Here is a 70,971-nt window from a genome sequence, read left to right on the forward strand (position 1 = left end):
CTCGTTGCATATTGAGCTCCACTTAACTTGTAGTATTGTTTGTTGCACTTTGCCATGCCATGCCTCATTAAACCGGACATGCATCATACTTGTTTGTGCATCATGACTTGTTTATGCTTGTGTGTTTACTATGTTGTTTGTTTCTTTCCGGGTTGCTTCTCTCGTTAGCTTCGGTTTCGTTCCGGAGTTGTGAGGATTTGTTCGTCTACGACCGTTTGTCTTCTTCTTGGATTCATTCTTCTTCCTTGCGGGATCTCAGGCAAGATGATCATACCCTCGAAATCACTACTATCTTTGCTATGCTAGTTTGCTCGCTCTTTTGCCATGCCAATGCTACGATGCCTACCATTTGCTTGTCAGCCTCCCAAATTGCCATGTCAACATCTAACCCACCATGTCCTAGCAAACCGTTGATTGGCTATGTTACCGCTTTGCTCAGCCCCTCTTATAGCGTTGTTAGTTGCAGGTGAAGATTGAAGTTTGTTCCTTGTTGGAACATGGAGATGTTGTTCCTTGTTGGAACATGTTTACTTGTTGGGATATCACAATATATCTTATTTAATTAATGCATCTATATACTTGGTAAAGGGTGGAAGGCTCGGCCTTATGCCTGGTGTTTTGTTCCACTCTTGCCGCCCTAGTTTCCGTCATATCGGTGTTATGTTCCCGGATTTTGCGTTCCTTACACGGTTGGGCTATAATGGGAACCCCTTGACAGTTCGCCTTAAGTAAAGCTTCTCCAGCAATGCCCAACATTGGTTTTACCATTTGCCACCTAGCCTTTTCTTTCCCTTGGGTTCTGCAGACTCAAGGGTCATCATTTTTTTTAACCCCCCCGGGCCAGTGCTCCTCTGAGTGTTGGTCCGAACTAGAGCCCTGTGCAGCGCCCCCTCGGGGAAACTCGAGGTTTGGTTTTAGTTGTACGGATTGCTCATCTGAGTGTGCCCTGAGAAAGAGATATGTGCAGCTCCTATCGGGATTTGTCGGCACATTCGGGCGGTGTTGCTGGTTTAGTTTTACCCTGTCGAAATGTCTTGTTGTACCGGGATACCGAGTCTGCTCGGAACGTCTCGGGTGGAGGTCTATTCCTTCGTTGACCGTGAGAGCTTGTGATGGGCTAAGTTGGGACACCCCTGCAGGGTATTATCTTTCGAAAGCCGTGCCCGCGGTTATGGGCAGATGGGAATTTGTTAACGTCCGGTTGTAGAAAACCCGAAGTTGACCTTAATTAAAATACATCAACCGCGTGTGTAACCGTGATGGTCTCTTTCCGGCGGAGTCCGGAAAGTGAACACGGTTGTTGGAGTTATGCTTGACGTAGGTAGTCCAGGATCACTTCTTGATCATACCTTTATCGACCGTGCTTTGCCTTCTCTTCTCGCTCTCATTTGCGTATGTTAGCCACCATATATGCTAGTCGCTTGCTGCAGCTCCACCTCATACCTTTACCTTACCCATAAGCTTAAATAGTCTTGATCTCGCGGGTGCGAGATTGCTGAGTCCCCGTGGCTCACAAATACTTCCAAAACCAGCTTGCAGGTGCTGATGAGTCTGTGCAAATGACGCAACCAAGCTCAGGAGGAGCTCGATGAAGATCTTGTCCTTTGTGTTGTTTCCGTTCTAGTTGATCAGTAGTGGAGCCCAGCTGGGGTCGATCGGGGACCTTTGTCGCATTTGGGGTTCTTCTTTTATTTTGGTTCCGTAGTCGGGCCCTGATTGTATTTGGTTGATGTAATGCTTTATTCATGTAATTGTGTGAAGTGGCGATTGTAAGCCAACTATGTATCCTTTTCCTTATTATATTACATGGGTTGTGTGAAGATTACCTCACTTGCGACATATGCCTTCAATGCGATTATGCCTCTAAGTCGTGCCTCGACACGTGGGAGATATAGTCGCATCGAGGGCGTTACAAGTTGGTAATCAGAGCCTTCCCCGACCTTAGGAGCCCCATTGCTTGATCGTTTTTAGCGGCCGAGTTGTGTCTAGAAAAATATTTTGAGTCATTTAGGATTATATATATCGGAGAGTTAGGAATTCTTTTTACTCCCCAGTCTCTTCGTCGCTCTGGTAAGGCATCCTGACGTAGAGTTTTGACTATTCTCTTCTCAAATTTCACTAAAATTTTTTTTTAGGATCACGCGGGTATCTTGGAATCGTTCCGATGGTTTTATGATGAGAACATTGTCTTGGTGCCTCCTGTCAGGGGTTTAGTGGAAGTGTCCCGGGGAGTTGAGCTCTGAGGTGTTGTCGTCATAATTTTATCGTTGCAGTTCTGGAATACCTGAGTTTAGTACGCCGACATCGAAAATCTCTTTTATGCAGTTCGTTGGTGAGATAACCCCGATAACCCAGTACTAAGGTGAGTACGGGAGTATTGCCATGACTTGTATAATGGATGCTTTTCGAAGGTTGAGGTAGACGATTTCCGAAGGTTTCTTGGTTATGTGTTGAAGGATGGATACAGCTGGATGTAGGATTTGCTAGTTTGGGTGAGATATTATGCTTCCCCTGTATCCCCAACACCTGATTGCATAACCTGAAAATTTCGGGAGTTTCATAGGTGGGAATTCAAGTAGCTCTTAGGATATCTTTCCGACGGATGTATGATATGAAATTGGGGTTCGACGTCTAGTGGTCCGCCTATTCACGGTCGATTTTACAGTGGTCTCGTTGTGTCTTAAAGAGTCCTTGGCTATGCCGACTCGGGGACGCTTCGTATGTCATGTGCACTGCCTTGTACATGATGGTGCTGTACGATCGAGCCCGTGTAGGCCCCACCACGAAAACTTCGGACGAAATCTCTATCATATGTTTGTTTTGGCTTATTCTGCAAGCAAATCCTTTGTTTTGTTTTATTTGTGGTATTCGAGTTGCTTCGAAGTCAAATGTTGATTCCATACCTTTTCCAAATGGTGTTCTCATATTCCTATGTGAATACTAATCCTTCTTGATCATCGAGTCTGTCTTGTCAATCCTTTTTTTTTAACCGGTGTGTCTCTCCTCAAGTGGATCCGTTCACGTCAACATTTGCAAGATCATTTATCACTTCTTCTCAACGGTGTTTGTTTCATCCGTCTCCAAGTTGCCTTTGTTTTTCCCACCCTCCCTCCCTTTTGTTTTTCTTCAAGGACTAAGATTTCTTCTTCAAGTATCCATTTTATTGATGGGAAGTTTCTCCATTCTTTTCCGTCAATGTTCTTATCCGGTGATTCTCATGAAGATTCTAATGGAGCTTCAAGTTCGTCATTCCTCGTTCTTTTCTTCTCCGGTGGATTTAATTCAAGCTTTGGTATTAAGCATACTCCTTTTCTTTTTTTTCCAATGCTTTTCTTATGCCGGTGCACCTCTTAATCATCCATCTCTCGCTATTAAATTGTTCCGGAGTGCTCAAGATATCTCGAAGATTCGTGTTTCCACTATGCATTCGTTCAAGATCTTTCGAGGATGTTCTCTCATTCAAGTCTTTTATTTCAACCGGTGCATTATCTCTCTTCAAATTGTTCAACGGTGTTCTTTTGAGTGGGCCCTAACCCACAGGTCTTTTCCCAGGATCTTACCTGACTCTTCTATTTTCCCAGAGCTATCCTAAATTCTTCTCCAAGTTTGACGTAAGAATGAGTTATCATTAGTCAAATGCTTTTCTCCAAGATCTTTCAAATTCTTTTCATAGTTGGCTCAACCTCTTCGCTTTTGATTCTTCCGGTGTGCCTCAATAATTCTTGGTGGTGTTTCTCGTTGTCATTCTCATCATTTGAAGACCGAAGAAGAGTTTCTCTTTAATCTTGCTCTATTCTCTTCAAGATTCATGGTGCTAGCTTGTTGCCATCCTCTCATAATTGTTTTCGATTGTGAGAATCTTTTTTCACCCATCAGGAGATATTCAAGAGTCTTCTCAGTTTGTCATCCGGAGTCCATCAATTCAGGTTTATTCATTCTCAGCCGTCAGTTATCATTCTCCTATCTTGCCGGTGCATCTATCGAATATCCTCTAATCAGTTCTTGATCTCTTTGTTCTCATGTATCTAGTTTGTCTCAAGCACCTTCGTTCATTTGCTAATTCTTACTGGTGATGCACCCCTACTTCCATCATTTTAATTCTTACGGTGGTTCGTTCAAGATTTCTCTTCATTTGTCATCGTATCAATTCATTAACTCACTCGTTGTTTCCAAATCCCATCGGTGGTTCCTTCAGATTCTTTTTCCTTTGTTATCATATCAATTCATTCGTTCTTTCCTATCCTACCGGTGGTTCATGAAGACTTCCTCAAGTTTTGCACTATATCTATCTTAATCCTTTCTACGAGAATAAGTGGCATGCCAAATCCATTGCTTGTCATCAATTTAATTTGATGAAGGACAAGCATACAATAAATCTTATTCTTATTTCCTCGAGGTGATTTAATTCTTTTCTTCCGGAGATTATTCATGATGAATAAATTCTTGACTACAAGTGATTCATCTTTCTTTCCAGAGTTGGTCATCTTATCACATTCTTGGTTTCAATTGCTCATCCTTCTATTACCGGAGTTCTTCATGGAGGCTCTAAATGGTGGGTCGTCAAGGATTCTTTTCATTCTTCAATTGTTCTTCAAGATTTCGCTCGAAGTTATGATCCGCCAAGCTATACTCAAAAATTAAACAGGGTGCCCAACACTTGTTTTGTTTTGAGAAGTTCAAGTATTCTTCATCTTGCATTCCACAGTGCAATTCTTTCTACCTTAGCTTTTGAGGTGGTGTTATATCATTCTTGGCAATTTCCATTCATGTTTCATGATTCATATGTTGTCAAGAATGAGGTATTTTAAATCCATCATTTTCTCTTCGTTCAAGAGATCTTTTCGACCAATCAACTTCTTCATTGGAATTATCTCGTGTCAGTTTTCACCTAAAGCCTTTCCTTAAGGGTTGTTGCTATTTATGGTGTTTAGGTATGACCCAAGCTTGCTCTTTATCCTCTTGGTGGAACAAGTTTTCATCTCTTCGTTGATCTCAAGCAAGCAATTGTTTCCGTTAGTGGCAGGTTGTCACCTCATAATTTGAGATGTATTCCATAAGACCATATCAACCTTATTCTTTTCGTTGGTGGTTTTCCAACAACCCCGTTCAACCCTTCTCCTAAAGATGCCTTGTCAAGCTCATTTGTGGCAGAAGTTGGCATTTTCTTCTCCATTCTGTTATTCCAATGACCTATCTTCTATTCTTTCTTTCAGAGGCATTGTGACGTTGCTCTTTTCACTCACCATCTCGATTCGTGAGGATCGTGTTCTTTTCTTGCTTATCCATTTAACCGGAGTGTCGTGTTTTCATTCGAGTTCTCTAATCTTATCAAGTTTTCCCTCCTTCCTCAACTGGAGAGCTGCCTGAAATCCTTCTTACCCATTGTGCCATTCTTTCAATAGTTCTGGAGGCAGTGTGTTGTTGATTTCATCAAGTAACATCCCATCTTCTCAAGTTCATGTTCTATTCCTTCCATGTTCAACCGGAGTACTGCCCGAATTCTTCCCCTCTCATCTTGTTTTAACCGGAGTGGTTTCGAATTCTATCTTGTCCATTAAACTCTTGATTCATGTCTTTGCAACCTTCAAGTTCTCGTAATGTTCCTTGTTCCTTTTTTTTCTAACGGATTGTTTGCAATCTCGTTCTTCTCAGTTGTGCTCTTTCTTTTAAATTGCTCAACCTCTCAAGGTTCTTTGGTTTCACTCATTGGTCGAAGAAGCAACTTAGGTTTACCTCTTCTCTTCCTCTTCTGTTTCTCTCCGGTGCCATCCTAGATCTCGGGACGAGATCCTCTTGTAGTGGTGGAGTGTTGTAACGCCCCGAGACCGACGCTCCAGAAGACTTCCAGCTATTCCGAGTTTCGTCGTGTGATTTGTTTTATTTGTTGCATTCATCCTTGCATCATGTGCATTGCATCATGTCATCATGCCATCATATCATTAATTTTTAAAACCTCAACTAAATAAATTGTATGGATTTTTCGATCCATTTAAATCGAGGGAACTCACATGGTGACTTCTCTTTATAACATATCATCCAATATTAGGGAGCTATATTAAATATTCCACTATTTTGGTATCACCAAAACACACTTACAAAATAATTTCGTTCCTTTTCTGCTTCAAGTTTGGTCTCCAACGTTGTCCAATAATTTATTTCATCATTTTCCGGAGCTCCACCAAAAATCCGAACATTTTTGGACCTTCCTTTTACCAAGTCCTAGTTCAAACCCATTTGAATTAAATTCAAATGAGTTTGAATTTAAATCTTTCAATCGTGGCCTTTCTATTTTTCCTGGAACAAGTGTATTTTTGCGAGTTCGGAAAATAATCCCCGTGTCCAACTTCTTCCTCTAACCTCCTTTTCTTTTCTTTCTCGTCTCTGTTTTTTTTTCCTTTTCTTTTAGTAGTGAGAGAGATTCCAGCCCAACCGGCCTCTCAAGGCCCAGCCGACCCCTCTAACCCTAGCCCGACCTCCTCTCTCTCGATCCATCCCTCCTCTCGTTCCCCCCTCCGCCGCCAGCCACTCGTCCCGCTCGGATCGTCCTCGATCCCCATCTCTCCCTCCTCTCGATCTCTCCCTCTCCCTCGCTCGTGCCCCCATCCTCACAGGGAGAGAGAGGAGCAGAGCCCTCGCGCGCGACCCCGCTGCTGAACCTTCTCCGCCTCGCGCCTCCACCTCCGTCGCCTGCACCCGTTCCCCTCGCCGGCTTGCCGCCTCCAGCCGCTCCTCTGCAGCTCCTCGCGCCTCCGCCTCGCCCCTCTCAGCCTCCCGCGCCTAACCTCCTCCTCGACGTTGGCCCCGCCATCGAGCACCGCCTCTCTGCGCGGCTCCTTCCCCGCGGCCTCAAGCCCCTCGCCGGAGCTGCGCCCAAGTCCGCCGCCGCATGAAGCCACTAGGCGCCTCGTCCCCTGCCTGGCCCGCTCGTTCTCTGCACGCAGGAGGTGCAACGCCAGCGCCTCGTCTGCCTCCCCTGCTTCTGCCTCGTCCCCGCCGCCGGCAAGCAGCAGCAGCAACCAGGCCGTCCCGCCTCCTCTTCCCCGATGTTGCTGCCTCGCAGGAGCATCCCGAGCCGGAGCTCATCCACGAGCAGATCGAGACGCCTTCTCCCGCTCGTCATCGACCTCGCCCTGCCTCTGTCGTTTCGCCAGATGCCGTCCCTGCTGCTGCTAGACCACCTCGGTGCCACCAGGGAGTGCCATGGCCTCCACCGAGACCCTAGGAATCATCGAGAACGCCAAGTACCACTCATGTCGGCAAGACTCGCAAGTCGGACCCTGAACGATCGACGTCTCCTGGACCATGTACAACTACCGTCGCCCCGAAGACGTTGGAGTCATCAAGTACCTCTTCGAACAAACGTGTACCATTACCGTCGCCATGTACCACTACTTCCACTACGCCCGAATACCGTGGATGCGACAAGTTCCTCTCCGGACATGTACGACTACCGTTGCCAAGATCGCGAGTACCTCTACCGTCGCCGTGAACAACTACTTCCCTCGACGACTCGAACCGCTCCGAAAACGCACGCCTCGAAGGTATAACCCCGAGACGCCGTCCGTGGACCGAATGCATGTGTTGTATGAGATGCACCCTATGTTTGCACCGTGCCCGTTTGCTTCATGCACGTTCCTCCTCGTTCGCCATGCCGATGAACCGTGGGAACCCGGTAACCGGGATCACCCCACCATCTCTAGCATGTTCCGCACATCCGCACGCCTCCTTTTGCACCGGTATCTCCATGAGTTACCGGGACCGGAATGTTGCCGTGGCACCATTTTTGTTTCGCCGCCGTGGCACCCTTTTTGTTCCGCCATGGTGACCAAATGCTTCATAACATGCTCATGTCAACATTTTCATAAAATTGCATAAAACTTGTATATGTCATCCGCATCATGATAACAACATTTAAAATGTTTAAACTTGTTGTTGCATTAAATTGCTAAATGATATGGGGATTTACCGTATTTGTTGTTTTTATATCCGGCCCCATTTAAATTGTTTAGATGGTATAGTTTATATTATGCTTCACCTCTTGCCATGTTTAACAACAGTTAATATTGTTGGGTAGCTTAAACGAGAGATAACTAAATAATTGATGTGGTGTTCCGTCAACATGCACCTCGTTGCATATTGAGCTCCACTTAACTTGTAGTATTGTTTGTTGCACTTTGCCATGCCATGCCTCATTAAACCGGACATGCATCATACTTGTTTGTGCATCATGACTTGTTTATGCTTGTGTGTTTACTATGTTGTTTGTTTCTTTCCGGGTTGCTTCTCTCGTTAGCTTCGGTTTCGTTCCGGAGTTGTGAGGATTTGTTCGTCTACGACCGTTTGTCTTCTTCTTGGATTCGTTCTTCTTCCTTGCGGGATCTCAGGCAAGATGATCATACCCTCGAAATCACTACTATCTTTGCTATGCTAGTTTGCTCGCTCTTTTGCCATGCCAATGCTACGATGCCTACCATTTGCTTGTCAGCCTCCCAAATTGCCATGTCAACATCTAACCCACCATGTCCTAGCAAACCGTTGATTGGCTATGTTACCGCTTTGCTCAGCCCCTCTTATAGCGTTGTTAGTTGCAGGTGAAGATTGAAGTTTGTTCCTTGTTGGAACATGGAGATGTTGTTCCTTGTTGGAACATGTTTACTTGTTGGGATATCACAATATATCTTATTTAATTAATGCATCTATATACTTGGTAAAGGGTGGAAGGCTCGGCCTTATGCCTGGTGTTTTGTTCCACTCTTGCCGCCCTAGTTTCCGTCATATCGGTGTTATGTTCCCGGATTTTGCGTTCCTTACACGGTTGGGCTATAATGGGAACCCCTTGACAGTTCGCCTTAAGTAAAGCTTCTCCAGCAATGCCCAACATTGGTTTTACCATTTGCCACCTAGCCTTTTCTTTCCCTTGGGTTCTGCAGACTCAAGGGTCATCATTTTTTTAACCCCCCCCCGGGCCAGTGCTCCTCTGAGCGTTGGTCCGAACTAGAGCCCTGTGCAGCGCCCCCTCGGGGAAACTCGAGGTTTGGTTTTAGTTGTACGGATTGCTCATCTGAGTGTGCCCTGAGAAAGAGATATGTGCAGCTCCTATCGGGATTGTCGGCACATTCGGGCGGTGTTGCTGGTTTAGTTTTACCCTGTCGAAATGTCTTGTTGTACCGGGATACCGAGTCTGATCGGAACGTCTCGGGTGGAGGTCTATTCCTTCGTTGACCGTGAGAGCTTGTGATGGGCTAAGTTGGGACACCCCTGCAGGGTATTATCTTTCGAAAGCCGTGCCCGCGGTTATGGGCAGATGGGAATTTGTTAACGTCCGGTTGTAGAAAACCCGAAGTTGACCTTAATTAAAATACATCAACCGCGTGTGTAACCGTGATGGTCTCTTTCCGGCGGAGTCCGGAAAGTGAACACGGTTGTTGGAGTTATGCTTGACGTAGGTAGTCCAGGATCACTTCTTGATCATACCTTTATCGACCGTGCTTTGCCTTCTCTTCTCGCTCTCATTTGCGTATGTTAGCCACCATATATGCTAGTCGCTTGCTGCAGCTCCACCTCATACCTTTACCTTACCCATAAGCTTAAATAGTCTTGATCTCGCGGGTGCGAGATTGCTGAGTCCCCGTGGCTCACAGATACTTCCAAAACCAGCTTGCAGGTGCTGATGAGTCTGTGCAAATGACGCAACCAAGCTCAGGAGAAGCTCGATGAAGATCTTGTCCTTTGTGTTGTTTCCGTTCTAGTTGATCAGTAGTGGAGCCCAGCTGGGGTCGATCGGGGACCTTTGTCGCATTTGGGGTTCTTCTTTTATTTTTGTTCCGTAGTCGGGCCCTGATTGTATTTGGTTGATGTAATGCTTTATTCATGTAATTGTGTGAAGTGGCGATTGTAAGCCAACTATGTATCCTTTTCCTTATTATATTACATGGGTTGTGTGAAGATTACCTCACTTGCGACATATGCCTTCAATGCGATTATGCCTCTAAGTCGTGCCTCGACACGTGGGAGATATAGTCGCATCGAGGGCGTTACACGCACGCAATCAACTGCCTCCTTATTATGCGAAAAAAATATTCCTCCCACTGACATCTGGGGCGCACCGGTTGGGAGGCTGACCTATGGGCCTACTAAGTTGACGCGTACGCAGGGCTTGTCAACTTATTCAACAAACGATTCTAGCAGCAGTAACCGTTGGATTTGAATCGAACGGTCATGCTGCTTCTTCAATCGCTGCTCTTCTTGCACCAGCCGCCCAAACCAGCGCCGGGGAGACCGCCTGCTCCTGCCTCCAGTGGCCGGCTGTGCTGCTGTTGAGACCTCATCGCCCCCTACTACTCCCATCGCTAGCCAGGCCCTGCGGCGATCGCAGCCTCACACAGCAGCCGAACCAGTGAACACTCGTACTCCTCTCCGTGTGGGCATCCACTCCCGCGTCTTCATCGGCTCCGTGTCGTCCCTTCCTAGGCCTCGCCGTTGTCCACCGCCTTGGTGCTCTCGGCGCGGCATGGTCAACTTTGTCAACGACATCCATCGGAAGAGTACTGTACGTGGAGAGGCTGACAGCTGGGTCCATGGCCATAGCCCAGTTTTTTTGATTTGCCAAGTAAGTCACTTTGTCAGGCCTGTTGGGCTGCAAATCTTTCAAGACGAGGAGAGCTTTCATTCGGCTGGCCGAGAAAATGGCCCATCAGTAATGAGAAATAGGTTGTACATTTTTAAAACACATCAAACCGGCAATTAGTTTCAAATATCTTTTTTTTCATTGAGATTTTAAATTACATTAATTTTTATGCGTGGAGAATTTGTTGGATTTTATATTGATATACTTTTTTTAAATCAGTTTGAATGTGAGTCAAAATTTCGGGATTAAAAATAGTTTGGACCGCACCGAAATATGCAAAATTTCGTATAATTTTTTAACCGTGACCACAATATGGACTGTAATGCTAACAAAAAGAATATGGGCTCCAAAAAACATTAATAATTAGCAAATGGGTTGTAAATTATTAAAAATAATGGCAGATGGGTTGTATGCTGTTTTCCACAGATTTGAGGCTTTCCTAAAAAAGGTTGATGCACAAGCAGTGACTGTTGGATGGCCATCCAACGGCCGTCGTGTTTCTTCAATCTCTGCTCTTCCTGCTCCAGCCGCTCAAACAAGCACCGGCAGGACTGCCTGCTCCCTCCTCTCCGCGGCCGGCTCTGCTACCGCGCAGGCCTCACCGCCCCACCGTACTCCCATCGCTGGCCTAGTCATCCCTCTACTCACCCACACTTGTTGTTATTCTCCGGCGACGGCAGACGAACCAGTAAACCCTCGTACAGTCGTACTCCCCTCCGCGTGGGAAACAACTGCCGAGTCTTCCCTGCCTCCGTGTCGTTCCCTTCCTAGGCCTACCGTCATCCACCGCCCTGGTGCTCTCGGCGTGGCCTGGTCAACGTGGTCAACGACCGACATGCATATGAAGTGGACTGTACGTGGAGAGGCCGACTGCTGGGTCCACGGCCGCACGCAAGGAAATGCCTCCTTATTATGCGTAAAATAATGATTCCTCCACCTGACATCATGGGCCCACCGATAGGGCCTCTATATTTCGTGAAAAAAACGTTACCGTCGCTGACAGCTCGGACCCATCAGCTATATCTTTGCACGCAAGGAAGTGCCTCCTTATTACGCACAAAAAATGAATACTCCCCCTGTTAGCTGGGACCCAGTATAGTGGCAGGCTGACTTGTGGGCCTACTAAGTTGACGGGGACGGAGGGCTTTGTCAACTTAGTCAATATGCATGATTCTAGTTCTAGTGACCGTACGATGTCCATCCAACGGCTGTAGTGCTTCTTCAACCTCTGGTCTTCTTGCTCCAGCCGCCCAAGCCAGCGCCGGTCGTGCCTCGTGCTCCTACCTCCCGTGGCCGGCTGCGATGCGGCGGAGGCCTCACCGCCCCCTACTACTCCCACCGCTGGACAGGCCATCCCTCTACTCACCCACACCCCCTGTTATTCTACGGCGACGGCAGCCTCACACCGCAGTGAACAAGTGAACCCTCGTACTCCTCTACGCGTGGGCATCCACTGCCGCGTCTTCCCCGCCTCTGCGTCGTCCCCTTCCTAGGCCTCGCCGTCGTCCACCACCCTGGTGCTCTCGGCGCGGCGTGGTCAACGTGGTCAAGGAACGGCTTCCATCGGACGTGGACTGTACGTGGAGAGGCTGATAGATGGGTCCACAGCCGCAGCAAGGAAGTGCCTCCTTATTACGTGCAAAATAATTATTCCTCCACCTGACAGCAGGGACCCACCGGACGGGCCACCGCATTTCGCGAAAAAATGTTTGCCCTGACAGCTGGGACCCACCAGCTACATCTTCGCACGCAAGGAAGTGCGCCCGGGCAAAAAAAACGATTCGCCCCCTGACCGTTGGGACCCACCAGCTACATCTTCGCAGGCAAGGAAGTGCCTGACAGTCGGGACCCACCTGGTCGAAGCGTATGTAGCGTTGCCATTCTGGTCGTGAACGTGTACATACATATATACTGGTGGATGTAGAGGCGCGCACGTGTCGTAGTAGAGGTGCGTACGTGTCGTAGTAGAGGCGCGCACATAGCATGTACACGTACGTACAGCGGTCAGGATACAAGAAAAAAAATACGGCCACGTATGTGTACATACGGACGGGGTCTCGAACACCTACTCGCGCATACATACGGCCAGGGCTCGTGTACATGGCTGGGTCGGAATGGAGAAACAGCGTCGTCGTCGTGTTCATGGGGAGGCAACGGAATGCGTCGTGTTCATGGGGAGGCAACGGAATGCGTCGTGTTCATCGGGAGGCAACGGAACGCGTGGGAGCCAACCGGCTGGGTCAGAACGGAATGCGTGGTCGTGTTCATCGAGAGGGCTTGGACTGAACAGGCGACGGAAACGAGGCCTAAACGGGGTCCTGTTGATCAGGATGGGTCTGGCGTACCGCAAAATGGAGGAAACGGACCTCCTATGGTCGAAATGGGGGTCCTGTTGATCAGGAGGGTGCGGCGTACCACAAAACGGACAAAACGGACCTCCTACGGTCGAAACGGGGGTCCTGTTGATCGGGAGGGGTGTGCCGTACCGCAAAACGGACAAAACGGACCTCCTATGGTCGAAACGAGGGTCCTGTTGATCGGGAGGGGTGTGCCGTACCGCAAAACAGACGAAACGGACTTCCTACGGTCGAAACGAGGGTCCTGTTCATCGGAAGGGGTGTGGCATACCGCAAAACGGAACTCCACAGGATACTGTTCATCTCCACTGTCGACCTCCTCCAGCCTCCACGGGATATCGTCGACCTCCTCCAGCCTCCACGGGCTCCTGTTCATCCAGCCTCCACCACGCGCTACTCCACCGGCTACTGTTCAACCATCCCTCCACCATCTACTATTCATCCAGCCCTCCACACCACGGGGTCCTGTTCTACCACCCCTCCACGGGCACCCCACCACCGTCTACTGTTCATCCAACCCTCCACCACACCATGGGGTCCTGTTCATCCAGAGGCAACGCCACCGCTCACTGTTCATCCAACCCCCCCTGACAACGCTCATTGCTCATCCCAGAGGCAGCATCGATCGACTTCAGTTAGCAGTAGTAGCGAAAGAATCGCTCGATCGGGTTCAGTTAACATCCATCGATCGATCGCTCAGGTTCAGTAACGCGTAGCCTACAGTGCAATCGCTCGGGTTCAGTTAGAGCCCAACGCCTCGCTCGGGTTTAGTTAGAGCCAACGCTTCGCACACACGCGCGCACGTGTATGAGAGAAACGCGCATCGCTCGGCCCCGACCTCCCACCGTAACCGGGAACTCCCCGAAATTTTCCTCCCCCTCGCTTCTACCACGATTTTTTCCGTCATGGACGGCCCAAAGAATGTTATGCAGCTGCGTCTCCGGCCCGCCCAGGACGAAAAGCCCATTTTCTGTCATGATTTTTTGTCATAGAAGTAGGAGCCCACCACATCTATGATGATACCGGGTTTTGTCACAATTATCATCATAGAAGTGTCATATGTATGACAGAAAAAAATTCGTTCGTCCCAAAATGTCACGGATGTGTCTTTTTTTTGTAGTGTGTCTCAGCACGAAGAACTTTCGCAACGGTGCATACTCAGGGAGAACACTTATACTTTGATAATTTAGTGAGGGATCATCTTATAATGCTACCGTCAATCAAAGCAAGATAAGATGCATAAAAGATAAACATCACATGCAATCAATATAAGTGATATGATATGACCATCATCATCTTGTGCTTGTGATCTCCATCTTCGAAGCACCGTCATGATCACCATCGTCACCGGCGCGACACCTTGATCTCCATCGTAGCATCGTTGTCGTCTCGCCAATCTTATGCTTCTACTACTATCGCTACCGCTTAGTGATAAAGTAAAGCATTACAGGGCGATTGCATTGCATACAATAAAGCGACAACCATATGGCTCCTGCCAGTTGCTGATAACTCGGTTATAAAACATGATCATCTCATACAATAAAATTTAGCATCATGTCTTGACCATATCACATCACAGCATGCCCTGCAAAAACAAGTTAGACGTCCTCTACTTTGTTGTTGCAAATTTTACGTGGCTGCTACGGGCTTAGCAAGAACCGTTCTTACCTACGCATCAAAACCACAACGATAGTTTGTCAAGTTGGTGCTGTTTTAACCTTCACAAGGACCGGGCGTAGCCACAGTCGGTTCAACTAAAGTTGGAGAAACTGACACCCGCCAGCCACCAGTGTGCAAAGCACATCGGTAGAACCAGTCTCGCGTAAGCGTACGTGTAATGTCGGTCCGGGCCGCTTCATCCAACAATACCGCCGAACCAAAGTATGACATGCTGGTAAGCAGTATGACTTATATCGCCCACAACTCACTTGTGTTCTACTCGTGTATATGACATCTACGCATAAAACCTGGCTCGGATGCCACTGTTGGGGAACGTAGTAATTTTAAAAAATTTCCTACGCACACGCAAGATCATGATGATGCATAGCAACGAGAGGAGAGAGTGTTGTCCACGTACCCTTGTAGACCGAAAGCGGAAGCGTTAGCACAACGCAGTTGATGTAGTCGTACGTCTTCACGATCCGACCGATCAAATACCGAACGCACAGCACATCCGAGTTCAGCACACATTCAGCCCGATGACGTCCCTCGAACTCCGATCCAGCCGAGTGTTGAGGGAGAGTTTCGTCAGCACGACGGCGTGGTGACGATGATGATGTTCTACCGACGCAGGGCTTCGCCTAAGCACCACTACAGTATTATCGAGGTGGACTATGGTGGAGGGGGCCACCGCACACGGCTAAAAAAATCAAATGATCAATTGTTGTGTCTCTAGGGTGCCCCCTGCCCAGGTATATAAAGGAGCAAGGGGGGAGGTGCGGCGGGCCTAGAGGGGGCGCGCCAGGAGGAGTCCTACTCCTACCGGGAGTAGGACCCCCTCCCTTTTCCTTGTTGGACTAGGAGTGGAGGGGAAAAAAGGAAGGAGAGAGGAAGGAAGGGGGGAGGGGCGGGCGGCCCTGCCCTGGCCGCCTCTCCTCTTCTCCACAAGGCCCACTATGGCCCATTAAGCTCCCGGGGGGTTCCGGTAACCTCCCAGTACTCCGGTAAAATCCCGATTTCACCCGGAACACTTCCGATATCCAAACATAGGCTTCCAATATATCAATCTTCATGTCTCGACCATTTTGAGACTCCTCGTCATGTCCGTGATCACATCCGGGACTCCGAACAACCTTCGGTACATCAAAACATATAAACTCATAATATAACTGTCCTCGAAATGTTAAGCGTGCGGACCCTACGGGTTCGAGAACTATGTAGACATGACCGAGACACGTCTCCGATCAATAACCAATAGCGGAACCTGGATGCTCATATTGGCTCCCACATATTCTATGAAGGTCTTTATCGGTCAGACCGCATAACACCATACGTTGTTCCCTTTGTCATCGGTATGTTACTTGCCCGCGATTCGATCGTCGGTATCTCAATACCTAATTCAATCTCGTTACCGGCAAGTCTCTTTACTCGTTCCGTAATACATCATCCCGCAACTAACTCATTAGTTGCAATTCTTGCAAGGCTTAAATGATGTGCATTACCGAGAGGGCCCAGAGATACCTCTCCGACAGTTGGAGTGACAAATCCTAATCTCGAAATACGCCAACCCAACAAGTACCCTCGGAGACACCTGTAGAGCACCTTTATAATCACCCAGTTACTTGTGACATTTGGTAGCACACAAAGTGTTCCTCCGGTAAACGGGAGTTGCATAATCTCATAGTCATAGGAACATGTATAAGTCATGAAGAAAGCAATAGCAACATACTAAACAATCGAGTGCTAAGCTAACGGAATGAGTCAAGTCAATCACATCATTGTGATCCCGTTAATCAAATGACAAACCATGTCAATGGCTAGGAAACTTAACCATATTTGATCAATGAGCTAGTCAAGTAGAGGCATACTAGTGACACTTTGTTTGTCTATGTATTCACACATGTATTATGTTTCCGGTTAATACAATTCTAGCATGAATAATAAACATTTATCATGATATAAGGAAATAAATAATAACTTTATTATTGCCTCTAGGGCATATTTCCTTCAGTTGTTTAGGTTAGTTTTTTTCCTGATAGGGGCGACATTATGTGGTGGCAATGCTTCATCTTCGAGCCGCTCTTTCGTGCTTTGATCCTCCTTGTGTTCGTCCATTAGGACGAGAGCATTGGCGTAGATTAGTACCCTTTTTTTTTAACGGCGAGGTTAAGGTTTCTTGCCTATGTGCACGGCGGCGAGATTTGGTGCCAGGCACTTCAAAACGATTCAATGGTTCAATGGCAATAATTGCGGCTGTGACTTGCTGATTTTTAGTGGCACGTGCGTGAAGTCTTGCCGGTTCTCATAGACAAGATCAATCCGACTCCGGTAGCGGAGCGACGACATCGGCACATGGTGGCTCATTCGCGGCGATAGTGGTTGTCCTTTGGTGCACTGTACACGATGTATTTTTTTTAAACAAATGATTTTTCCAACATGTATTTAAAAAAATTTACACTATATATCTACAAAATGTACACTGTGCATTTTAATAATATCCAACATGTATTTAAAAAATTTTGAACGGGTACCTTGAAATGTTTGATTTGATTGACAAAAAACATTCATTTTTATTAAAATCAAATCGATATATATATATTCAAAAATGAAAAATAAAAGGAAAAAAATAAAAAATAAAAATATAAGCGTTAAAAAAACACAGAAAAAAGGTACAGCACCGTGTCTTTACTCGCGCGGCGTTCTGACCCAGTTAAGCCTACGCCCGCCTTGATCGGTTCTTCTACAACGAAACCTGGGCTCAAAATAAAAATGAAAAATAAATGCTAAAAACAAAGCTCGGTCGATTTTCCGGAGGAGTTTTTTGGGCGAGATGACCTGCGGCGGCCTCCCAAGCTCGACGGCGCCGGCGCCGATGCCGACGGTGGCGGCCCCGCTGGAGGACGAGAACCTCCTCCCGGAGATCCTCGTCCGCCTAGCCCGGCTGCCGTCCGCCCTCCCGCGCGCCTCCCTCGTCTGCAAGCGCTGGCGCCTCCTCGTCTCCGACCGACGCTTCGTCCGCCGCTTCCGCGCCCACCACCTCCGCAGTCCCCCTCCCCTGATCGGATTCTTCGAGGAGGTCACCCGCGAGCCCTCCCCGGACTCCCCCAGCAGCCTCTTCTTCACCCCGATCCTGGACCCCCCCAACCGCGTCCCGGTCAGCCGCTTCTCCCTGAGCTTCCGCAACGGCGACGGCCGCACGATCCTCGGCTGCCGCGACGGTCTCGTGCTCCTCGTCGACGCGGGGGGTGCCGAGATCGAGGTCCTGGTGTGGGACCCCATCACCGGCGACCAGCACCGCTTCGTCGTCCCTCCGGCGATCGACGAGCGCCAGGTCATCGAGATCTTAAACGGCGCGGTTCTCCGCACCGCCGGGATCCTCGACGACCGCCCATTCCGGTTCCATGTGGTCTTGGCGGGCATCGACAGGCCAAACAAGCGGCTGTTCGCCTGCGTTTACTCGTCGGAGGCCGGCAAATGGGGTGATCCAATCTGGGTATCCGTGGATTCCGAGAGCGACGTTCGCACCACGGTTTCGATGCGTGTTTCGAGTACCCTGGTTGGGAATTCCCTCTACTGGTCGCTGAATGGGGATACTGCTGCCATCCTTCAGTTTGATTTGGGCACACAACGCCTGGCTGTGATACCTCTGCCACTGGATAAGTGCAGCGATGGCAGCCGCTCCTTCCGGGCTATGCCCGTGGACGGTGGCGGGCTTGGCATCCTTGAGCTGTTGGATTTCAACATCCAATTGTGGAAAAGGGAGATCGACCGTGACGGTGTTGTTTCATGGGTGCTGGGGAAAACTATTGAATTGGATCAGCTTCTTTCCCTGGACAAGAGGGGAATGAGTCCAATGATGCTGGGGTATTGCGAGGTCAATAATGTGGTGTTCCTAAGGACAGTATTCAGTATTTTCTTGGTCCAGCTTGAGTCATTGAAGTTCAACAAGCCGCCCATACAGGCATCTTACTTCTTGGTTCATCCATTCACAAGTGTTTATACTGCAGGTAATAACAAAGTAGGAGTACTTTTCTACAATTGATTGATGGAAAGCTTTTCACATCCTTGGCGTTAGACTAATATAATAACATAAATTAAATATGTGTCAACAGTTCCTTTTGCCGCTAAATGTGCTATTGAACATATTGCCATGTTGCTTATGATATTATTTTTATGATTTTCAAACATTTTATTAGAGGTCAGAGGTCAGAGGTAGCAAGCATTTTATGTAAGTTTATTAGATGAAGAAAAATATAGATTAAAACCATGAATGTAAAGATAAAACAAAGCTAAATTTCACTGCTACCTTTCTATTGTGTTATACAAAAGACGTATAATGCCAGTGATTGTGTTTCACGCACTGAGATGGAAAACAGCTGGAAATTGGAAAGCTGAAATGTCCAAATGGTAGCTCAATATACATTTAAAGGCTTAAAACTAGTTACATCCTTTGACCCAATGTTTATTTATTTTAATCTTGCTAACTTCAATCCATAATAAAGGCTTGATTTGATCTGTACGAGATAATAGTTCATTTTTATCACTTGTTGATGACTCGCAAGCGTCAGAGTCTACTTGTACCAGAGGATAAATGAATTGAGTTTGTTTTATCTTTTCAAGCTAAAGTTATTCAAATATGAATTATCATTATTCTTTGTTCTTAAAATTTATTGGTTTGAATATATTATACTTCAGATAACACGGGAATAGCTCTAGATCACTTCTTCATTCTGATCAGCTAATATTATGTGCATGCCATTCCATTTTAGGGGATTACTGAGTGTATATACCATTCTCAGAAATATTCTTTGCAAGGCAGTAGATGTGCTTTTGTTTATCTATTCCAATGCTGAAACATGTGTTTTTCCTCTCTCAATTTTGGCTTATCTAAATATATCGCTGTTATCCCATCGTATCTTTGGTTCTTTGGCTTATGCTTGTAGACATGGGCATTGGTGGTGGACCTGATGAAGCCAAACTTCTGTGTAATGCAATGCATAAGGTGACTGTATTGTGATACATTGGTTGAGCAGGTAATGTAAGCTTATCTTTGTATTTTCATTTGAGGGATCATAACTGGTACCTTTTGTTTTTGTTACAAAATGCCCCCTTTACAACCATTTGTAAATAACCAAATTACAAGTGAGGATTCTCACTGTGGTTCACGCAACCTATTGTTGAAACTTGAAAGTAGGCCGCCATCTCTCTGCCTCCACTTTGATCTTGGTTACTCTCGCCTTAGAAAGCGCTGGTCCACGCATAAATTCCTGTGCTGGTCCTTGTACACCTGCTTCTTCCTTGATAGCCACCACTGCTGCATACTGTCATGAGAATGAGATCGCAGTCTTGCTTCAGTGGCCAGCCCAGTGAGGATTGCTCAGCCAAATCTGGCAGATCTATGGGCATCACACAGGAAAATGCTTGGCCATCTCCTGATGCTGCTACAGTGGAGGACATGTGCCCAGATTTTGAGGTAGTGGTGCTCGAGGCTGTTGCCTGTTGGCAGTCCAACAGCGATGCTGAAGGGCAAACCAAATGAAGAACCGGCATTTCAGAGTCAACTTCGCCTTCCAGAGGACCTTTTGGCAGCTGCCATAGCTTAATGCTGTAGTGAGTTCAGAAAAGCAGTGTCCATTTTGGCCTGAAGGAAGTGTCTTTATAATAGGATGCATAATCCCTTGCTAGAGGCTTCTACCACATGGTGGTTGATCTAAACCCGTTAATTAGTAAACGACTATTTCTTACATTTCTAAAACATGTGCCTTTGAGCCACAAGGCAGATGCATCTGCTTTCAACACCATGAAGCAAAGACTTTTTTTTTTCCTTTTTGAACTTCTTCTGATTTTGCTGCCGGTTTGATTCTACTTTGGAGGTTTGACATAAGTTCCACAGTGAGATGACTTTGATGTTTATGTTTAGCAATACAAAACTTTGTGAGGTGGTATAACTTTAATGGCTTTTGCATCATCAACCGGTGGTAAAATTTTGTATGACCAGTGACTGTTTCGCAGGTATGTGAGCTCTCATTCAGTTGCTGAGCAGCTGCTGAATGACTTTACCGGCGCAGGTCCCGTCAGTGCGGAAGTTTATTTTCTACGGAGCATGTTCTGGTCAACTGCGAAGAGTAGGATTTATTTGTCCGGTCTGGTAGCTCATTGTGTCACCTAAATATAATTGTAGGCATCATCCAACTGGCATGATGACAAGCCGTGACTTGGCCGCACTAGTAAATAATCCAGCTAGCGGCTGATTATTGCCTCCGGTTTCATTTTCTTTGTCGTCCGAGCAAATCCCACAGATTTCATGGTTGGTACTCTGGTGCATTCTGTGCTATCGTTCGTCTACTTATTTGGTACTGTTATCCTTTTGTTTATGCTCCGTGGTTCCGCGTTGTATGCGGCGTGGAGATTTAATTCTTGAATTTCTGCTACTGGTACCAAAATGTTGAATTGATTTACTTGAGAAAGATGAAGCGTCTGCCTAAGATACGTCGATAGAAAATGTCCGTATATATATAAATGAATGGTCATGTGTTTCAAAAAGCTCTTGTATTTTTTTAAGTTTGTGTCTAGAAAAAAAATCATATGTTAGAAAATAAATTTTTGAAAATTACTCATGCATTAGTAAGAAATGCCTATGTATAAAAAATAAAATAAAAATTACGGAATTTTTTGGGGAAAAGTAAAAACGAAAAAAAGGTGAAAAAGGAAGATAAACAGAAAAGAAGAAGAAACAAAATAACATTTTTTTTGGAGCTAAGGAAACAAAATAACCGGGCTGAAAAGAGGATAGGCCGGCCCATGCGCGCACGCGCGGTGGAGAAGGCCCACCCGGCTAGGGTTAAGTAGGACGTATAGAGCCCCCCTCGCCAACCGTCGTCTCCGGGACCGGCATCTTCCACACGCCGCCGCCGTCGCAAACCGGAGAGCGAGACCGACTGCGCGCGCAGCACCACCGCCGCCGCGATTTTCGATTGGTTTGTTCCTCGCCTGTGCTCCCTCTTTTACCTTAACTCCATGGGTATCGTCTTCCTGGCTGCAATAGTAGCCAGTGCTACTGCCATAAAAAAGAAGAGCCGCCCGCAACTGCGCCTGGAAAATTGATGATGTAGAAACAACGCCGTGCTTGCACTGTTTTATTCTGTATCTTCGTGCTATTATGAAATAAAGATGCATTCAGAATCCTATCTATTTCGAGTTCCTTTTATGCCATGTCCGTCCATGGACGCTGTTGCTTTCCTGTGGAAGGTTCAGCCACTGTATTTTACTCTTTACCATCCATGCTGGAGCTTGCCATGGATGGACGCATTCACAGCATAATACTCTGGTGACGCATGCCTCTGTTTGAAATGTTGATGGACTTGTCTGTTGTTATTATTGCTTCGTTCTGAATTGTTTTTTAGGAAATTCAGGCATGCTCAAAGTTACAGTTGCTATCACAGTCATGTAGGTATAATTTCCTTACCAGTTACTAGTACAGCTTCTTTGATTAGTTCCTCGCCAAGATTCAGCAGCGTTCTGTGCAATCATCTATCATCTAGACGCTAATTTATTATGTCCGACATGGATGGTTTAAAAGCAACTTGTTTCTCTTCCTTGAAATGCTTTTTTCAGCTGTTGGACAATCAGATGAGCAAGATGGTGGCGATCAGGGTTCCCAGGAACATGCGAGCCAAGCGCGAACTCCTCAAGCACGCGCCCAAGCTTGTAAGCTTTTTTTTTTTTGAATGTCAAGCTTTCTTTTTCTTTGACCCTTTTTTCTATTTCAGCTGTTTCAAAATTTCCTTCAGTTTAATTTGCAGTACCAGAAACACACCGCCTCCCGTTGAATTATTATAAACACGGCACCCCTACAATAAGCGTAAATCATCATTATCTTGTGTGTCCGTGGCCAAGCGAAAACTGGTATCTTCCAGCAATTTCCCAAATTAGTTTCAACTAGTGTGCTGCACCAGTGTACTTTGGGGCCGAGTTACACGCAAAAGGGTTGGCCAGACTTTCTGGCACATGTTATATGCTTTGTGCATATAACCACTTGCAAATCTTGACATTAGTTTCTATTGGAAGGCTCTGCTGCTTTATAACCTTCCATGACAAGAAACTATAAATAGCATGTACGCGTTTCTTTTCGATTCCTGTATCAGACTGTTGCTCTAATGTTTGTTCCAGGTTGAGAATGGCAAGAAGATGCTTATTCTACATGGTACAAAGACTAGCACAGTTTTGAACGATGTGCTCGCAGATCTTTTTCACCTGAAGCGTGATCATGCTGTGAAGTACACCAAGAAGAACGACAACATCAGGCCATTTGAGAGCGGGGGTGAAACTTCCCTGGAGTTCTTCTCCCTTAAATCTGACTGCAGCCTCTTAGTGGTAAGTTATATCAGTTCCCATTGTGTAAGTGGTGAGACTTGTTACTCACTTCAGAAAAAAATATATTAAACTGATGATCGCAGAAGTAGACTGAGCTAGGCAATGACTCATCTGAAACTTTTTCCATGTCTGTTATGGTGACCTGTTCATTTTTTTTCTTTGTATATTAAATGTAGAGAATATTATTCTCTATTAATTTTAACTGTAACTATTTATGTTTTTGCAGTATGGTTCTCATTCAAAGAAGAGGCCCAACAATCTTGTTTTGGGAAGGACTTACGATCACCACATATACGACCTTGTTGAAGTAGGAGTTGAGAACTACAAATCCATAGAATCCTATGCATATGATAAAAAGTTGGCGCCTAAACTTGGGACCAGGCCTTTCTTTGCCTTCATTGGGGAGCACTTTGAGAGTGTCGATGAGCTGAAGCATTTGAAGGAAATGCTCCTTGATCATTTCAAAGGAGAGGTGTGCATCTTTATATAAGTTAGAGAGTAGGGCAGGGATAATCCCTTGAGCTTAATTTAGTAACCTGTTTATTGTTGACACAGGTGGTAGAGAACCTGAACCTCGCTGGTGTAGATCGGATATTCGTGTGCACAGCAATTTCCCCTACTACTGTCTACATGATGCACTGTGCTCTCCGTCTAAAAAGGTCAGGCACATCTATTCCTAGGATGGAGCTGGTTGAAGTCGGTCCTTCAATGGACCTGGTAGTTAGGCGGCACCAACGTCCATCTGAAAGTTTACAGAAGGAAGCTATGAAGGCTCCTGGTCATGCTAAGAAGGTAAATCCAATGGAACAGCTGTCTTTTGTTCATCAGATATTGTTATCCTGCTGGTTAGGTTGCAAAATGGCGCCATTAGCCATAAACAACTATACTTCCTGCCCTAATTTTGACACCAATAACTTGTATGCCAGTATGAACTCAGAACTACATTTAACATATTTGCAGGTGAAAAATGTGACGAATAATCCAATTGATGGCAAGGAGGGCAGGATCTACATTCCAGACCAGGAGGTTTGTGTCTCTAAACTGTTTCACTAGCAGCTGTGAAGCTTAAATATTAACCTATTTGCCACACTAATCCGATTCATGGTTTTCTGACCGAAAGGTTTCGAAATTGACCTTAACAAGCGACATAAAGGGCCTGAAGCGGGAGCGCCGTGAAGCCAAGAAAAACAAGGAGAATTCGAAGAAGCAAAAGGTCAACCCCGAGTGAATAACGCAGAAGGCTATTCATTCTTGGTAACTGGTCATTTTTAAGGATTTTTGGTGCACCTGACGATCGCAGCGGCTGTGTTAAGCCAACTGGAGACCAACTTGTTAGGTTGAGCTGTAAATAGTGTGGTACCGTCTTTTTAGGCCGTAAAACCTGTCTACGGACTTCTGCATCTGTGTTGAGGCAGCTTATCTATCAGACATTATTAGTGCGAAATTTTTGGAGCAACGTGTGTTACGAGTATTTTGTTTTAGTATTGTTGTTAGTCCTTGATATTAGCTGATCTGAGATGATTGTTGAAATGACATGGTTTAAGTCTGGTTACCATGGCCATTTTCTTTTCTGAATCTGTATATCCTGCATTTTTGTCGCCTTTTCTTTTATGCATATGTTTTTTTTAAATCCTGTAGCCCTGTGAATATGCAGCTTGTAGGGTTTTTGTCACCTGACCTGTAGCCCTGTGAATATGCCCAAAACATTGTTCACTCTTTCAAAATCACCAATTTATCATTTTTTTGTGTAGCTCACGTGTCAATGTAGTACTCCCTTCGTTCATAAATATAAGATGTTTTGGGCATTTTAGTATGAACTACATCCGGACCGAGATGAGCAATGGCAATGTAGGGAGTTGACCTTGTAGGGTTTTTAGAAGTTGATGAACAAACACACTAAAACTTTTCATTTTTTTTGTGTAGCTCACGTGTCAAAATACATACGAATTGTTCATCATTTTGAATTTTGCTGCTTCTGTCTGGAGCATTTTTCAGAGCAATGGCACTGTAGCAGTGCAGGTGCTAGTAGCTACTACTACTGGTGAAAAGATTCTGGGCTTATACTCTGGCCATGGCACCCAGGTCAGGTGATTGATGCCACTATTTTTCTCCTTCCTTCCTTGTCAGTGGATGGCCCCGTTGGGGTTCGGGTTGTCGCCGCCGCTGTCGTTGGCGCCGTCGCTCGCGCTGGCGGCAGGAGGCGTCGGCTGCGCACGGCTGGGCGGCGATGGCACCGCGCCGGCGCCCCCGCCCCATCCCTCCGGTTTGAAGCTGAACGGCATGCCGCCGCCTGGGATGCCTCCCGGCATAGGCATAGGCATGCCGCCGCCGGGGATGCCTCCTGGCATAGGCATAGGCATGCCGCCGCCTGGCATGCCCCCCGGCATGGGCATGGCGGGCATCCCGGGGAGGGCGGGCAAAGGCACGGGCATGGCAGGAATCGGCATCCCGGGCATGCCGCCGGGGTTCGGGAACAGCGGGAACGACGGCATCGTCGACGGCGGCAGCCACCACTTCATGCTGCTGGTGCCGGAACTCACATCGTCCCTCCCCGCCGTCGCCGGTCCCGGGGCAGGCCCGGGCGCGGCTGCGGCGACTGTGGCGTCGTAGGACGCGCCGCGCCCCGGCTCGAACTCCACCCGGCTGATCTCGTCCTCGTAGTCGTCCAAGGACGCGTCCTGCGGCGCGGTCTCCGCGGCGGCCATGGAGCCGAAGGCGAACTCCTGGGCGTACCCCTCGGCGTCGACGTCGTTGTCGTGGAGGACACGCACGCCGTGCCCCCACCCGGGGCAGGCCAGGAGGACGAGGACGCCGAGGAAGACGGACGGCATGCTCTGCTCCATGGCTCGCTCTGTTCTTAGCTCCGTGGGTGCTGTTCTTGCCGGCGAGGAGGTGAGTGGGAGACGCGTGAGCGGTGCAGGTTTTATAGCGTGGTGACTGGTAACTTGGAGCTGGGGGTAGGTTGGATCATGGTGAGCTGCCTGCACTCCGATTTGTAAATCATCTCATGGGTTTTTCCAACAGCTCCAGGTGCATGCCGGAGGCGTGCAACAGCAACACCACCTGAAAACTAACAACTTGGGTCACCTTCTGACTTCCAAATCCGGTGCTTAACCTGCACCCGTTGACCAGATTTTCGACAGCACGCAAGAAATTTGCGCATGGAGAGCATGAGTGTTCATCGCAATCGCCGAAACTAAAATCACCGCGATCGCAAATTTGGATATGGCAGCAAGCAATTCTCATTCTGACAAAGCACAACGAATCTGAGCTCAACTTCCAATATATGCAGACAACTTATGGTCTCACCAATTTTGTTGAGCAGCATCCCACAAATAACTGGGAGAACAGACGCAAGCGTCGCGGTTAAATTTAAACCAGCGTTCTGGTTCTGTTCAGGAAGCACTTGAGCACACATGCTCTCACATGACACTACAGGTCCGCAGCACACAAACTAGGCAGAAGGGATTTCACTCGATAAATCATGAGTGCCCTCCGATCTAATCTATTCGCTCTTCTTGTTCCTCTTGGTGGGCATCCTGCTCAGGACGCCGCTGTCGAGTTTCTGGTACTGCTCTCGGAGCAGGCCCAGGATGCTGTAGAGGAAGTCGTCGACCTGGTCCTCGTACTTCTCGTACAGCACAGGGAGCGTGTGCGCACAGACGAACCCTGTTCCAGGTGATCAGAAAATGTTTACAAGTTAATACATGCATTCGCAAAACAGGAACAGTATGTTATTTCTCGATGGCAAAAAAAAAAGTCAGAGAAATGAGAGGCTACAGCTTCTTACGGTCTTACCAATGTAAATGACAGTCAGGAAGTTGAACCAGCTCCCAGCCACAGAAGCAGCCCACAATCCGACAATTGCCTGAAATAAAACATGGCGTGACATCAAAACATCGCCTGATGATGAACAGCCACAGTATTTCCACATGCAGGATTGATTTTCTTTATACTTTCCTATTTGATGTGATGATCACCAATGACGGAATACACAAGGAACACAGTAAAGCTCTACGTACCAATACAAAATGCTTCAAGTTTCTTTCACAAGACACATCTTGAAGGAAACCAAGGAACTTGTTTACTTGGGCACCGATGGCAACAGCAATGTTCACAAACAGGTCCTCTGGCAACTTAACCCGGGGTATTTCAGAAGACCTACATTGACAAGGCATTTTCTATTATTATTATTGCTATGTTGCTGAAAAGGACACACACTGTGCATACACTTCAAAAATTCCATACCTTGAGAAGTTGGACCAAACAAACTGAACCACCATTCCAAGAACAAGGGCAAATGAAATGATTGTCAAGAAGTGGTAATCAAGCCACTCGAAGAAAACCCAGATAGCTGTCGCGAGACCCAAAACACTGGAAGATATCTTCTTGTTCCTCCATAACAACACATCAGCAGCTACAATGATAAAAGAAAAGCATCAGAAATGCCCACAAGGAGAAAACGTAAGTAAACACACGAGCAGATAAGATGACGTACACTTTCCGCCACCCAGAACTCCATGGAGGGACCTCTGACGACCAAACATCTTGTTCTTCACATCAGCGACTGAACCAGGATCGAACCGGCCAGACCTCTGCTTAGGGAGCTTGTCAGAAATGGTATCCATGATGTTGCTCATGATATTGTCAGACTTCTGCTTAGGGAGCTTGTCAGCAATGGTATCCATGATGTTGCCCATGAGCTTTTCAGCCGTGCTCTCAGAATGTTCCGACATCTTCATGTATTTCGAGCTCACTGTGAAGTAGGATGGTATTATGATCCCGTGATATCCAAGACGTGTATAGGGCAGACCAAGCTGACAAGAGCATATACAGAGAAGCAGGACAGAGAAAAAACATGGTAGTAAAATATATGAGTCTGATCAGAAATCGGACCAATGCAATTTGCTTTGACATACTTTACTGGAAGTTTAGAACCATACATTCAACTTTTGGGCCTAAAGCGTGTAGTACATGCTTATGTTATTACTGTTTGCTAGGACTCTCAGGCTGACTTGTAAGTTATTACTGTTTGCTAGGACTCTCTCTCAGGCTGACTGGTAAGTTGAGTCGGATGCCTGTTTAACAATAAATATTCATTCATTCATGGACCAGCCTTTCATCATTCATTTCTGACCAAAACTTCCATCATAAATGAACAATCTAGTACACCAGGGTACCCCATTCAGGCATGATATATGACCTGACAAACACTTTGTTGAGCAATTATTGTCCAAATATATACTACTACGTACTATTTTTTTTTTTGAATCATGTTAAGCGAGAGAAAAATGACATTCAGTTATGCACCACCAAAATCACTGCAAACACCACCAAAACCGTCCCCTTCAAGGGGATCTAACCAGATAAAGACCGGTACTTTATGGATCAAAAATATCAATCTACAAGTCCTTGGCTTTGTTGCGGAAGCAACCGAGGGCACAATCAGCAGAGAAGGCCGCCCATCTCTTCTTTACCCACAACAGAAGCATATTCAGAGCTCGTCTGCTAATAATCCGGTCAGCAGAAAAGGGACGAAGAAAAACTACACAGGCAAACCATGTTTACCCCGAAAGTTTCTTCTTATCCTAAAGAACTCACGAATCTACCTACCTTTCCGTCCGGCAAAGCCGCTCTCTCCGTCGCTTTCAGGAAAAACAACAAACGAGCAAACAGGAAAAGCGGCTCAGATTCCATCCACATCGCCGCAGGAAAAACAACCCAAACTAGCAGCAGAGCCGCCGGAGAGAGACCGTACCGAGGAGGGGCGCGAGGGAGCTCAGCGGGCAGAGAGGCGTCCGCTCCGGCTCCCGCTCCCGGAGTCGATCGCGCGGAGCAGGCGGCGGCGAGCGAGCGAGCGAGAGGAGTGTTGGTGGGGTGGGGTGGGGCTGGGGGGAGGAGAACGCAGTCGCCGCAGCAGAGTTATTTGCTACCGGAATCGTGAAATCCCTCTGCAAGGCGCGTGCACAGGTTTGTGCGCGCGTGGGGCTCGCTTACGGGTGGGGCCGCGGGGGTGGGGCGCAAGTCGCGGGCCCCCGCGTAAGGGGATGTCGCCGTCACGGGGGGTCGTTCGGCGGGGCGCCGGTGTGGAGCACGAGGGGCGAGCGGGGCCCGCGCAGGATATTTTGAGTGGCTTTGGTACGTTGAGCAAATCGCCTTGATTGAGTTGGTCAGCATTTGATTCTCTGCTAACTAAAATGAAGCAAAACGTCCGCTGATTTGAAAACGACGATTTAATTGGATTGCGGGCATTGTTTTGCTATCGGAACGCTGTCACGTGGGAGCACATGTTATCCTATAATTAAGTACTCCCTCCCTCCCACTTTTTTTTTAGAACATAGACGTCAGAGACGTCCGGCTTTAAATTAATAAAGCCCTCAACATAGGCAGCGTGCACAAATGGAACAAACCAAATAAGCGAACGAAACCGAAGCTAGTCAACCATGTTCCAAGGCATGCCAAAATGGCGAAGACGACAAAATAGAGTGCATTACATGGCATAGCCAGCCAGACTAACGAGCACGCAGGCTCAAGGGTAACCAAGACCAAAAGAGCTGCTCATCCCTATGAAGCAACAAACGGAGGTGACGGGGCTCGGGACGCCGAGTACATGGAGCGGGGACGTGCGATAGCTTGTCGATGGAGATCAGAGTCCTGTTGTCTTCCCAGCGGTGCCCACTGCTGCAAGAATAAGATGCATTTGAAAATAACATCAGCGGGGTGAGAGGGAAACACTCCCTCAATAGTAACTTGTTACGAATATGCCATAAGGCCCACAGCATGGCCGAGGCACACGTCCACATTATCCGGCGTAAAGAGCCCGGGATCGAAGATAGGTATGACACAAGCTCATAGCGTGAGCGTGGATCCCAATCCACCTTAGCGGCCTCACGAACCACGCTCCAAGCAAAGCGCGCCAAAGGACACCGGAAGAACACGTGGTCAGCATCTTCCGCGTTATCACACAAAGCGCAAGGGCCGGAAGCAGGGCCATTGCGCTTAGCAATATTGATAGAGGTAGGAAGGCGATCTTGGCATAATTGCCATAGGAAGACCTTAATCTTTAGCGGGATTCGCGCCTTCCAAAGCCCCGTGGCTGCCATAGGGGCATGGCCGCGGCACAACTCTCTATACAGGGACTTGACAGTGAACCTGCCAGAGCCCGAAAGTCTCCAAGAGACCTCGTCTGCGGAGTCCGACAAACGCACATTCGCTATCAGAGCCCGCAGGCGATCCCACTCTGGCAGCTCCGGCCCCAAAAGTTCCCTTCTGAAGTAGATGGGAGGCGGAGAGGTACTAAGAGCCGAAGCAACCAGTTGGTTGGGCTCAACCGCGATGGAATAGAGAAGGGTGAACTCAGACCAAAGAGGCTGCTGGCCGATCCAAACGTCGTGCCAAAACTGTATGGAGCGGTCGTTATTAACCGTGAACCTCGCGCCCCTGGCGAAGTATGGTTTGAGGGATTGGATGGAGGTCCAGAAGGGGGACCCATGAGGTGTTGCCTCAAAGAAATTTCCATGCGGGAAGTACTTGGCACGAAGGAGGTCAATCCAGAGGCCGGTCCCTCCCTGGGACAGCTTCCAGATCCACTTGCACATAAGTGCAATGTTCATCAGCTTAGAGTTGATGATCCCGAGGCCCCCCTGGGCTTTAGGTCTACATACGGCTTGCCACTTAACCATGTGGTACTTCCGTTTTGGACCCGCTCCTTCCCAAAAGAAACGTGCCCGCGGTGTGTCCATTTTCGTGTGGACCCCATCAGCCAACAAGAACATACCCATGGCAAACATGGGTAGGGACGAGAGGCTGGAGTTAGTAAGGATTAGTCTTGCCCCTGAAGACATAAATCGACCTCTCCACGGACACACCCGGTCCGCCACCTTAGTGTTGAGAGGTTCCCAATCGGCAATCGAGCATTTCTTCTCTGCGATCGGGAGGCCGAGGTAGGTAAACGGAAACTTTCCAAGTTTGCAATTGAGCAAGTTGGCAACCCGCTCACTTTCGGCCGCGTCCATCCCTATGGACACCACTTCACATTTGTGGAAGTTAATTTTTAGTCCGGACATGAGTTCAAAACACAGCAAGATGGCCTTAACCGTTGCAATAATGTGTGCGTCCGTCTCAAAAAGGAGTAGAGTGTCATCCGCATACTGCAGGTGTGACACACCTCCTGGGATCAGGTTATCGACCACTCCCTTGATGTGGCCAGCCGAGCGAGCTTTGTCTAGCATGGCGCCCAAGGTGTCCGCCACAAAGTTGAAGAGCAACGGTGAGGCTGGGTCCCCTTGACGCAGCCCACGCTTGTTGCGGAAGAAGTTCCCTACTTCTCCGTTCACCGCTATCGCCGTTTGGCCTCCCGAGACCAGTTGCATCATACGGTGAACCCAAACCGACGAAAATCCTCGATCCAGAAGGATTTGTTGGAGGAACTCCCAGTTCACTCGATCGTACGCCTTCTCAAAATCTAATTTCAAAAGAATTGTCGGCTGGCGAGTGCGTTTGAGCGAGTGAACGATCTCTTGGAGGGCCAACGACCCCTCCAAGATGTTGCGACCATGAATAAAAGCCGATTGGTTCCTACTAATAATACGATGAGCCACCGGAGACAAGCGCGTAGAACAAGCCTTAGAACAAATTTTAAACGGGACATTGATAAGTGCTATTGGGCGAAAAAGTCTAATGTTGTTCGCGCCCTGAACTTTGGGGATAAGCGAAAGAACCCCAAAGTTAAGGCGAGAGATGTCTACTGTGCCACGCATGAACCCGTTATATACTTCGAAAATAGGGCCTTTGAGTACTTGCCAAAACCTTTTGAACATCGCCACCGGCCACCCATTCAGACCCGAGGTTGTGTCAGATTTCATCCCAAGGGCCGCCTGGTCGATCTCCTGGGGAAGGTAGGAGAGGCCCAAGCCTTCATTCTCCTCGTCCAAGACCCGCAGAACGGGATCCCAAACATCCGACCGCAGCCGAGCCCTGGACTCCTCCCTAGAGCCCATCAACTGGATGTAGAAGTCATAAATGTGACGTACAATATCCTGTTGGCGCAAAAGGAGCCCCTGCTCAGATTGCAGTCTCAGGATGGCGCACTTACGTCGCCGGCCGTTAGCATAGGCATGGAAATATTTTGTATTCGCATCCCCCTTGAGCGTCCACTTGATTCCACCCCGCCTACGCCAGTACTCCTCCTCAGCACGTAGGAGGGACTCAACTTGGGCCTCTACAGCGTATCGCTGAGCCCAGTCTTGCTCCGAGAAGACCTGTGAGTCCGCAGCAGCATCCATACGGGCGAGGTCCGCGACCAAGCGCGCTCGGAGCAGCTTATCCTCACGACCCTGGTTGGCCCCCCAGCCTTTGAGAGCCGCCCGCATCCCCGCCCCTGCGGCAATCCAGAAATCCATGGGCCCTCGCATGTGCCCGATCCGGGCAACACAAGTCTCCCATTTGGAGAGGAAGAGTTGCTCAAATTCCGGGTGCTCAAACCACGCAGTTTTAAAGAAAAACCGTGGGCTTCGTTTTAACTGATCCTCCCCTGAGGAGAGGATTAAAGGGACGTGGTCCGACCCGATCCTCGTTTCTGCGTGTAGGGAGCACATGGGAAAAAGCATTTCCCACTCCGCGGACATAAATACTCGGTCTAGCATTGACCGAACCGGTGTAAGCTGCTTGTTTGTCCAAGTGTAACGTGCGCCCACGCGGGCCACTTCCCTAAGGGCCATTGATGCTATCGCGTTATTGAACATGGACACCCTTGTCCAGTTAATAATCCCGTTGTTCTTATTCGCTCCCGAACGGATTAAGTTAAAATCCCCACTGACTATCAGTGGTAAGTTACGCACACCCAAGGCCGCTACCTTCTCCTGCAGTTCCCCCAAGAACTCATGCGAGTGCGAGTGATCGGCCGGGCCATAAACCACGATAACCTCCCATTCGCGGAGTGTCGCGCGATGGCGGACGTGTGCCGACACGAAGAAACGGCCGGCATCCCACACCACCACTTCGCAGCAAACATGGCTGATGCCAAGGAGCAGACCCCCCGAGTGGCCCACCGCAGGTACCCATTGCCACGCGAAGCGCTCGAGCGGGTCGATGGCTAGCAGGTCTCGGTGAGAGAATTCAACCTTGATGGTTTCCTGCAAGCCAACTACATCGATATCCTCGGCGCGAATGAACTCTTTTAGCTGGGTCCGCCTCCCAACGTGGCCGAAGCCTCGGATGTTCCAGAAGATGAAACGCATTAAATTATGCGATTGCGGAGGCGGATACCGCGAGCGGTAACCGCTTTGGCCACACGCCGTGTCTTGACAGGACCACGGGCTGAGGGGGACGGCGCAGCCCCTGCCGCTGTGTCCACCCGATCGGGCCGCGCAACTGGCACCAGAGAAGCCCCTGCTTCTTCTGGGACTGGCACCAAAGAAGCCCCTCCCTCCCACTTTCAAAAGCGTCTTACATTATGAATGAAGTACTCCTTCTGTAAACTAATATAAGAACGTTTAGATCACTATTTTAGTATTCTAAATGTTTTTATATTAGTTTACGGAGGGAGTAATAGTTTATTGTAGGTGTCCAAGCAAGTTGGGATTTTCGCTCCCGCAAAAATGAAAATCATAATTCATCGAAGAGCTGGAATTAAGCTTAACTGTCTGCAGATCTCATTCAGTTGAAAGAGTAGAGGTACAGTCCTACCAGCACCATCATCTAAGTACGAACTCTTCGGGTACGCGAAGTAGGATCCATATGTGTCCGGTCTTATTTAAAATATTAACATTTACTACTCCATTTACTACATGTTCACAACTCACGCAGCTTGGACCGAAACGAGAAATGAATGCTCATCGGTGGTCGCCCGTGTAACCGTTGCTTTCCTTGTATATATACCACACATGATCGGTGCCGTTCAACTTATTTTAACATATTTGGAGCACTAGTCTAGTATACTACATAGGTCACCTTCCGGGGGAAAATAAGTATGGGATATGTGGTGCTGAGATGTTGAGATGGTCAAATTGAGGCGGGGACGAGAGAAGAATGAAACAAATGTTACAACATGTGTGCGGAACGAGAGATGTCAGGAACAGTACCATAGCAGGGGTATCATGCATGTCAGAGATGCAAGGGAGATGCTTAACCTCAATATGAAGCCGTTGTTATATTGGACTTCCTGACTAGCTTCTTGTATGAGAAAGTCAAAACCCAACTAAACACATTTTTTGCACATGCGAGGGGCGAAGTCCCAAAGCCACTTTTTGCTATATCGCCCACAACCATCTCCCGATGTACTTTGGTACCGAAGATGCTATATGGTCCAGTCTACCGTTGGTATTCCATTGGAATTGACTACAAAATCAATACCAAGAACCTCAGTGATCACCAAATGTAATTATTTGACGTAACTTATTATTGAGAGAATTCTTTATTTAACATCGTGTTTAAATTTTATGCCCTATTTGACATCGACAAATGATTTCTTCCCTGTCTAACAACGAGTCTAAATTTTATGCCTTTTATGACACTTGTGTCTATTTTAAGCATAAATTACACCTGAAAAGACCCTTTTGCCCCTCATGAGTATGAGAGAATTCCTTATTTAACATGTTTAAATTTTATGCCCTATTTGACATTGACAAATGATTTCTTCCCTATCTATCAACGAGTCTATGCCTTTTATGACACTTCTGTCCATTTTAAGCATAAATGACACCTGAAAAGACCCTTTTGCCCCTCATGTGGTATGTTTGTGTGCGCGCGCATGTGTGTGCTACTGCGTGTGTAAGTGTGTGCGTTGCTGTGTGCGTTTGTGCGACTGTGTGCGTGTTGCTCGGTGTGCTGCTGCGTGCGTGTGTGTATGTGCTGCTGCATGTGTGCTACTGCCGCTGCGTGTGGTGTGCTGCACGTGTGTGTGCGCGCGCTCCTGCCCCACACAGATACCACATGAGGGGCAAAAGGGTCTTTTCAGGTGTCATTTAGGCTCAAAATGGATGGAAGTGTCATGAAGGGTATAAAATTTGGACTCATTGTTAGATAGGGAAGAAAAAGTTTTTCAGTGTCAAATAAAGAAACGAAATTTAAGGTAGTGTTAAATAAGGAATTGTTTCCTTATTATTAAGATAACTTGAGTTTGACATGCTTGATCTATACCCATGAACTGTTGTTTCTAGTCCACTTTGGATTCAAATGAATGTACTTCTTCCTGTATTATGTACGATACACTTGCTACTCCAGAATTTGATGAACTTTGATTATACTTATATTTTCCCATTATTCGATTGTCATATTCCTACTGCATAATCACTATTGTGTCTATGATATTACTTGCTAGGAAGAATAGGTAATGCAAGAAAGTACAATGAAGCTTCATTTCTTATATTTAAATTTTGCTATAAAATACAACACTATGCGAGAGTGTACTTTATTTCTAAAGTGTCAAGTTTATAAAACTACAAGCAAAAGGTTATCATTAATTGATTGTCAAATTTCTTGGATTTAGGTATGCTATTTTTTCTTGCAAACAATGTATACCCCTATTCTGCAACATTGCTTTTTTTTGTGAGATTTGATGGCTCTCGGATCAACTTTCACAAATACACTACTCACTATAGATACTATTTCAGGATGTTCTTTCGCAGTGCCGTATCAAGTTTGACCCATTGAACTGACAAACAACACATGATGTTTTGGAGGAGAACTTCACTAGGAAAGTGATGCAGGTGCTACATGAGGGGAAGTGGCAACCATCAAAAGATTACAGAAGAAGGTCCATGTGCTTAGGGAATTAACGAAAGTGGATGAGGAGGGTAACCACTAGCCGACAAAGGCTATTTTTTCTTGCAAACAACGTCTACTTTGTGAGCATTGAGGTAGTTTTGCATTTGTAAAGAAATCTTTGACAACAAGAGGAACATACTTGCATTGTAGTGGTGAGATAAGTGTTGTCTGTAAATGCCAATTTCCGGTGATCTTTTTTTCTGAAGCATCTTTCTTACATATTACCATTGAAGAAGAAAGTTGCATTTATATTGGATTATGTTCATCGCTCTTAAAATGTAGAAATTGGACGAACTCTTGTGGAGAAGGAAGAGGAGGTGCCTCCTTCCCCTCAGCTTGGCCCGTGTCGTCCCGACTCCGCTACTCTGGGCGATTTCCTCACTTCAATGCTCCTCTTCAAGCCACAAGAGTGGTAGTAGTTGGAGCCCACCGGGAGGCGTTCACTCTAGGTGGCCAGAGCTTGTCGTTCCGATCGTCACTACCTTCAGGTGGTGATGCATCCCGAAGTTTGTCATGTTTGCGGCCTTCTTTCGCCAGACCCGCAATGTGGTTGGGACCACAGAGACCAGAGTGACTATGGCTTCTCGTTGCCAGCCCCACTGACCATGTCACCAGCTGGCTCAGTGCAGCCTCGAACTTGGGCAACGGCCGGACATCTCCTGGGGGGAGATGGTGGGGGTGGTGTGTGTGTCCACTGGAGCGGCGTCCCCCGACCAAGTGCATGGTGGAGGATCAACAAGATGGGAGGAGTGCCTCCTCCTTGTTTTAGGTTGGGACACAAGTGGCGGCCCTGATTGGTGCGGTCTGAGTTGGACTCCCATTGACTGGTATGCTTGTCATGTCCTTCTTCACCCGTTATTGGGCCCACTACCCCTCTATTTGGTTTTGCATATGAAAGGGGATACCGTGCCCCTACCTAGGGTTAACCAACTTCACCTATTAAAGTGCGGTGATGAGGTCACCTTGCTTGTTTCGTCATTTGAACCCCTCCTGGCAAGACCCTGCTTCCTCATTCACCAACACTCGTGAACTAGGAGAGCACCCGTGATCAAGATCATGACCAAGTTGGGCGGTGCTCCAAGTGAAACCTTGTCTCGCTCTTGGTGGCTGACGGTGTCCACACCCATGGACGTCATTTCACCTCTTTGGAGGCACAACATTGATTCTCTACTAAATAAAATGAAGCAAAACGTTCGCTGGTTTAAAAATGATTTTTGTTCCTTAAAAAAAACCCAGAATTTGTAGAAGAGCTGGAATTAAGCTTAATTATCAGTAGAGCTCACTTAGTTGAAAGAGTAGAGATACAAACATATCGGTACCATCATCTAAGTCTAACTCTTAGATTATGCAAATTGGGATCCATACTTCTACCATCTTCTTTAAAACACTAACATTTACCAGCCTATCTGTTACATGTTTACAACCCATGCACCTTCGACCGAATTGAGAATTGAATGCTCACCGGTAGTCGCTCGTGTGTGAATGGTTGCTTTCCCGTGTATATATACTATAGATGGATCTTTAACCAATGTTCGACTCATTTTAACATACTTGGAGCACTAGCCCAGTATACTAGATACATCGCCTTTTGGGGAAAAAGAAGTACTAGATAGGTGGCATTGAGATGATCAAATTGAGGGGATGATGAGAGAAGAATCAAACATATGTTACAACATTTATGCGGAACTAGAGATGTCAGGAATACTAGCAGAGCAAGTCCATGATGAGGTTGAGAGATGCAAGGGAGATGTTTGACTTTAAGGTGAGGGCTTTCGTTAAGTTGGGATTCCTGACTATTCTCAACGTGAATCTCGAAGCCCGACCAAACACGGTTTTGCCCAGTTGCAAGCCCACATCCCAAAAGCGGCTTCTGATTACATGTAAAGCCCATAACCATCTCCCGATGTAATTCAGTACCAAAGCCGCTACTTTTCCCCCAAGTCTCTTGTTAGTATTCCATGAGAGTTGCATATAAAATTTTCACCAAGAACCTTGATAATCACCGAACATACTTATTTGAGGTGACTTATTGTTAGCCTTGAGTTTGACATGCCTTGTTTATCTTCACAAACTGCTGTGTTTTGGTACACTTCCAACTGAGTGTACTTTTTCCTACATTAAGTACGGTAGACCTATTATTCAAAATTCGTTGAACTTTGATTATACTTATGTCTTTCCCATTGTCTAATCACTACTATTCATATGATATGACTTGCTAGGAAGAATCGGTAATGCAAGAAAGTACAATGAAGCTCCCTTCCTTATATTTACTATTCTAGAGTTGCAAGGTCACAAACAATACAAGCAAAAGCTGGACTGAAATGTCCGCTGATTTCAAAGTTGGTAGACATTGATTCTCTGCTAAATAAAATAAAATAAAATAAAAATGCCCGCTGATTTGAAACGATGATTTAATTAAATTGTAGACACATGTTTAGTCGTTGTTTGCAATCGAAATGTTGCCACGTGGGAGCCATGCTTTTTAACACAGCACAAACGCAGATGCTCATGTATACTCACCCATTTGAACGCACATAGGCACACCCTACTCCTATGAGAACCTCTGAGATACCGAGTCGGCACAACATCTTGATATTAACAAAAATAAATTCAGAAAAATGTGAGCAGAAAGTGTCAAGCGTAGGACTTAAACCCTAGTAGGCTGGTTCCATCACAAGGAACCTAACCATCTAACCTAGACTTAGTTTGCATGTGGGAGCCATGTTATCTAGTTTATTGTAGGTGTACAAGCAACTTGCAATTTGTGTTCCCCAAAAAATATAATTCATAATTCATAAAATAGATGGAATTAAGCTTAATTATCAGTAGAGCTCACTTGGTTGAAGGAGTAGAGGTACAGTCCAGTCCTATCATCACAATCTACTAATAAGTTAAACTCTTCGAGTACACAAAATAGGATCCATACTTATACCGTGTTCTTTAAAATAACGTTTACTAGTCCATATGTTGCATGTTCGCAAATCACAACTCATATGTGTCTTCAACCTAAGCAAGAATTCAATGCTCATCGACGGCCACTCGTGCAAACCGTTGCTTCCCATGTATATATACCATAGATGGATCTTCCGCCGATGTCGTTATACTCATTTTAACATACTGGATGCAGTAGCCTAGTATACTAGAAAGGTCACCTTCTTAGGAAAAAAAATAGGATAGGTAGCATTGAGATGATCAAATTGAGGGGAGGTTGATGTAGAAGTGTATGCTCTAGCCAATGCAACCAAAAGACCGATCTAATAAAAGAGACTAGGCAACACATTATACGTCAACACTTCCCCTCACGTGTGGATCCCTCAGGCCTAAACGTGGACCGAAAGTGTGCTGCAATATACTTGCGCCAGCCGGGTCTTGAACTCAAGACCTCTTGGCTCCGATACCATGTAGAAGTGCATGCTCTAGCCAATGCAATCAAAAGACCGATCTAATGAAAGAGACTAGGCAATGCATTTATACGTCAACAGTTGAGAGAGGAGTCAACCATATGTTACAACATGTATGTGAAACTAGAGATGTTAGGAACAGTAGCAAAACAAGATTATTCGTTATGTCAGAGATGAAAGGAGACGCTTGACCTTAATATGAAGCTGTCGTTAAGCTTGGCCTCCTTTTTTTGAAAAAACAATGCGCTTTATTCATTTAATATAATAGTTACATCCTTAATGAGGATAGGAACAATATCATCCACATGCTCCTCAAACCAATCGCAAGTCGGAGAGACTACTAACCTAGCTAGCTCATAAGCAACTTTATTTGCTTCTCTATAACAATGTTCAAATCTAGAAATAGTGAAATCACAAGCAAATCTAGAAATAGTGACCACATTACTCTAGTTGTAACATCACTCACACGCAGGCTAAAGGCCATGTCACCGTAGAACAAGTTGAGAAGGAGTTCTTATGGTCAACTGGCTGTGCAATCGATGCCCTTGAAACTTTGCTGAAGGTAAACACCACCTCTGGATTTCCTCTTTATGGTAGAAATCTAGATGGCTCATTCCGGCGCCAAAAGGAAAGAAAACCAGCTTTGTTTCTTAGACCGCAACTAGTTATGTTGGAACTCTGATATATTCACTCTGGACTTAGACCTAGACTGCGATTTTCTGGAGCCATGTGCATGCCCAGATTAAAATTTGCTGTAAAATTCTTTGCCTCGTCTATAATATCGGCGACTTCTAACCCATGAAACTCTGTTGCGCGACCAGGGGGGACTTGGTATGATCGACGACGGACACAGGGATGGCAAGCGTAGATACTGGTTTCCGTGCGTCACCCACATCTCCGATGCCTCCGGTTCCGAAGCAAAGTCATAATGTACCCATGCTGTTGTATTTTTACCCTTGTGTTGATGAGAGCTGGAACCACCTGTGCTGCTGGAGCAGTTACATTTTTGGCTCACTAGTACATTTTTAACAACTTGAAGACACTGTTCAAAGGGTTCCAAGAGGAGTTGTCTTCTGATCACGTACTCTTCACAGATGATACATAGCGTGCCTTTCTATGTGTCATCTAATTGACCCGACGGCCTGTTAAAGCTTCCAAGTATGAACCTGCTGGCCATTTTTTCCATGCGGTGGCATTGAAGCTCCGTCCATGGCCTTGATGAGGAAGAAGACACTGAAACTGATAATCAGATGACAGGATCCAAGATTTTTCTGCTAGTTCAGATAACTTCAGCAGCGAAGGAAAGAAGTGTGGTTCTGGAAGTCAACAGCGAGATCACTATGCATTGCTTGGGTTGGGCAACTTGCGGTTCTTGGCCACTGAAGATCAGATTCAGAAGAGTTTCCGTGACATGGCTCATAAACATCATCGACATAAGCAGGCTACTCTTCTTCAACAGAGGCAGCAAAGCAATCAAAGAATGATGAGATGGAGAGCCATTTCAAGCCGACGAACCTGAAGGCGCAGGTGGCGAGCACAGACATCCCAGCCCGCCCGCTGGGGCACGGTGGAGGCGCGGATCTGGCGCTCCCAGTGCAGGCCGGCCCAGCCGCGGCAAAGACGAACAAGCACACGGAGATGAGGACCAGTATAGTCTTGATGTAATTTTATTTTTCACAGGTCTTTTTTTGTCTTGTTGTCCTTTGTTTGTACTGTCTGCTTTCTTGATAAATATGACATATCACATATGCGATGCACCTGTGGCTGTCTTTTGTCAAATAAAAGAAAAACCAAGGAGGGGCCAATTCAGCACACAATGGGTCATTCGATGTTAGTGGCCCAAAACAGTACAATAGGAAATGTGCAAGAGCTCACTTGGGTGAGAGTCATCTCAGTTGAACACTTCGAGGACACGAATGAGGATCCATATTTGCACATGAATTTTTAAAGTGCTCCCACATATTCTTGTTTAGCCTGATGTAACATCCCTCCCCTTCCTTCTGTCTCTCTTTTCTCTCCCATAGGCTGCTTGTGGCCTTGCACCTTGCTGCATTTTGCAAGCTCCATGTAACCGGTACTTTGTCCTCAGGCTTTAGCCTATTTTGAAATATTTTGTCCATAGCCACCTTCTTATTAAAAAAAAAAGTACTCCCACATTATGGGATGGAGGGAGTAACATTTACTTCCATTTGCTAGCCATCTATTAGAAGTTTACAGCTTGTGTGTTTTATTTTGCAGGGGTGCTACTTGTGTGTTTCGACTGCCGAAATAATTGAATGCACCCCAACTGTCCTAATGTGAAGGATGCTTCCCTTTGTATGTATATATATAGACCTCCAACTAGTCATTCTATTCATTTCAACATATTGGTAACACTAGCCCTGTATATTAGATACGTGGTGATGCGATGATCAAATTAAGGGGAAAATGAGAGAAGAATTAGACAAATGTTACAACTTGTACGCCAGGAACGAGAGACATCAGGAACAATGGCAAAGCAGCGTCTCGTTGTGGTTCGGAGACGAAGGGAGATGCTTAACCATGAAGCTAAATGCTGTGTCTCTCTTTCAACATCCCACCACCGCTAGAGTCCATCGTTGCAGCTGTTGTCAATGTGCAGCTCCCCATGATGCCTGTGCTCTTCCACCGATGGTACGCTTCATCAACCGTTTCTTTGAGCTGCTGCGCCTTTGGTCCCAGGCCCGTATGGCAGGCAGGTGCAGCCTGTGCGATGGCACAGGGCCCCTAAAATTTTAGGACCCCAAAACATATCTTAAATGGCAATAAATAGTATTAGTCAAGGGAATATCCAAGCAACACTTCATCTCCTGTAAAACATTCCAAGTACCAACGCTAGTCAGTTCCAAATTCCAATGCAAGCCACTACAGAAACACAAGTGCACGCCTTTCTCTTGACCTCTCTGTGGACTTAAATAACTACTCCGTCCCACAATATAAAACATTTTTGTAAGCTATAAATCACCGCTAAGATGGATTATTATTGGGAAGATTATGTTTATAGTATGTTAAATATATAATAAATCATCCTTCCGTCCTATATAAGACATTTTAGCAAGCTGTGTTAGTTTACAAAACGTTTTATATTATTAGACGGAGGGAGTATTTTTCTATCTAAAGGGCCTCATTTCGTGCTATTTTGCACCGGGCCTCTGAATTCTCAGGTACGGCCCTGTTTGGTCCACATGCATGCGTGCTCCTAGTCACGACAGCCCGCCGGCACGCCGACATATCTTTCTCAAGTGTATACCACGCTACTGCGTAGTCCACTTCAACTACGCCAAGCTTGTGTTAATTCTCTTCCGCGGATTCAAGCACCCCTCACCCTAGAAGGAACATTTCAAGATGTTTCAAGATGTCCGATCCATGTAATATCTTTAGTAAACTATTGCTAATCAAGAGTAATTAGTGCCCAATAAAATACAAAGATGGCTCAATTGACAAATCTAGCTGACTTCGCCCTAGAAGAAACATTTGAATCTATCGACAAGCTTGTTTGAAGGGGTTGACCCGGCCTCCATATCATCATAGTGCACACAACCAACAAGACCTTTATATAGTACATCAAAATAATATAAGCTGTCCATTCCAGTAATTCAGTGAACTAGATCCACCAATCTATATCTATACTTACTAATAAAATAAATAAGTATTCTTAGTCTGTCATACTGTTTTATAGAAACCCCCCCGATGTTTCTTATATTAAACCCGCAGTACATATTAAATGTTTTTTAAATACTCGTATCTTCTAAACCGTAACTATAAATTTAACAAGTTATATATGGAATTTGAATAGAAAAATATATGAAATCTGAATATGATGTTATTTTACCTGTTAACCATTTAAAAAAATTATCCAGGGTGCAATCTGAATAAATAGTGCATTATTCGTCTTTCTTTCATATCTGTACTCATCCGGATTGTGGATGAACATCTCAGCAAAATTGGAATTGAAGACGAAATTGAAGATCACTTGCCCGTTTCTTTGTATGTATTAAATCTACAAAGACATGTGGAATCTTGAACTTGCCCTTTTGTAGGTAAAGACCATCTTTGTTTGGGTCGTAGCTACAAATACTCAGATTATAGACCATTTTTTTTTTCTAAATTAAGAGTGTGTGGTATTCTTTTCTCCCCTTGCAACGCACGGGGCCTTTTGCTAGTACTACTAGAAAAAATCAGTAGTATATTTTGTTCAAGGGGTAAAATTGGAAGACTTACAAAATAGATACCAAAACTCTACATGTATTAAAAAAAATCCGTGTGTTTTCTTTTACTGCTCCGACGAGACTGCAGGGACCAGTTCAGCCAAATATTTTCCGGCGGGCATGAGATGCAACAAAGACGATTGTACATATTGGATGGATCCATGCTGGAGGTCTTTTTGGCGGAGGAAATCACCATGTACAATACATTGATTGATCCGTGTCATAATGTACTACTAGTACGTATGTGATCAGCTGATTGTTTTCCGGCGATCAAGCCGGCGGCCGCGGCCGATGCACACAAGCAACACACGTACAAGCAGCGGCCGCACCTCTGAGAGGGAGCTGCAGCAACGACGACGCTGCTGATCAGGACGCCGTAGCGGCGGCTCCGTGGCCTGCTGATTGATTTGATGCCCGATCACGGACTTGGAGCTCCCACTTGGCTCTGATCGATTGTTGCACATTCGCTGTTGATGACCGGCAATGGGAACGACGAGGCCACACGAGGATGGTCACCGTGAGCGATATTACAAATTAGGAAACCAAAAAAAAAAATGACAAAAGTAGCCCGCTAATTAACGGCTGAAATGATTCAATACTATTCGGTTTCGGAGGTAGTATGATGTACCGTAAAAAATCTCTATTCCTAATCTATCTGGGCGGACAAACTTGAGGTTGATCTGAACCCGTGTTCGAATGCCACCCCTGTGAGGAGGCTTGGTCAAAACGTGAAGAAAAAAAAGTGTTTTCATAATTGATACTCCTTCCATTCCAAAATACTTGTCGTGGTTTTAGTACAAATTTGACCTAAAACCATGACAAGTATTTTGGAACGGAGGGAGTATAAACCTTGACATCTAGCTCACGAGGTAGTAAAATAAATGCCTATCAACCTTTATTCGCGAAGAGTGATTTTAGGTCATTGCCCTTTATATATACACCACTGCATGCTTTGTTCGAGCATATAACAACCTCCGTGTTTCAGTTAAATCCTAAGACCATGGTAGAATATTTTTTCCTAAATATTGGCAGCACTAGCTTAGTACATCAGATAGGTGACAGTCACACATAGATGTCGAGTAAAGGGCCGGTGAGACAAGAAACAATAGAAATGTAATACCCGCAGGAACAGAAGACACCGGGAACAGTGGTGGAGCCATTGGTCAGAGATCTCATAGAGAAATGTTAGAATTTAGATCTTGACAAGAGTGAAAGTTTACGCGGTCACCGTCTCTGCCTTTCAGTTACTACCCAGTCATGTATTGTTCGTGGCTGCGGCCCTGTAATTAGATCACTTCTTGACTTACCATGCTATCCACAAACATGGATCAATCTTGAGCATGTCAGGCACAAAAGGTACACGGAGAAGGGAATGCATGTTTTTCATCTTCCATTAATTTTTCTTTCTGAAATCTAGGAAAAAATAATTTTTCAAAACAGAGTAGCTGGAACATATGATGATTCAAATTCGTGGCTCGCAACATTCCTTGCCGTTGGTTTTTCTCCTTGTTCTCCAGCCCAATCATTTTTTGTTCGTTCTATGCATTTTTTGTTTGAAATATATTTCAGACTTAGGATTTTCAACAAAAAATCAAACATGTACGGGCGATGAATGGCACGCACACGTACGTGTCCAGATGCTAGAGACGGGGAGTGGAAAGGCACCTAGAAGTAGGCTTTCAGCCGGGTTCTTTCTAGCTGGCCAAGAACCTCATCCGCCGCTAGTAGATAACATGTCGAGATCGATTTCTCACGATGATATGTGTGATGCATCATACAGTACGATCCTTCCATGGTCCGCCTTTTCGTTTATTTATGTCAACAGAGTCAGAACACAGCATGAAGCCATGATCACAAAGAATTAGTACAAATATAAACGTGAAACAAGGGTGCTTGCTGACCTATCCATGTACTCTGCTCCTCTGCTCATTGAGCAGGACAAGTTTCGTGAAGCCGTCGTGGATACCGACCTCAACGGTGTGGCGTCGCTCAGGCAGGAGACCTGGACTTGGACGGAGGAGGAAGTAGGTCAGCGCTAGTGGAGAGCGGACGTCCTGCACGCAGCGGTAGCTGCACGCGCATATCCAGCCGCTGCCCCAGGCGATGTGATCTGGGCATTAATCCGTGTTCAAACGAGAAAAAGCACATACATCGGTCCATACTTGCAAAATACCCGTGTCCAAGTCCGTCTAGTTGGCTTGTCAGGGTACACATCTGGCGCAAAGGACCTGACGTCTAGTATTATTATTACTAAGGGTCTGTATAGAACTCAGTCGACTTAGACTTCGTGAAGTCTAAGTCGACTGATGTCAGCGTTCTGCAGATGCCCCGTTCGATTTCCTTGTCGTTCCTTCGTTTTCCTTTGGACTTGTTTAACATGTACAGGGCTTTCTTTTTGTTCTTTTTTTTCTTGTCTTCTTAGACGGGCTGCTTTTGTCCTTTGTTTTGTTCTTCCAAATTGCTTGTCTTGTGTTGGGCTTTTTTTTTTCTTGCTTGTACGTGGGCAGCCTTCCTATTGTTTTTTGTTCTCTTTCTTTTAGATTGGTTTATTTATTTATTTTCTTTGTTTGTATTTGGGCTGTTAAATATATGGGTGTTTGTGTCAGCTCTCCCAGTCGATTTGCACTGTAGTGTGTCTCAAACAAACATAATGCATACAAAAAGTGTAGTTGTTCTAAAAAAATGTATCGTGTTTGTATTTCTTTGAGCACATATTTTTGCCACAAAACAGAAGAAAAATAAATTAAGAAAAAAATGTGTGGTCCACGTGTGCACAAAATCGAGTGGCATTATTTTTTTAGATAAATATCCAAAACATCACTAAATTAGAAAAGAAACAATAACACAAATCTAAAACATAAAATAGAAATAGAAACAAAAACTACAAAATCAAAAATGAAAAATTGAAAATTGAAAATAAATTCACATACTGGAGTCTGGAGGGGCGCTCGCGTCGCCGAGCATCTTGTCACCGCCGACTTCCGCCGTGGAAAGCTTCGATGTGCCCACCTCGGTGATGCGGCTTCCTTCCTCGCCCGTTCTCTCTCTGTCCCCGCTCGTCTCTCAGTTCAAACAATACCGTTGGGGTGGCCTCTAGAAAGATGTTGAGCCTCGGTCCACATTCCAGAGACTTCAAACAGAAAAAAAAGCAGGACACCGTCTATAGATACTCCATTCCACCACAACAAACATTTATGTGTCCCTGGATCTAGACAAAAGTAACTATTTCAGCTTTAATATGCTCTTTTTTCCACAAAAACAAATTAATTTTTTGTTTGGTTCCTTGGGAAAAAAATTCAATGCAAAAAAATTTGTATATGATTTTTAAAAAATAACAAAAAGACCAATATATCTTGAAAAATGCCCACTCCCCATTGTGAGAAAATAACAAAGCTAGTTGTGAGATTAGTTGTGTGGCTATAGTTGGGCATGCTTCTCTCTTGTCGCCGCCCTCTCCGACAAAACAAAGGCGCTTACAAAATGCAACCAGGTTAGAAGACATGCAGTTGTGTGCCTATTATGCGACATGCAACTGGCCCCTCACCTCATCCGACAAAAAACAAAAAGGTCATGTTGCAACTAAGTTAGAAGACACATAGTTGCGACCATATTGGAAGACATGCAGTTGCATGACTACATTTAAGCATGCAAGTGCCCCCTGCCACTTGTCATCGCCCCCTCCGACAAAACAATGGAAACCGCTTACAGTTGGAACCAAGTTAGAAGACATGCAGTTGCGTGCCTAGCGCGGGACATGCAACTGGCCCATCTCCTCATCCGACAAAAATAAAAATAAAAAATGTCGAGTTGCGACCATGTTGGAAGACATGCGACTAGCCCCTCTCCTTACCCGACAGAAGAAAAAGTCAAGTTGCGACCAAAGTTAGAAGACATGCAATTGCATGACTACATTTGAGCATGCAAGTGCCCTCCCCTCTCTCTTGATACCGCCCCTATTACAAACAAAGGCCCCAATTGCAACCAAGTCAGAAGATATGCAGTTGCGTGTCTAGAGTGGGACATGCAAACTGCTCCCTCTCGTGATCCGACAAAAACTAGACGGGTTGCAACCAAGTTTGAAGACATGCAATTGCGAACATGTTGGAAGACATGCAGTTGCATGACTACAATTGCCCCCCTGACTCTCTTGCCGCCGCCACCTTTGACAAAACAAAGGCGCTTACAAAAATGCAACCAGGTTAGAAAAGACATGTAGTTGTGTGCCTATTTTGCGACATGCAACTGGCCCCTCACCTTATCCGACAAGCCAAATTATAAGACATGCAGTTGCGACCATGCTCGAAGACATGCAGTTGTGTGCCTGGTGTGGGCCATGTAACTGGGCCTCTCTTTCTCTCTCTCAGAAAATAAAGGTCCCTAGGTGCGACCAAGTTAGAAGACATGCAATTGCATGTCTAGTGTGGGACACGCAACTGGTGTCTCTCTCCGTACAACAAGAAATGGAAGTCGAGTTGCAACCAAGTTATAAGACATGCAATTGCGACCACGGTAGAAGACATGCAGTTGCATGCCTAGCATGGGACATGCAATTGGGCCCCATATCTCCCGACGCCTAGTATCGGACATGCAACTGCCATCCCTCTCCCGCCATCCTCCAACAAAAACACAAGACCAATTGCAACCAGGAGGGAGACATGCAGTTGTAGATGGGGCGACACTTGTAGCTGCAAAGCCTAGTGTCGGACATGCAACTGTACCCCTCTTGCATAACCCACTTACAAAAGAAAAAACAAAGGTCACTTTTCGATTGAGGTGTGTGGGCATGGAGTTGCGTGCCTAATGACAGACATGCAACTGCCTCCCTGAACAAAACAACAGAGAGTTGCGGCGGGAGTGACACTTGCAGTTACGTGCCTAGTGGCAAACATGCAACTTCTCCCTTCCCGACAAAACATCACAAAGTTGCAGTCGCATTAAAACAAAACAAACCGTCGAGTTGCGGTTGCGTCGAAGACATTCAGTTGTAGTCGGGGACGACCCTTGCAGTTGCGTGCCTGTTGACAAACATGCAACTACCCCCTCTTCAGACGAAAAAAGGAAAAAAAAGAGAAATATACACAAAGGCCACTCCTTCACCAATTGCATGTGTAGTAAGACATGTTTAGTTGTGCATGGATTAACGGACATGCATACTGTAAAGTTTTCCTTCGAGGCTAAAGAATAACGAATTAATAAAAAAACATAGTTACACGTGGATATGATGTGTGCAGTTGCATGTGGATAGATGTACATGTAATGTAGCTGATAGTATGGTTACAAAATTGACGACAATAAATGTGAACAATTAAGAATTAATAAAATCCAAAAAGAAAAAAAATGAAAAAAGCACACGAACATATTTCAAGGAAGGAATTATGAGAGAAAAAGAGAACAAGAAAAGAATGAGAAGAATGAAAATAGCTAATAATTTGAAAAGAACATACAAAATCAAAAGGAAAACTAACCTGCAAATCCAAAATGAATTGGCTCAATCCATTTTGAAAAATATATTACACAACGTTGTGACCGGAAAAAGGAAATGCAACACAAATTTGCATGAATCTTGACACATAGATTAAATGGTTTATCGCATTACCAAATATTATATGAGCAAACCTTGACCCACATCGTGGAGGAAAATAAAAATGTTTATTGATGAAGACATGCTAAAAGATATAGGGAAAGATAGGACAGACACGTTGATCTACTAAAAAAACAAGACAACACACTTTGCACTTTGCATGTTCTATTTTCATCCACAACCCAACAGACAAAAAAAAAGAAACAGGCTGGCCGGCCGCATCATCCTAGCAGACCGATTAAACGTGATAAGCAACTAGCATAAAAAAATCAATTGAAGGATCGACTGAGACTTCGTAAGAAATCAGTCGACTGAGTTTTAGTCGTTCTGTATTACTAAAGTATTTGAACGACACAGTCTGGGTGGCGTGTATTAGGCACTGTCCTGCGTCCCACACCATTTGCTCTGCAGGGAGCCCCGACCAGTGTTTATGTGCGAGCAGGTGGGGAACCATGACCCAATGGTTAACAACGGCGGTGGTGTGGCCACGCCATGCACGCATGCAGGCGACGCGTCCTCTACTGTTTAGTACTTTAGTGGCTTAGCAAAATTGCTGTAGGGATATCTGGAACTGATGCATAGGATGGCTCTTCTCTCTCCCTCCCCTCCCTCCCCCACGGTCTCCCCCTCCCCGTCCGCCCTCCGTTCCCATGGCTCGTTGCTCCCTGCGCCCCCTATCCTCTCGTCGCCGGCCCTCTCCTCCGCCTCCCCTCCCTCCTCGCCCTACGCGGCGCCCCTCTCTCGATCCAGCCCTGTCTCTGGGCCTCGGAACAAGTTCTGGGCTCTGTCGTCGGAAGAGGCGGATTCGGATCTTGATGTGGAGGACGTCTCTTCCCCTCTCCCCCTGGTCTCTCTTCCGGCGGCCCCGCCTCTGGTTAGTGCGCCGGCGGCTGCCAGGGTTCGAAAGTTCGCCCCGGGCGGCCGGAGCCATCTGGTGATCTGTGCAGAGGCTGGGAGCTCGGGCTGGTTCCAGGTGCGGCGCAGACGGCGTGGGAAGCGCTCGGAGGTGCTCTCCTCGCCGGGCTGCATGGCCCCTGGGGGTGCGCCCCCCCGTTCGGTTGGTCCGGCTCGCTCTTCGCGCTCCCTATCGCCCTCGTCGCCGACGGCTGCGGCGGGGCCGGCGTCGAGCTTGATCCTGACGCTTCCCCCCTAACCCTAGATCTGGCTCCGGTGCGGGAGGTTCGTGGGCCCCCCGCTCCGCCTCAGTTGGGCCGTCCTGGGCCGGGTGCGGTTGCTGGGCCTCCGGTGTTTTCGTCCTTTTCTGATTTCCCCCCTCTTTCTGTCTTAGGACCTGGGTCTGGCTCGGCCCGCGCTCCTTTGCCCGTCTTGACTGGCCCGGCCCACGCTTCCCCCACCCCCCGGCCGGCCTGGCATCCTCGGGGTACTTATGGGTTCGTAAGGGCCAGCACCCCCCATTTCTAGGGTTTCCTGCCTCTCTTTCTGACCCGCGCCGCTATCGTTCCCGCATCCCCTCCTTTCGCAGATTCCCTCCGCCTCCACCTCTCTCCCTCCCCTTCGCGGCGGTTGTCGCCATGGATCGCTTGCGTGGGTCGTCCAGCGAGGCGATCTCTAGCCAGAAGCGGCGACGGGATGACGCGGGCGATGGGGCCGTCGACCTGGAGCTCGAGGCTTCCCTTCGCTCCAAGCTTGAGGCCGAGCAGGCGGCTCGTCACCAAGTGGCCCGCGAGCGCGAGGCTTGGGCGTCGGGGCCGGCGGGGCTCCAGGGAGACGGGCGGGCTGGGGCTCCGACGCCGGCTGCGGCTGGATCTAGATCTGAGGCCCCTGGATCGGGCGGATCTGGGACCGATCCATGGGAGGCCGCGGTGGCGGCCGGTGGCTCTGGCCTCGCGGTCCGTCCTTCCCCTCCTCCCCCGCCTGGCCCTGGGCCCATGGCTCGCGGCGGCAGCCGTGCTCCGTCTTCGTCTTCTGGATTCGGCGGGCGCTCGTTTGGCCGTGGGGGTGGCGGCTCCGGCGGCCCTGGTCGCCGGTTCCCGTCGTCGGGCCCGGGTTCGTCCTCTGGTGCTCTGGGAGATGGTATCCTTCCCCCTCCTCCTCCTCCCCTTCCGTCTCACCCTCCTCCTCCGTCTAACCAACCACCTAACCCTAACCTCACCTGCTTCGCCTGCCACCAACCTGGGCATTTCCAGTCGCGCTGTTTCAATCCCCCCTTCTGCTTGATCTGCCGTGAGGACGAACATCTCACTATGAACTGCAACAACCGCCGTAAACCTGCGTCGTTTGTGCACTTTGGCCAAGGGCTTCCTGGATGTTCTTTCTTCGCGCTGGACTGTGAGGTCCCACTAGTCTCAGTGGCCCCTGCTCTTTCTAATGCTGCCATCATCACTGTCAAAGACCACAAGATCTCTCCCCAAAGCCTCCAGGATGAATTGCAGTTATGGGATGAAGGAGGGTGGGACTGGCAGATCTGACAGCTCTCTGACTTCGATTTTGCAGTGGTCTTCCCTTCTAAAAGCAGCCTCAAGATGATCTCCTCTTGCACGAGCTTCACCCTCCCTCTGAATCAACTGGTCGTTTCGGTTAAAGCTGCTGCCAACGGGGCGAAGCCTATCTCCCTCCTCTCTAAGATCTGGGTTTTGGTTGATGATATCCCTCCTTCCCTCCGCTCTACCGAATTTGTCATGGCATTTGGTGTTCTCATTGGTAAACCAATCTTGGTGGATCAGGACTCCTTGGCTGTTCTTGGACCATTGCGTCTCAAGATCTGGGCGGTTGACCCCTTGTGTGTTCATGGAAGTGTCGATGTGTTCCCTGCTGCAGATGGCTTCAGGCTCCGGGTGCGCCTGGAGGGGGCTGCTTCTTCCCGTTCCCCACCACCGCCCCCTCCCGCTGCTGATCGTCATGCTGGCGATGTTGATAATGTTGGCAATCTTAGTGGGGGCTCGCTTCCTCACTTTACTACGTCTGAGTGGGATGGCATCGGCTCAGAAAGTCGCGAGCTGTTCAAGGAGAATGCCCCCAAGAACGGGAGCGGTGGGAAGGATCAGATGGAGTCCACGCCTGTTCAGTCTGCCCCTGTTGCTCCGCCTGCGGATACCCCTATGTCGGGAGTCTGCTCCAACCTCCCTGCTCGGCCGGGCTCCCCGTCGCTCTCGGGCATTGAAGACCTCCCTGCTTCCCCGCGTCGTGTGGCATCGGTCCCCTCCTCCAAGCGCAAATCCTCGGTCCGCAAATTCTCTGCTCGAAGTCGGGCCTCCTCGGGTACGAAGCTCTCTGCAGCGGGTCTGTGCCGTCGTCTTGACGGCGATCTGGGTGATGTGGCGGGCTTGTCCTCTCCGGCTGCGGTGCGGTCCTCTTCGATCCGGTCCCCATCTTCTACGGCTCGCAAGAGTGGCCGGATCCGGGACAGTGGTTTGAGGGTGGTAGACAAGGCGGCTCGACGCGCGGCGGCTCGGGACCTTCCCGCCTCAGGTATCCCTCCTTCCCCTGCACAGTTGGTTCATGTTTCTTCTTCACCTACTAGGCTTGTTCTACCTGCCCTCTCGGATGATCACTTGACTAAGGTACTCACAGACGCGGGTATTTCTCTAGATCACAACCATGGCTCTCCCTCTTCTCTGATTGCTCTCATTAGGGCTAATGAAGTGGCCCAGGCGGCTGTGGCTAAGGCTAAGGAAGTGGCTGCAACACCTTCTGCCCCTCCAGTTGTGGTTGTTGGGGGTTCGGAGGCGGTGGCCGCTGGTGATGGGGCTGGGACCCAAGTGAAAAAGGGCTTCTAAACGGGCTAAATCCTGCTTGGCTCCCTGCAGGTCGAGTTTACGCATCAAAAATCTTTCTTACAAATGAAAGCCCTCTTCTGGAACATCAGAGGTTTCGGCGCTCAGGGACGCCGAGACCAAATTAAAGACGCTGGAAATCACTCTACTTCTTCCCCTTCCAGATTTCAGTTTGACGCCTCTTGGTTCCTTATTGAGGGTTTTTGTGACCTCCTGGGCTCTAAAATCAGTGCGATCCTTTCTGCTCCTCATCGTTCCTTTGGACCCATGGATGATTGGCATAATTTTTCGGCCCTGCTTCGCAAATTCCTTCGGGGATGGTCCCGAAACTATTCGGCCCAGGAGCGTAGGGAGAAGGCCCTTCTTTTGACCCAGATTGAGGCCCGTGATGCTCGGGCGGACGCCTCTGGCCTATCTGATTCTGACTGGTCCCTCCGGTTCTCCCTTGAGCGTGCGTTGATGCACCTGCATCGGCTTAATGAGATATACTGGCGCCAGAGGGGCGCGTCCAATTGGCTCCTTAAAGGGGATTCCCCCTCTGCTTATTTTTTTGCGATTGCGAATGGGAGACGGCGCAGATGTCTAATTGATAGCCTGATCATTGATGGGGTTCGTACTTCCGACCAGGGAATCATCCTTAACCACGTGGCCTCTTTCTTTTCTTCCCTTCTCTCCGCCAAGCCTGATCAGGGTTTCAGGCTTGCTGCTAACTTCTGGCACCAGGGATCTTTGATTTCTCAGGAGGAAAATTCGGACTTGATGATCCCCTATTCTGAAGAGGAAATCTTTTCTGCTATCACGAAGGCTAACCCTAATTCTGCCTCTGGCCTGGATGGGTTTTCTATCCCCTTCTTTAAAAAGTTTTGGCCGATTCTTAAAAATCTTATTTGCCAAGTGATTCAAGGGTACTGCCTGGGCATAGTTGAGATCTCCAGGCTGAATTATGCGGTGATCTCTCTTATTCCCAAGATTAAGGGTGCGGACTTAATTTCCCAGTTTAGACCTATCGCGCTCATTAATAACTTTGCCAAGTTCCCTGCCAAGTGTCTGGCCACTCGCCTCACCCCTGTGGCCCATCGCACCCTATCTCATACTCAGTCGGCTTTTATCAAGGGGCGCTTCATCCTGGACGGAGTTCTCTGTCTCCACGAAATCGTTCATAATATTCACAAATCTAGGAACAAGGCAGTTATACTCAAATTAGATTTTGAAAAGGCCTACGATTCGGTTAGTTGGGGTTTCCTGAGACAAGTCCTTCTTGCAAAAGGGTTTGACAGTGGGGTGGTGCACCGTATCATGCAGTTGGTCATGGGGGGCCACACTGCTATTAATGTTAATGGGCATATTAGTAACTTCTTTAAAAACTCTAGGGGCCTGCGGCAAGGCGACCCGGCCTCGCCCATTCTTTTTAACTTCGTTGCGGACGCCCTTTCTAACATTCTTTCTAGAGCTGCGGAGGCTGGTCATATCTCCCCTGTTAGTTCCCACCTCATTCCGGAAGGAATTACGCATCTTCAGTATGCTGACGATACTATCATCTTGGTGGAACTTAATGATCTTTGCATCAGCAATCTCAAGTTTCTCCTCCTCTGTTTTGAAGCTCTTTCGGGGCTCAATATTAATTTCTCTAAAAGCGAAGTTTTTGTCACGGGTGTTTCTGACGACGAAGCTCTAAGGGTGGCACGCCTATTAAATTGCTCTCTGGGCTCCTTCCTTATTAAGTATTTGGGCTTGCCTATCACTTCTGATAAGCTCTATGCCAAGGACTTTGCTCCTGTGGTGACCAAGGTTGGTAATCGTGTGATGCCCTGGAGGGGCAGATATAATACTCAGGCGGGCAAAGTGGCCTTAATTAACGCCTGTCTCTCCTCCCTTCCTATGTTCTTGATGGGGTTCTACCTTCTTTCTATGGGTACTCATGCTGGCTTTGACAAACATAGAGGGGCCTTCTATTGAAACGCGGCCGATAACAAGCAGAAGTATCGCTTGGTTAAATGGGACACCATATGTAAGCCCAAAAGCCTTGGGGGGCTGGGCATCATTAACACTCTGGTTATGAACAAATGTCTGATCATCAAATGATGGTGGAAGATCATGAACATCCCCCAGGACAAGCCTTTGTGGTTCACCATCTTAAAGGCGAAATACTTCCCTTCCTGTAGCCCTATGTTTGCCCATGCGTCTGGGGCATCTCAATTTTGGCGCCATCTTGTTAAACTTCGGCCTACCTTTCAAGGCCTAGTCAAATATGTTGTTGGAAATGGGCAATCTACTAGGTTCTGGCTCGATTGGTGGTGTGGGGCCTCGCCGCTGGCCTCTACTTTTCCTGTTTTATTCTCCTACTGTCCAAACCCTCAGATCTCTATCTCGAGCTTACGTCGAATAATTGGGACCTTCAGCTGCGCCGCTCCCTTTCTCCTGTAGAGTAGGAAGACTGGCAGTGTCTTGCTGCCCTCTTCCCTTCGCTCTCGGAGGAGGAAGACACAGTTGTGTGGCCCCATTCTGCTTCTGGCCGCTTCTCGGTTAAATCCTCGTATCGCAAACTTATTGAGGGATCCATCACCTCCAAATTTAAGTGGATTTGGAAAGCTCGCATCCCCCCTACGATTAGAGTGTTTCTCTGGCAAGCCTCTCATGGGCGTCTACCTACGGGTGACCAAATCCGTAAGTGTAATGGTCCGGGTACTGACTGCTGTATTCTATGTGGGAAGAGAGAAGATACACCTCATATTTTTTTAACTGCGTCCTGGCTAAGCTGTTTTGGTGTTGTATCAGATCATGGTTGCATGTCTCCTGGGCTCCGACCTCCTTTGCGGACTTACGAGCCTTGGCTAATTCGTTGGTTGGGGCCCAGAGGAGATTGTTTTGGGTCGGCTTTGCCGCCATGTGTTGGTCCTTATGGACGACAAGGAATAAATTCACTATCGAACATGTTTTTCCTGCTAAGCCTGCTGATTGCTTATTTAAGACTTGTATATTCCTGCAGCAGTGGAGATTATTGACTAAAGAGGAGGACATGGATGCATTTGACGCCATGTTGGCGAAGATCCGAAATTCTGCTATCTTCATCCTTCCAAACCAAGCGGACCCGTAGACGTCGCTGCGTTGCCTCGTTATCTTATCCTCTTCCGGCCTGCGTGCCGTGTACTAGCCTGGGAGCCATGTACTCAGACATTCCTCTTCGTGTTCTGGCTTGATACTTTGGTATTTCTGTGCTGGTTGTCTGGGTCCTTGTTAACTCTGCCTGGTGGCTTTATCTATAAAGTCGGGCTACGACCTTTTCTCTAAAAGCAAAAATGCTGTAAAAAACTAGTTTGCTTATCTACGTGTAGTGATGGGGATCGCTTATGAGTTTTTTTATTTAAGTCTATAATCTCTCCCTAATAATAAAACACGGATTGACTTTGTCGGGTTCACCGTCACAATACGCTTTCTTCCTGTGATTTTACGCTTTCAATTTGAGTTTAAAACATATACGCGAAGTGGTACTAAAATTGTTTCGTTCGCGGGTGACAATTGTTTCCGAACGTAGTGATGTTGGGCTAGTATCAGTTTGCTTCTGTTTAGGGCCTCCGCCTGGGCCATGATACCGTCACTGCTGGGACTCGTTTTCTTGGTTGGTTTCCAACTTTTTTTTTCACGTGTAGGTCATGTGTGTAAGCTACGGAATCCTCGATCTCGATTAGCCACGCTGACTTACAACTCTCGCTAATAAAAACAGAGCCAACGATGTCGACTCAATCCGTCTCCAGGTTTTTATAAGAAACCCTAAACCTAGTGACATCGTTGGCAAAGACGGGAGCAACATCGGTGCCGTCTGCCGTGCTGATCGAAGTTGAAGCAACTGCGGCAACGTGAACAAGCTGCACAGCTACGGTGGCAACGGCAACATCAGCGACAGGAACAATCTCACGAGAGTAGGGCTACCTCCACGTAGGGTGTGGCCCCGCGTCGCTAACCGTGATGGGCGCCGGCATCATTCTTCTCGCCACCCCGCGTCGTCGTCCTTGGGGCTGCTCTAACCGTGGTGGGCACCTCCGCGCTGGCATCATTCTCCTCGCCACCATTGTTGCGACCAGTGTCGTCAGTGCATGTGTTGCAGCCTTGCAGGCCGCTGTCGTGGACGGTTGGCTGCTGGAGGTTATGATCGGGGGAGACAACGAGCAGAAGGAGATTGGGAAAGAGAGGGCGGAGGAGAAGACAACAAGATCATGATCGATCGCAGAGATTGTGCGGCACGTCCGGTGTGGCGCGAGCCCGCATCTACGAGTGGCCGTCGTCAAGTGCGTACTTGAGGAATACAGAGAGGGAAGGCGATCAGCTAACATGGTGTCGGAGTTCCTCCAAGATCTCGTTTTGCACACCTAGGACGGCCATAGCACTAGGCAGATATCCCTTTTTCAAAAAATAGCACTAGGCAGATGCGGCACCAAATTATAGTCCTAGACAGGGCCGGTTCTGAGATTTCGGGGGCCCGGGGCGAAACTAAAATCCGGGGCCTTTTTATTAGCATACTAGACAATTTTTTTTTGCACTACAACGAAGACACTTATTAGCTTACCAAACAGTAAGTCAATAAAACATGGGTTAGTTGAGGCGGTTTTGAGAAAAAAATTGTGGGAAAAACCAAATATGAAAGAAAAAAAAATCAAAATAAGAAGGAGGCATAGGGAGGTTGGACTAAGGACAAACTTAAGACGGAACATTGTGTTCTTTATAAATAGTAGAGATGGTAATAAGTTAATAAAACATTGGGACAGTTGAGGATCAAATTAAGATGGGAGAGAGATAAACAAAAACAGGCGCGAGGACGTAGAAAGGTTAAACGAAGGACAAACGTAATACATAACCTCATTCTTTTAGATAGTATATATAGAGATAGATGAAATAATAAGTATATCAAATATTTTCTTCATACATGAAATGTTACCAAGAACATTTATAGATTACCTTAGAATTTTCTTCAAACATTCCATGATGTCAACATTGACTTCTATATGGTCATCGTCTCTTGATTAGCATTAGTTTTCTCATCCACAACGATCTCTGTGATACTATCAACTCATCAAATAATTTTCTCATCTCTTTTTTCTCACCATCGGACATAGTAGATCTGAAATTTAGAAGAGACAAGTACTAATTAAAAACTTAACACAAGGTCTTATGGAAAAATTCTAGGGCAGAAGATAAGACCAAATCACTAAGACATAAGCTACCTTATTTGAAATCAACGATGGTGTGTATGGTAAGGACCGAGGTAGCCTATGCGCGGTGGGCATTCTGCTGCGTCCGCTGGCGGGCGGCGGGCGGCGGCCAGCACTCAGCGCTCGGTGGCTCAGGCGACTTTACAAATCGCGATTAGTGGAGATAGAGACGAGGGCCGGCAATCCATACGCAAACCTAGATCCATCGGATGGATCGATAGTACGTCTGTAATGTACGGCTAGGCTGCCAAAGCACGTACTTGCACGGTTCCACGAAGCCCAGTTTGCATTTTTCTTCGCCTCACCCAGCAAGGCCCAGATCACTAATGTATGTATGTAAGCAGGCCAGGTAGGAGGGGGCGCCAAGATATTGGGGGCCCGGGGCGGCCGCCCCCCCTGCCCCCCCATCAGGGCCGGCCCCCTAGACTCCTAATGCACCTCCTAGCACATATAGGCGGTGCTTCTTAAGTACGTACTAATTCTGATTTGTATGGATGGCCTCCTCCTACACACAACTAGAGAACTGATAGGTTATTTCCTTTCCTAGCATGGCCTGCACCACACTGCTTGCAGCAGTGGTGCCAAAAATTACTGCCCACACGTACTCATGTGCCAATTAATTCTCTGGGTGTCGTTGCTTCCTGGTATGTACTTAGTCTGATCATCTTTTGTTTGATATATGTTGGTGATTTTCCCAATGGATTTCCTAATAGTAGAGAGCATGCAGACTAGGATCTTTGTCAGGCCACCTCAAGGTTGCCGGCAGCAGCTACAAGTGTCCAGAAAAACTCTGCTATCCTCGAGTGCCACTTATTAGTGTAAACTACTAATGTTTTCTTACTGTATTTTTATTTTTGAGTATTTGTGTTCCACACAATTATTCTTAGTCATGATATGCTGACATGAAGTTCCTCTTCTAGGACAAGCATGGGTGTGTGCCTTATTGCATAGTTGAAACAAGAGATGTATAACATTCCCTTTCTTTTTAATTGACAGACAGTTCTTCACATTAAGTTGTCATTTGGTTTCACAAGTTTTTACACTAATTCAGTCTCATTGTTTTAGTAGGTTTTCCAAAAACATGTTACCCTGCTCCTCCCGTCCATAAATATCCCTCAAGGGTATCATGTTTGTTTTTTAGTTATCTAATTAATATTGTCTAGACTCACTGAAACCTGTAGTTTTCTGTCCTAGGGTTTCCATTGGTATTGTTCCATTGATTCTTTTTGTTGGATTCGGCTGTAGTTGTCAGTCTTTGGCTCTTTGCAGACGGTGATCAATATTACAAGTGATTACAGTTTCTTAATCGTATTTGTCATGATTATTTCCTTTCTTACTAGATTACTGTTGGTATACTTATGATTTCCTTCATGCATTCATCGACATTATCATAGTTCCCAGTAGAAGTTGATTGAAAGGTTTCAAATACATAATATTCACTAGCAAGTTCATCGATGGACTGCCCACCTAAGCTATATAGCAGAGGGTTTGCGTAATGCATGCCATCTTTAATCTTATGGTTACTTCAGTAGTAGTAAAGAATAGTCCTATATATTTGCAACCAACTCTCCCTTCATGATACAATAGTCCAGTTTGTACATTTTTATTTTTACACGTCTTACCGGTTGACGGACTCTTTGCTTATTCTGAAAGTCGGAAGTCACATATAAAATGGTCTCCCTGAATTGTAACCCAAACCGAATCGCAAGTTTTTGTGCACGAATTGCACCGCCTCAAGCATCCATCTTATTAACTTCGCCGGAACTTTGACCGTCTATGCTCCACCCATGGTACGCCGTTTATGCGCCTAAAAGTGTTGAATGACATAATCCATTCATTCATTATGTCGGCTCATCGAGGAGCTCGAGCAGAAGCATAGGGAGGCCCTCCAAGCCCAGGCAGTGGAGCATGCCGGAAAGCTCAAAGAGGCCCTCGATATCATCAATGCCGCTGACACCGCCAGGGTGACATTGGAATCGAAGGTGGAGGAACTTGAAGACGATGCGATGTTTTTTCTTTCTTCCTCAATTTTAATATCACTCTTTATGCATTCATGGTTGTGTGTGTGTGTGTGTGTGTGTGTGTGTGTGTGTGTGTGGCTTGTGGGCTGGGGGGGGGGCACATGTCAAACGGCGGTGATGTTCTCATTTCAAGTAACTAGATGCTGCCCCGCACGTTGTTGCGGAAATATTTTGCAAGATATTTTAATGCGATTAGTTGTAAAATGTTTGAAGTAATAATATAAAAAGCTAAAACTAAAAATGCATACAATTTATTATGTTTGATTACTATATAGTTGTAAAATGTTTATTAAATATATATAGAATAATAGAATAAAAATTCTCATGTATGTTTGCATGTACAGATGGGTCGGCAACAAAAAAAGATTACAAGTTCACGAATCAACAAGTCAATGCAGGATGCGATTGATCACATTCATCGAATAGGTGGAAAACACGACACCATTGGCGATGGTGGTGAAGAGAAGTGGCATAAAGGATGAGCCACTTGGGGTGTGCGAGGATCTGTTTTCCGTTGCAACGCACGGGCACACTTACTAGTGTATTTTAAGTGTTTCTCTTGGAATAAGACTAGAGATATATTCGGTGTTTATGGCTGAACCATGTGATTACAGCAACTAATAAAAAGCATGAAAACGTTTGCTTTCCTAGCTAAGAGTAACTCTAGCAGACCCCGCATCCTCCTGACCCGCAAAATGTTTTTGCAGTTCGCGGAAAAACGTCTTTGCAGGCTGGCGCGGATGGACGCAGTTGCAGACCCCGCATAATGGACCTGTAAAAAAGGATATTATCGGAATATACCTTTTTACGGGTCGGCTTTGCGGCGTCTGATCTGGCGCAGCTCCTTCCGGCCCGCAAAACTTAAATTTGCACCTTAATTTGATCTAGCATATTGCATTGCTTTGCTTTATCAACAACATTGGATACAAAAGACATCACCAAATCTTTGCTAGAATAGCAAGACGAAACCCGGGCAAACGTCGGGCCGGGTCGGGCTTGTAAAAGCCCGACCTTCATTTCTCAAGCCCGAGCCCGGCCCGAAGCCCGAAATACTCCCTGTTTTCAAGCCTGAGCCTGGCCCGAAATCAAGCCCGAAGCCCGAAAGCCCGGCCCGAATGCTGTTTTTTAGTACGCGCACGTGCAAGCCCGGCCCGAAGCCCAAAAGCCCGGCCCGAATGCTGGTTTTTGTAGTACGCGCACGTGCAAGCCCGACCCGAAGCCCGAAAGTCCGGCCTGAAATACAGAAAAAATGAAGCCCGAGCCCGGCCCGAACTATCTTTCAGGCTGCAAAACAAAGCCCGAGCCCGGCCCGAATGTCAAGCCAGGCAGCCCGACCCAGGTTTTTCAGGCTGGGCTCGGGTCGGGTCGTCGGGCCGGGCTGCCCATACCCGGGTTTAAGCAAGATCAAAGAAAACAAGAACCAGAAGTATGCATTTTAGAAGATTTCCAACTTTCATAACTGCTCCCACTAGTTGGACTAATATCTTCTCCATGCATTCATTGTTGATCTGTGGACTATTGATTTTGCATTCTTCTTTCTTCATCTTTGGTTTGAAAGAAGTTGACGTTGCTTCCCCTCTAGTTGCACATGCAGTCGCATCATTGCCTTCGATTGTACTAAGGATTGCACTAACATCTATTAAGTTTCTTTCTATCAACAAATCAATGTATTGACCTTTCCAAAACCAAAATGAGCATCCATCATCCTACACAAAATAATGAGCAAGCTCGAAGTGAGCTACCGCAATTCAACTAAAGAATGAACTATGAAACGAGCTACCGCAAGTGCACGTACCCCGTCGTTTTCGCATTTGAAGAACACTCATCCGGGGTGCTTCGGCGTGCCGGAAGTGAGCCGCATCACTTTCCACGTGCAGTCGTCACACTCTATGAGCGGCATCGGCAAGCCACAAAGACGCTGCGTGAGCGCCGAGCCCGGTGAATGGCCGGACGAGTCAATGCCCGCAAACCTTCGGCGGTGGCGGGGGGATGAACCCGTACCTGAATGCAGCGATGCGCCCTTGCTTGGGCTGCGGGAGAGGCTCCCCGACCACTCCATCGCTTGAGGCAGCAAGCGGCGGCCGGAAAAAGCCAAATCCGGCGCCCCCCGCGATGAAGTGCCGCAGATCTGCAAATCCGGCGGCCAGCCGACGCAGGGAGGAAGGGAGGGGAGGCCTCGTGCGCGTGGCAGACTTCTGGCTTGCTCCTACCGGCTGCTTTCACCGGAATCTTGGGCGGCGGCCGACGGCGGCGCGAGGGGGGAGAGGAGAGGTGATTGGTTGGGAGAAAGCGCAGGATGAAATGTCCCTGCACCAACAGCTTTCGCTTATATGCAGGGCACCGCAGCCGTGAGGTGGAAATCCGCATTTTCCTGAATTGGGGTTGGGATTTTGCCGCGTCCCCTAAATTTTTTCGTGGGCCGAGGCGGGATGCGGGGTCTGATCGGGCTGATTTTTCCGCTCCGACCCGCATTTTGACGGTTATTTTACGGGTCGGTGCGGGATAAGGGGTCTGCTAGAGTTGCTCTAAGGCTGCGTGCCTGCGTTGCTGTACACAGTACACCATGCATTAACTGGAAACACTACGCATACACGTCCCAGTTCACTCAGCAACGTTCAGCTATACTCTAACTAGCACGCCACCTCATCTGAATCACAACGGCACGCGCGTCGTCGATGCGGTGCGTGCAGCTGCCGCTGCGTGCACTGATGCACTTCTCAACGCTAGTGGTGCTGCAAGTGGTTGTGCGGTTTGGTTCCCTCGTTGTCATGTTTACTGCTAACCATGTTTGATTATCTCCACGGAGGACTGTGAGTGAAATGTATATTTAGTTCATTAACTCAAAGTGATTGCACACTTTATGTGAAAAATTCAGAAAGGGATCAGATGAAGGTCATTAACTCATTTATTATGGCGCTCAATTTACAAAAAAAAGAAAAAAATGTAAAAACAACTCAATCGTAAGGGTCCAAGGTAAACCGACATGGTGGCCACATGGACATTTTGTTTTATTTTGTTAAGAATGTGTTGGCACTCAATTTGCAAAAGAACCCATGTAAAAATAACTAAATCATAAGGGTCCAAGGTACGCCCACATGGCAGCCGAATGGATGATTTTTTCCTCTCTGAATCCCTTTTGGCTTTGATTGATCACATATAAAATTTTTATCGCTGCCACAAGTCTTTGTTATGCGAGGATTCCATCTAAAGGCCTGTTCCGGAGCCCTGCTAGACAAGGAAGCCGTTGCCAGAGCCATCTTCATCAATCTTGCTGCCTTCATGACCATGTGTGAGTAGTTCCATTCGAACCTACAGGTCCATAGTAGTAGCTAGATGGTTTTATCTCTTTTTAGATCTTTAATACCACGTTCCCATGAGCCTTCTCACATGATCGATGGAATCGATGGTGTGTTTGTTGGGACATGATGATTGTCACTTTATGATCATATTGTTCATTAAAATCAATTTAATCTTTTGAGGTTTTGTTGTTGCATAATTAACTAGGTTTGTATGCTCTCCGATATCTTCTTTGGCCAAGTTTGATGGGTTTTTCTTCAGAGGGATGGTGCTTCGTAGTGGGTTCAATCTTGCGGTGCTCTAACCCGGTGACAATAGGGCAAAGACACGTATTGTATTATTGCCACTAAGGATAAAACACGGGGTTTTGTCATATTGATTGCCTTCTTCCTGTCTACATTATGTCATCTTACTCATTGCGATACTCTATTTCTTGCAAACTTAATACCTTGAGATGCATGCTAGATAGCGGTTTTGGGGTGGAGTATTAGTAGTAGATGCAGTTGGATTAACAGTCTGCTTATCACAAATATAATGTCTATATGAAATTATGCCATGAATGATCATTGTCATGAATATTGCAATTCGGTCAATTTCACAATTGTAGTTTGTTTACCGTACTACTTACTGTTTTTGAGAGTGATGCCACTAGTGAATTTATGGCCCCTGGATCTATTTTCCATTACTTGATTCCTCTACACAATTTCTTTCTTTGTTTGGCATGCTACTTTATTACTATCTATCTCTATTATTTCCTTTTAATCTTGTAACTAGCAAGACAAGGGCTTAACAACCCTCTTGAAGTGTTGGGTGCAAGTTTGTATTTTGTTTGTGCGCAGGTGCCGCCAATTGTTAGCTTGGGAGACTCCTATTGGATTGATAACATTGTTTCTCTAACTGAGGGAAATACCTTGTTGCTGTTTTACTTTACTCTTCCTTTTTAGAGGAATCCCAACAACTTCTACCTCTCCTGGACGCCAGAGGAAGGCTACCGAGGATGTTGTTGCCGCCCTGCAGCTTTGACCTGGTCAACCAAAGGGTATATTCATTCATACCTCTCTTGTTTATTCCTATGTTAGCCGTATTGGCTTTTACATTTTTTCGACAAAGGAAATATATTAATATCAAGATGATACCAATTACACCTAGTCTCTGCAACAACACAATATCCAGAGCAAGTCTAGACATCACGGATGCACACTGCCAAAAAAAGAGAGAAAGGAAAACAAAGGCCCCCTCGAAACAAAGAGATGCTCGCATCATCAATAGCACCACTAGTGGTGGCAACACCTAGATTCCGAAAATGGTTCTCCAAAAACAATGCCTTCAGGAAGGTTATATAGTGCACAACACCATTGTCGTCCGGTCCAACTATCATAGTCAGATCCGTGGTTTTCACCCTGAAGAAGGTCCAATCTCCAAACAATGACTTCAACAAAGAAAGGACTAGGAAGCCGCCATTGCTAGGTACAAGACCTAGAGTTTTCAACCCGGAAACCGAGACTGCCAAGAACGAAGTCTGCCAATGTCGCCGCCCCACTCGTCGAGATTACTGCTGCAAAACTCCAATCGCTCGACACACAAACTTCTTCCAATTTGTCCCCATCCAATCTTCTTCTAACATCACCACCATTACCAAGAAGTCTCACACATTATACGTGTGTAGAACCTCCGGCCTTCGACCCATCTTGACATGCCCACCTTCGTTAATCATTTGTTGACGAGTTGGATAATGCGATGTGGTGGCGCCATCGCTTGTACCTCACCACAGTGATTCGTGCGCAACACCGAAGTTCTCGGACAAAGGCCACACAATAGTACCAGACAAGGAACATCAGTGTGCAGTCACAGAAGGCATCATGTCCCTCGCCTCCGTCACTATGGAAGACTGTGGCTGGCGGGGCGCACGCCTTGCCAGATTGTGACCAAACGCCGCTATCCACGTCGGGATCGGCGCCACGATCTTGGCCAAGTTGTCTCGGCAGATAGGATCAGATCAAATCGACAACGGATGTGGGGATAGGGGAATGAGTTAGGGCGACAGAAAAAAAGGAAGGAACAATTGAGTACACCCCGCCGTTGCCATCCGCCGTCAGACGGCCTCCTCCGGCGACGACGAGGGGTAGGAAAGGAGGTAAGGGAGGGGTCGGCGGCGACTGAAGGTTGGGTTACCCCGAGTAGGCCGATTGAGGACGTGCTTGATTTTTGAATAGAGGGCGCTTTTATTAACTCATATCCTATTATCAAGAGGATAGAAATCATGATGAGCAACACCCAGCCTCGGCATAGTTAGGATGCACACAGCAAAATACAAACAGTCTGGAAAAAGATAAAAAAAGATGACATATCGGCACCAGTAGAGTCAAATAGCACCTTCACTATGCCTATGTCGAAGGAGGTGATGGGTCGACACAGATGTTATGCTGTCACCCATGTTGGAAGAAAACCTCCATGGCCAGTCACTCCAATTGCATACACACCGCCCCGAACAGCGGTTGTAACTCCGTACGGTGAAGCATAGACCACGTACGAAGCGATTGTGTACAATGATGTACAACGAAAAATAAACTGAAAAGGAGAATGACTTTTTGTCATAAAAATCATATCATTTCTACATAGCCAAAGGGACCATAAAAGGCATACGCTCCAACGCTTATTAACGTTTTAAACCTATTATGAATACCGTCCAACCAGTGACCAAAAATATTGGGAACACGTATGGTTGGATACATATTAGACACTATTTGGATGATTGACCATGCAAACTTGCACTAGAAGAAGAGGCGTCTGATTGTCTCATCATGATTCCAAAAACTACACTTCTTGCTTCCTTGCACGTTGTAACATGCGAGGTTATCTGTGGTTAGAACCACTCCCCGCTGAAGATACCACATAAAGATCTTAACTTTTAGTGGAATCTTTGGCTTTCAATTTTTTTTGTTATTATCTACTTGGACCTTTAAATGCATGAGCGCATGGTACATAGAGTTGAATGTGAAGGACCCAGATGTAGTGAGGTTCTAGTGGAACACATCTCGTCCTTGTGTCGGGTTAATCGTATTCAATTGGGACAAAAGATGTTGCCATGACACAAGACGGAGACGGGCCAATCAAATCCCACCTGAAAGAAATATCTGGTGAAAAAGAACTGAGCACATGCACAAGAGTTTCATTCTATCGCGAACAATCCTGTACAAAGCTGGATGTTGGTCTCGAAGACTATCATTGCCTAGCCAGTTGTCCTCCCAGAAACAAATCTCAGACCCGATTTTAATCGCGAAGGATCCAAGGCGTAAAGATATTTCTTTGCCGCCATTAGTTCTCCCTAAAAGTGTGAATCACCAGGTTATCAGTAGGCCTGAGACACAACCCATTCGCAACTTGTTGCGCAACAGGGCTTGCCAAACGTCATCCTTAGTAAGAAGTCTGAACGACCATTTACTATGTAAGGCATCATTCTTGACCTCCAGGTCATTAATGCCAAGGCCATCTTGGTCTTTAGGCCTACAAACCAACCTCCATTTGGTCATACATCCTTGTATGGTTAAATATCATTATGAATTTAGACTGTTCTTGCCGTCATCATGATTTATTTATGGATAAATCAATAGAGAAACGTCTAGTTTATCCAACAGGTCCTTGTCTTGGACTTGGTGCTAATAATGCTGTCATCATCTGGTAATTTTTTTGTCATCATCTAGTTATCACTTTTCCCCTACGAATACTTTGAATGGGGTGTCGCATGTCACTACTGGCATGAGGATTAAGGAATTTTCATGAATTCTCCAAATGTCGGCTCTTAGTACATGCTTATTAATTCATGGGCTATGTTTGAACCGAGGAAAGGGATTTCCTTTTATGTCATCATTATCATATTGTACATATCCAGAAAATACGTAGCAGTGTTGGAGTTATGCTTAACGATCCCTGTATTTTTTGTTCCTCCTAGACTATTTGTGTTGGTCAAACTGTATATGATGATTGTAATCAGGGGGCATATGGATATAGGAAAAGGGATCGCCTACCCAAAATAAGTGTCGCCATTTTAATTTATATTTGAGCATAAGTGTCATGGTTTTAGCTTAAGTAAGTCTCGTGGTTTTAGTTTAAATTTGAACCAAAACCACGGCACTTATTTTGCATCGGAGGGAGTATTAGATTATCCATCTAAGAAATGGGCAAAGCTCACCTGGGTGAGAGTGTAGAGGTATATTCATCGACACTTTGATGAGGCGAATTAGGATCCATATTTACACTTTTTTTTCAAAATAACATTTATTTTCATTTACTAGCCATCTACTATTACAACTTTACTACTTGTATTTTTATTTTTTTTTGCAGGGGTGCAAAGAATTGAATGCTCCCCAACCGTCCCTAATGTGAAGGATGATTTCCCTTGTATGTATATAGACCTTCAACCACTGTCATTCTATTCATTATGCCTATATAGACCTTCAACCACTGTCATTTCAACGTATTGGTATAGCACTATCCTGGTACACTGGATATGTGGTGATGAGATGGTCAAATTGAGGGTAGGATGAGAGAAGAATCAGACAGATGGTACAACATGTACGCGGGAATGAGAGACATCAGGAACACTAGCAGAGCAGTGTTCCAATGTGATCTAGCGACAAAAGGAGATGCTTAACCATGAAGCTAAATGGCGTTTCTCTCTTTCAACATCCCACCACCGCTAGAGCCCATCGTGGCAGCCGATGCTCAAACTCCAGCTCCCCATGATGGCTGTGCTCTTTCACCAATGGTCCACTTCATCCAAGGCGAATTTTACGACTTACTCCCTCCGTTCCGAATTACTTGTCTTGTATTTGTCTAGATACGGATGTATCTAGACTCATTTTAGTGTTTGATACATCTGTATCTAGACAAATCTAAGACAAGTAATTCGGAACGGAGGGAGTACAAATCAAACAACAAGGTTTGTACCTGAATCACAGGGGAAGCAGAGCGGCCTGATCGCCTGAATCGTCGGCGTTCAGCGGTAGAACATGCCTGGCGCTTGTAGGAGGAGCAGGTGGTGGGGTCGAGCACGAAGAATAGCATCTTTGTGCCGCAGGCGTGGCTGCTGCACAGCCAGGTGCTGATGGTGGCGTACTACTCAGGGTTGACGGTGCAGGGAGGGGAGATGGCACCGTCGATGCGTCCATGGCGGAGCTGAAGCGACGCCAGATGAATGAGCGCCGGCGCAGGGGAGGCGATGCGTCTCCAGTTCGTCAACAATTCCTGTCCATGTCGTCGACATCTTCCGTCGCTCAGAACCGCCACTGTTGAGTCACCAACAACGCCATAACAGGCAACATTCCATGTGTCCATAACAGTACATATGGAGATGGTGGCGTACTACTCAGGGTTGACGACATAACATTACAGGGAGATGACACAGTCGATGCGTCCATGGGGGAGCTGAAGCGACGGCAGGTGGATGAGCGCTAGCGCAGGGAGTTGATACATTATTCTCATTTTTCAATCAATTGGTACATTTACTACTGAATTGTTTCAGTTGGGTTCAAACAATTGATACATTCTTCTCATTTTTCAATCAGTAAATTTCATTGTCATATTGAAGAACAGAATGTCAACTAGGACCACATGATTACATATATGTATCAAATGTGGAAGAATGAACAAATGCACATAGTCTTCTTTGAACTTTTCAAGGTATATAGGCTTTCTTTAATGCAAAATCAAGACTTATTTGAGAATTTTACATATGTTTATAAGATCATATTGATCAATTTCTGTTGTGCTATTCGCATGCCATATTTATTGTAATTTTCATCCTGTTTCAAAATCCTAGATCCACCACTGAGTAATGAATACTGCATACAGGCAACATATATGACTTGACAAACATTTTTTCAGCAAGTATTGTCTAGATGTATACCATTTCCTCTGATGAAAATCACGTTCAGCAACAAAAAATTTGCACTCGGTTATGTACCACCAAAACCGTTTTCTTCCAATGAAAAAAAGTAGGACCTACAAAAATGGGGTTTTCTATGTTAGGATTAATCTTGATTATGTATCTTCATTATATTTCCGTTTAGCATGTAGTCTAGTGTAGGTTCATGTTTGTCCCGTGAAGCTTCAGCTCAGCGTGCGAAGGAGGAGAGATGCTAGGCCGCCGTGCGATGCGGCGAGCACGGCGAGATGCCAATGGTGCCATGCGATACGGCGACGTCCTGAGAAGCGGCAAGACGCGGCAGAAGGTGGAGCGTGACAGGCAACATGTTGAACCGGTGAGTCATTCAGATGGGTATGAAGCGCCATGCATGCGTGAGGTAGTTGGCATGTTATTTGGTCATGTTGATTAGTACATGCACGTCATTAGCTGGTGGAGCTTGCATGTAAAAGAATTAGTGGAGTAGTTGCACAGGACGTGTGCATAGAAAGTGGATCAGGACGTTGGCCTCTGGCCGTGTGAGTTAGAGCGTGAGTTTAGGGATTAGCTGGTAGTACGATCGTGTGTGAGTCTGTTGTACTACAAGCTATTTAAGGTGAACAAAGAAATGAAAAAGGAAGGACATGAGGGCTGAAGGAAACCATGTAGCGCCTGTGGTTGTCACCGGGAGCAAAAGCAAAGCTAATTTTCTCCCTGGTGAATGTGTGTGTATGCATGTGTGTTTTTTGCTGCGGTGTGTCCTTGTGTTCATGGGAGTGTTTTTGAGAGAAGCCAGAAGAAAGAGTTGTGAGAGGCAGCTCGAGGTAGAAGAAGAGGTCTATTGATGCCTCGAGCCGAGGTCCGAGTACCAAGTGTTGCAGTGCTCAAGTAAGTGAATCCACCCAAACAAAGACCAGCAATATATCGATACAACATCAATCTAAGAAGTCCTTGGATTTCTTGCCAAAGCAACCGAGGAAACGAGGCACAATTGTGAGAGAAAAAACGTCCCATCTCTGGCCAAGCGTATCAAGAACCCGTCTAATAATCCGGTCAGAGAAAACAAGTACCAAACCGAGAACTGATCTAATAATTTGGTCAAAGAAAAAACAAGTACCCAAGCAAAGCACACTGCCTCGAATGCTTGTAATCCTAAACAACAAATCTAAATTTCCATTCAGTAAAATCACTATCGTTTTCATGAATTTTTTTAAACTAAAAATGGAAAGGCACTTCAGATTCCACAACGCCGCAGCAAAACCAACCCTGCGGGAAAGATGAAACGCCTAGAACTCGAGGGCCGCCGAAGAGAGGTCATACCGAGGAGGGGGTGAAGTGGGCGGGAGGTCTAGAGTCGACTGCACGGAGAAGGCGGCGGCGAGCGAGAGAGCGAGGGGACAGATAACCGTTTTGGTGGGTGGTGGGTTTGGGAATAGCAGTTGCCGCCCCAACAAATTTATTTTAGATGGAGGCTGAGTGGGCCGGGCTCTAGCCCACTAGCAAGCTGCACCGACTGGTAGGCGGGTCCCGTGTGAGATCTAAGTTGCAAGGCACATAGGTTTATGCGTGCGTCGGGCCGCGTGGGCCCACGGGGGAGAGGGTGCTTATTGCGGGCCCGCGGGCAACCGTCACGGGCGTTGTTCAGTGGGGGTAAACAAGAACCGACATGGAGCATGAGGGGCGAACGTGGCCCGCACAAGATATTTTGATTTGTGGCCCGCACAAGATATTTCGATAGGCTTTGATGTGTTGAGCAAATTGTGTGGATTGTTTGCAGCTGGTCAGCATTGATTCTCTATCTAGGAGTGCAAGAAACTCATAATA

General features: G+C 46.6%; 4 protein-coding genes across 8 annotated transcripts; 2 read left to right on the top strand and 2 right to left on the bottom strand.

The window, feature by feature from the left end:
- Positions 1-17,327: 17,327 nt before the first annotated feature.
- Positions 17,328-21,017, top strand: LOC119303396. 2 transcript variants are annotated; one of them, XM_037580523.1, is made up of 3 exons: positions 17,328-18,650; positions 19,587-19,676; positions 20,642-21,017. In XM_037580523.1, exons 1-2 carry the CDS (start codon positions 17,474-17,476, stop codon positions 19,658-19,660), a joined length of 1,251 nt encoding a protein of 416 aa, XP_037436420.1. In that variant the 5' UTR covers positions 17,328-17,473; the 3' UTR covers positions 19,661-19,676; positions 20,642-21,017. The 2 variants fall into 2 exon arrangements, with proteins under 2 accessions (XP_037436420.1, XP_037436418.1); XM_037580521.1 differs by having other exon boundaries at positions 20,656-21,017.
- Positions 21,018-21,499: 482 nt separating this feature from the next.
- Positions 21,500-24,591, top strand: LOC119303397 (ribosome production factor 2 homolog). Its single transcript, XM_037580524.1, has 7 exons — positions 21,500-21,620; positions 22,258-22,350; positions 22,813-23,016; positions 23,243-23,488; positions 23,572-23,808; positions 23,977-24,042; positions 24,137-24,591. Exons 2-7 carry the CDS (start codon positions 22,273-22,275, stop codon positions 24,242-24,244), a joined length of 939 nt encoding a protein of 312 aa, XP_037436421.1. The 5' UTR covers positions 21,500-21,620; positions 22,258-22,272; the 3' UTR covers positions 24,245-24,591.
- A 412-nt stretch (positions 24,592-25,003) lies between these two features.
- Positions 25,004-25,889, bottom strand: LOC119298088 (U1 small nuclear ribonucleoprotein C-like). The gene has a single exon (XM_037575611.1). It carries the CDS (start codon positions 25,857-25,859, stop codon positions 25,140-25,142), a length of 720 nt encoding a protein of 239 aa, XP_037431508.1. The 5' UTR covers positions 25,860-25,889; the 3' UTR covers positions 25,004-25,139.
- Positions 25,890-26,278: 389 nt separating this feature from the next.
- LOC119303398 (reticulon-like protein B8) lies at positions 26,279-28,933 on the bottom strand. Of its 4 annotated transcripts, XM_037580528.1 has the most exons (7): positions 28,775-28,923; positions 28,630-28,661; positions 27,515-27,772; positions 27,265-27,433; positions 27,039-27,177; positions 26,815-26,884; positions 26,279-26,685 (listed from the first exon to the last, which is right to left on the bottom strand). In XM_037580528.1, exons 3-7 carry the CDS (start codon positions 27,756-27,758, stop codon positions 26,522-26,524), a joined length of 786 nt encoding a protein of 261 aa, XP_037436425.1. In that variant the 5' UTR covers positions 27,759-27,772; positions 28,630-28,661; positions 28,775-28,923; the 3' UTR covers positions 26,279-26,521. The 4 variants fall into 4 exon arrangements, with proteins under 4 accessions (XP_037436425.1, XP_037436424.1, XP_037436423.1 ...); XM_037580527.1 differs by lacking the exon at positions 28,630-28,661 and having other exon boundaries at positions 28,775-28,933; XM_037580526.1 differs by lacking the exon at positions 28,630-28,661 and having other exon boundaries at positions 27,515-27,833; positions 28,775-28,903.
- Between the last annotated feature and the right edge of the window lie 42,038 nt (positions 28,934-70,971).

The sequence above is a fragment of the Triticum dicoccoides genome, chromosome 5A (assembly GCF_002162155.2).
Source record: "Triticum dicoccoides isolate Atlit2015 ecotype Zavitan chromosome 5A, WEW_v2.0, whole genome shotgun sequence".
NCBI classification, from domain to species: Eukaryota; Viridiplantae; Streptophyta; class Magnoliopsida; order Poales; family Poaceae; genus Triticum; species Triticum dicoccoides.

Excerpts from the sequence above, each read along its gene's own strand:
- LOC119303397 (XM_037580524.1), top strand. The coding sequence starts at position 22,273 with ATGAGCAAGATGGTGGCGATCAGGGTTCCCAGGAACATGCGAGCCAAG. Across the intron at positions 23,489-23,571 it reads TTGATCATTTCAAAGGAGAG|GTGGTAGAGAACCTGAACCT; the intron begins GTGTGCATCTTT and ends TTGTTGACACAG. Across the intron at positions 24,043-24,136 it reads TCTACATTCCAGACCAGGAG|GTTTCGAAATTGACCTTAAC; the intron begins GTTTGTGTCTCT and ends TCTGACCGAAAG.
- LOC119298088 (XM_037575611.1), bottom strand. The coding sequence starts at position 25,859 with ATGGAGCAGAGCATGCCGTCCGTCTTCCTCGGCGTCCTCGTCCTCCTG.
- LOC119303398 (XM_037580527.1), bottom strand. The coding sequence starts at position 27,758 with ATGAAGATGTCGGAACATTCTGAGAGCACGGCTGAAAAGCTCATGGGC. Across the intron at positions 26,885-27,038 it reads ACTTGAAGCATTTTGTATTG|GCAATTGTCGGATTGTGGGC; the intron begins GTACGTAGAGCT and ends GTTTTATTTCAG. Across the intron at positions 26,686-26,814 it reads CCTGACTGTCATTTACATTG|GGTTCGTCTGTGCGCACACG; the intron begins GTAAGACCGTAA and ends CACCTGGAACAG.
- LOC119303396 (XM_037580523.1), top strand. The coding sequence starts at position 17,474 with ATGACCTGCGGCGGCCTCCCAAGCTCGACGGCGCCGGCGCCGATGCCG. Across the intron at positions 18,651-19,586 it reads CACAAGTGTTTATACTGCAG|ACATGGGCATTGGTGGTGGA; the intron begins GTAATAACAAAG and ends TTATGCTTGTAG.